At 41.0% G+C, this 65,191-nt stretch overlaps 1 long non-coding RNA gene across 2 annotated transcripts; it reads left to right on the forward strand.

Annotated features, from left to right (window-relative positions):
* The first annotated feature begins 35,268 nt into the window (after positions 1 to 35,268).
* Positions 35,269 to 60,436, forward strand: LOC146655207 (uncharacterized). 2 transcript variants are annotated; one of them, XR_014914343.1, is made up of 5 exons: positions 35,269 to 36,019; positions 36,235 to 36,405; positions 52,056 to 52,139; positions 56,769 to 56,855; positions 56,976 to 60,436. It is a non-coding gene; the product is annotated as an uncharacterized LOC146655207 (long non-coding RNA). The 2 variants fall into 2 exon arrangements; XR_014914344.1 differs by lacking the exons at positions 52,056 to 52,139; positions 56,769 to 56,855; positions 56,976 to 60,436 and adding an exon at positions 37,435 to 38,062 and having other exon boundaries at positions 35,283 to 36,019.
* The last annotated feature ends 4,755 nt before the right edge of the window (positions 60,437 to 65,191 follow it).

The raw sequence follows: 65,191 nt of genomic DNA on the forward strand, positions 1-65,191 counted from the left end.
TGTGTAATCCTTAGTTGCTGTCTCCCCTCTCGGCTATATCTCCGTGTCTGTGTCTGCCCTGGTCCCACGTCTCTGTTCCCTCTGTAGTGCCTGCCTGTGAGTCTGTGTCTGTAAATTCAATCTGTGTTATGTTTCCTGTTTTACTTTGAAAGTCCGTCTGTCATGTAAATGCGTCTGGTTGTGCTTCCTTTGTCTCGTCAGGCCTGATTTGCCCCAGCTGTGTTTCCCTCCTGTTACCCATTCCCTGATTGCTCCCTCTGTGTATTTAAGCCCTGTGTTTCAGTTTGTCGGTGTCATGATCTACCCTTATCTTGCTGTGTGGTCTCTTTGTGTAAGTTTTCCTTGGAGTCTTAGTTTTGTTACCCTTTTGAGTTCACGTTCCGCTTCCGAGTGTCTGCACATTGGGTCCTCCTACTACCACTCCTGCCTGCACACAGCCTGCACGTAACACTGCATAGTTTATTCAAAATATAAATAAATGAATGAGCAATGAAGAAACTAATTACAATCAATATCATTTTAAATGATAGTCAGAGGCTGTCTGACACTGCATTTACTAACTTCACAACATAATATTAGCAACAACACTGTGTGTGTGTGTGTGTGTGTGTGTGTGTGTGTGTGTGTGTGTGTGTGTGTGTGTGTGTGTGTAGAGCTATCATCCTTTACAAATATCAAATATAGTAACAACCCGTCAGTGAAGTGCTGTTAGCAAATACAACCCCAGCTCCAGAGCTGTTGGGATGCTCTGTGTAAATGTAAACAACAGCAGGATGATGTCATTTGTAAACCCCATAAACCCATATTTTATGTACAATATAAGCTAGAAAGCATTCCAAACATTCAGTGCTTAAACTGCAAAAGTGTAATTTTGAATCTGTTGATAACAACATGTCCCAACAGAGTTGGGTCAGGGGCGTGTTTCCCATCATGTAGCATCGCCTCTTCTTTTAGCAACAGTCTGGGAACTCCAGAGAGCAGCTGCTGGACTTTTAGCGGAGCAATGCTGTCCCGTTCCTGTGTGATGGAGGATCCTAGCTGCTCAGCAGTCCTGGGTCTTCCGTGTCCTGTTTTTGGTTTTGTGCCTAAAATCTTCTCAGTTGGGGAAAGGTCTGGACCTGAGGCGGAAAAAAATATTTCAGTTTCAACAAATATGGGTTTTTAAGAGCTCCACATTACTGTAGCCTGTTTTAATTTACATTTTGCAGTGCATAAGCTTCAAACACACACACACACACACACACACACACACACACACACACACACACACACAGCCCACTGCGGTTTTGCTAAATCACACATAAAGCAATAAAACAACATACTACAGCCAGTGTGTGTATGTGTGAGCCTGTATTCATATCTTTATGGGGACCAAAAATGGGAAGTTTACTATACTTGTGGGGACCAACAGCCCTTGTCCTGGTCCCCACAAGGTTTTGTGTGTGTGTGTGTGTGTGTGTGTGTGTGTGTGTGTGTGTGTGTGTGTGTGTGTGTGTTACAACAGTGGGCTGTCTGCTTTCTGTGTGGACTACCATAATCCCTTAGCAGGATCACAGCGATGCGACACTCATATTGCTGTAAGCCGAGAGGTCAAGCGCTTCCCAAGCACACACAAACATATTTTGCTGACCTCTTATTTATAGGCCACCCATAAATAAGAAGTCATTGTTTTTGACCTTTAAGTCACATTTACATTTTGAACATTAAACTTGATCCCAAATGTCGAAGATGTCATGTCACAGCGTCTTCAGGAGATGGATGCACATACCTGCATTTTTCTAGGTCTGGGCGAGAAAAAATATAAAGATTTTATATCTATACTCTTTGTATTTGTTAGGATTTTGACACAGCAATAGTCTTATACTACTTTATAGGTGTGTACATATTTACTACTGTTAAGGTTCAAAATATTGGGGATGGAGACAAGAGAAAAAACCACAATAACAACACTGGTCCGGCCGGGTTGAGTCAAACGATGATTTAATGATCACACACGTGGGAGATGGACACTGATGCAGACAGCCTCAAAATCTCAAAATGGTGGAGCATTGCTCAAACTTTTATAACCTCTGGTGCCTCCACCTTACCATAAAAAGCCTAAACATTCACATGCTCTCTCTCACACAGCGCCTAAGCTACGACCTTGGCTCCCTGTTCATCTGCTCCTGCTGAAATGGGGCAGAAAACTCCAGCACACTCTGTTCTCTTCTACTCAGACAAATTAGACAATAACCTTCTGCGAACAGTATTTCTTATAACTCAGCAATATAATGCATCATAAAACAATATCATTCATTCACAACAAGTCAGCAATTTAATGTAATGCAAATCAGTTTAACTAATGCAATAGTTATCAGCTTCTTCTAATTCAGGAGAATAATGCAAACTAAAACTACATAATAATTCACAATCTTTAATTAGGGGTATAACATGGCATAAAATAATATCATAATTTTACACTACCCAGCTTACCGACATGAAGTCCCTCGAGGGGCCATTTCAGACCGAGTCAAGCCAAAATGGCCAGATTTACACCAGGAATAACTAAGTTAACAGTCTGCTCCAAGATCAGTGTCTTCTGCGATGCCAGTTTCATGCCGTGTCTTCTGTCCTCACCATGTGTTCTACCAACCCAGTATCAAGGTAAAGCATGTAACACACATGCTGGTCCACCATGTCCACTTCATGTTTTGTCTCTCAAAAATGTGAAATGGACACGCATGCAGAAGGTGCAGTAAGCTGCAGCAAGCTGGTTGGTCAGTGTGTCTATTACATACTGTGCCGTGATATTAGATTGGATGACATGTGGTTTAGACAGCAGGCTGACCACTCACCAACTGATACAGGAGCCAAGGTTGAGATATTTCACTCGACCTTTTCATTAAAAATAAATGAGTGTTACAATGAAATTATGGAACAACATCATACACATGCAGAACTGCACACCTTAACTGAACACCAATCAGTTAATGGCCAGAGCCACCATTATATTCCCCGCTGGGGTTAGATATTTTAAAGCTTCACCATTTGAGCACATTGGCTGCTACCATGTTGGTTTTGTTGGAGCCAGAAGCGACCAAACAAACAGTGGAGTGTAACAAACTAATGAAATACTAGAACTTAATTTGTCACTGAGCAAAGTCCCCAACCTACCTCTCAACCTCTGAACTTGACTTCTCAAATATATTTGAAATAAATGAAGTTTACAATTATTTGACTTGTATGTTTTTACTATGTAAAAATCTTGAGCCACATGTCTTTTCAAGCAGTCAGTGTTTGATCATCTTGACATAAAAAAGAGCAAAAGATGGAAACAACCAACGATGTCTTGAAGGACACTGGCAGCTCAGTGACTTGGGTCAATGAGGCTCAATGAGTATTATATGAAGATGAGCATGGAAATATCCATTGGTAAGCTACATTCCTTCCATGCCACATCAGTAGGCACCACATAATACTTCTAATGGACACCATGGGCCTGGAGACCACATGTTGAGAACCCCAGGTCACCAGAAAAACCTACCAGCGCAGTTATTTGTGTCTGAGCATTTCATATACTTACTACACATCAGTGTAACCGTGACAACTGCTGCAGGCAAAGAGAAGCAAGGTTTTTAAGATACTCAGTTAATACAAAACAACAGGAGTTAAGAGATCCAATCTAATATGAAACTGCTGACAGTACGATCCCCACTTTCCTCCGAGACTGTTGTCTGTCTGCTGCTCCCCACTTCTTGATCCCTCCTGGGTTTGATCTCTGCCTCCCAACCTGCTGAGCACGTGCTGGATTTGCCAGACGGTCAGACCTCAGCGCTCGCCTGTTTGATTTTGACTGTAAGCTCATTAGTATTTCAAGCTAAAGCTGCTCTTATCTGTTCTGTCAGTCTGCAAGTCACGAGTTCAAATCCCGTTTATACACGTTACACTTACTTAACCTCGAAAAAGGTGCGAGAGAGTTTAAATCTCACCGAGACAAAACATCGTGTAATTACCAAGAACACCTCAGCTTTTTCCCTCTGGCTCATTTTGCATGAAATGATCACGTTATCTGTTTTGAACACTTCTGAGTATGACTATGATTATTCACCAAACTGAATTCGCTCTTCATTGGTCTTATTAATTGGAGTAAATAAAAACAATTGAGTTCCTCTAATGTGTTTGTCTAACAAATAGCTGGAAACTAAAATGATATTTTGTTGTCTTCAAATGTTTGCCATTGTTGCTTAATACTGAACAGAAAAGGCCATTTTCAGCTGTTTAGTGGGAACATGAGGGCCCACACAGAAGGAGGAAATACCATAATGAAAGAGCAGAAGGCTTTTTGTCTCCTCCCTTCCCTCCAGATGGAATTAACAACATTTCTCATCATTAGTTTAGATCACTGATCATCCTATTAGGCCCACTGCATCCTCTTCTCATAGCATCCATCTCATTATCCAGTCCATCCTCATGTCCTCCCTGTCCTCTGCCTCTTTTTCACTTTCTCGTTCTCAGCCGGACTCTGAGCCTAAACCCAGACGTCCCAGTGAGTCGCCCTGCCATCTCGAGATAATCCCAGTCACTGCAGTGAGACAGCTGGGAGGGTGGAGAGGACAGTGGAGAGGCTGTGATACAGCTCTGGCAGAATAATGAGGAAGGAAATGGATGAAAGAGTAAAGTGGCAGTGGGGACAGGAGTGTAGAACAATGGACGGGAGAAGAGAAAAGAAAGAGCAGGAGGATAATTAAGTCTCCTGTACGCCCAAGTCATTCGACTTCATTTATTTATTCATTTACATTTTTAGCACTTTGCCTGGCTGAGTTCATTTTCACAGAAGGTAGTTCATCAAATGTTTCTGTGACTCTGCCAGTTTCTCTTAGCTGGGTAGTTTTTAATGTTACAACCCCAAAGCGCTAATGTTGACGCTGCAGAAAACTGTATTAATCACAAAGTGCAGCTTCAGTGGAGAAGAAAACTGAGACACAAGATGCTGGACTCGTGGTCATTATTAAATTTTGGTGGTAATTTAATTTAGTCAGAAAATCACTGTCATGCATCGATACCAATGCTGTGTGTTAAAGGGGGCCAACCATCCTCTTCGTATTTCTGTAGCTAGGAAATGCACCCTCTTGAAATTCTAAGCTTTTTATCCATCAGGACAAAACATCTGGTTCTTCACACGTCTTAAAATTAGGCAACTAAAACCTCAACACATTTCAAAGACACCTTGACTGCTTCCATAGGAATTAAGAGGGAAGATGGAGCCAGTGCTGATAACCAAATGCACTTAATTACATCAGGAAATGTAAGCACCTCTATAAACGTTCTGGTAGTTTGCTGTGCCGGGCAATTTTATTTCTACATTTCATCTTGCATAAACTCAATATGTTTAACATATTGAACCTGAAAACACACACACACACACACACACACACACACACACACACACACACACACACACACACACACACACACACACACACAAATAACAGGACCACAGTTCCTGAAAGCATTCTCAGCATTTAAATTAAGGTAAAATAAATATGAACACATGCAGCAATTGATCACATTGAGATAAGAATTTTCTAATGTTAGATATATTTTAAAGTCACTGAAAGCAGTTCTGGTGACCTTATTGATGCGATTATTAAAACTAAGCTCACCATCCAAAACAATTCCAAGATTTCTGACTGCCTTGCTGTGTTTCAGAGCCGGCAATGATGAATATGAAACATTTCTATGTCTTGTTTCTGATCAGTTTGTTGAGACAATGCCAAGGAGGAAAGACATCAGGGATAATCTTGAAGAAGCAACTGTTGCTGTCCATCAATATGGGAAGAGTTTAAGTATAGTGCACTTTGAAACAGTACAAACCATCAGAACTGTAAGAAAAAAACATTCATTCTGACTCGTAAACACGAGCCTGATCATCACCACTGCACAGTTAGAAAACTTTGCACTGAATGGCTCAAGGACCTCACACCTGTTTTACTGCATGTTTATGCAACAGATTATGCATGTTATCCAATCTTCTTTAAATACAATCACATCCAGAAACTGGGAGAAGATCTGCATGTGTACATGAACTGAGGCAGGGAGGTCTCGCGGCAAAAGTGTTAAATCGTTGCACCTAAATGTTGTCTTTTATAAGCTTGAGACCAGGTTGACTGCAGTGAACAATTAGCCGAGAGGTGTATGAGCAGGAGAAAGTGGAATCCTTTCAAAATAAAACTGGATAGTTTAATCGATACATGTACTCTAAGGATGCTGACCAATTACTCTAAGATGAGCAGGACAAAGAGTGAACTGTTTAATTTCCTGTACTGTAACTGTAGCTCATCCAGAGCACCTTCAGATGTCACATGGTGATTGATTTAAATTGTCTTGACTAATTTTATCCTGGATGGAGTCACAACAGTCATTAGGCTGATGTCCATTTGAGTTAAAGATGCAGATACAGAGAAAGACAAGAAGAAGGTAAAAGAGAGAGAAACAGAGAAAGTGAGTTTGGTCAAAGCCACAGTTTGTCATATTACTTTTAAAAACTTTAATCATTTCATTTTAATGGGATCACAGTGGTGCATCACAGGCACAGATTTCCCCTGGCTCTTTGACCCAAATTATAACAGATAATGACCATCGGAGTACACCTGGACTTTTATACTTTCACTCTGTCATGAATCAGCTCAAAGATCAGACAAAATGGGAGAAAACACGGAGAATGTTTCTAAGATTGGGGAAACCTGCAGTCAGCTGAGACTGAAGAAGTGAAAACGTCCAGATGAACAGAATCAACCTTTGGACACGGAGAACGGAGTTTGTGCAGGGAGAGCTCAGTAGGTAGCGTGGTCGCCCCATGATCACAAGGTCGGGGGTTCGAATCCACTGAACGGCTATCATGAGGTACCCCTGAGCAAGGCACCGTCCCTACACACTGCTCCCTGGGCACCTGATTAGTGATTGCCCACTGCTTCACTGAGTGAATGGGTCAAATGCAGAGAGAATAATTCCCCCACGGGGATCAGTAGAGTATACATTAAATCCTTACATTAACAGAAGCAAAATTGATTAAATTAAATTGAAAAGAAGTAAATGGTGGTTAATTTTTTTTTTTTTTTTTAAAGAAGGAAAACTAAACCCAAAATCAAACAAACCACATCAGGAACGTGGGCTAACAAGGATATTTGACATGCAGGCTGGAGTAGCAAACAATCAACCAACCAACCATCCGATTAAGTAGTTGACCTGCTCCACCTCCTGAGCCACAGCCAAGCCAACGTCCTAAAGATTTTTAAAGGAAGTGGTCAAAGCTAAAGTAGAGACAGAGATTGCAACATCCCAAGTTTGCAAAAGAGCAATTAAAAGGGTATGTTGATTGGAGGAGCTGGGTTGTCTCTTCCTGGTTGTTAAACATGATGTTCACCAGCTATAGTGGCCACTAAATACACCGTCAATGTAAAAAGCTTCTGACATTTCCACTTTGTGCTGTGCTGCACTGGTTGAAATGATTTTGGTTTTGCTATAATGCAAATATACTTTTTCCATTTTTGTTACGGCTGCGATGGCTGGTGTGTTTGTGGAGCGGACAACACGAGAGGCAGAACTGAAGTTCAACAAAAAGCGAGCCTTTATTATGACTGTTAGAAAAGCGCAGGAAACAATGACGGAAACTAAACCATGACTTAAACTGGTGAAGCTAAAGCTCAACATGAAAAAATGTAAACATGGACCTGAATCTGGAAAACCTCAAACTTGAAAACATGAACTCCAGAAAACATGAAGCGAGGCAGAAAGACGACCTGACACCAAACAGAAGGAGATAGGACTTAAATACACACAAGGGTAATGACTGAAATGGAAACACCTGAGGAAACACAGCTGACACAAATGAACATGACACCACAGGGAACTAAACACACTGAACATGGAAACACAAGACTTTCAACATAAAACAGGAAACATGGAGAGATAAAAACTGGGACACACAAGCTTGGTACGAAAGAAAGAAAGAGGGAGTGAGGAGAACGAGACAGAGGAAGCATGAGAGAGAAAGGTAAAATAACACAAGGGACACAGGAAGAGGGAACAAGACATGATGGGCATACATGGACACCATTGACAGACAGGGAAGACGAGACACCGAGCTGAGACAACATGGAAGCAAATATGACTAAATAATAGAGATGGCACGATACCACTTTTTTATGTCCGATACCGATACCGATATCATAAATTTGGATATCTGCCGATACCGATATGAATCCGATATAGTGTTTTTTAATCAACAAAACTGTTTTTTAAATATCTTGCTGCATTTTGTATAAGTTCATACTCAAGTTTAAAACAACAACTACACTAAAGCTATTCTGTTATACCTGTATGCAAAAAAAAATATTTCATAGTTCAGCAATACTGATCAATCTAATAAACTTAAACCTACACCATCCTCCCTATTCTGGTATTTTAAAGAGTACTTAGCGTAAATATTAAGCAACCTAACTAATAGGGTTCCAACTCCCAGCAACAACAAAAATAAATAAATAAAAAATAGGGAACCACCCCTCACACTCCACCTCATGATGCTTAATCAACGTAATCAACCTTAATTTGATGCAGTGTGAAAAAAAATGCACAGAAATCAATTATTTTTCAAGAAATATTAAATAGATTCAACATCTTTCTTCAACAGAATTGCAGACTGCACAGATGGTACCTTCCCAAAGGAAAAAGTACTATAGCTTACTAGGGTGTATATATTAGACTTAATAGTTACTATATACAGTAATTGACTTCTATTCATTTTACATCAAATTAAAACTTTGGGTGTCAGATAATTATTTATTAAAAGCTCGACATTTTAAATGAGAATAAGAAAGAAAAGTATGTCTTTGTGCCCCCTTTTCCCTGTTCATGCCCTATCGGCCCCCCTGGCTAAACTTTGCTAGATGCGCCCCTGCACAGTTACCAGCGTCAGCTACGTAGAAAAAGATCCTCGAGTAGAAATTAATATTAAATAAATTCTAACAACAGCTTATCAAGCTTAAACGTGCTGCTGTTGTTCAGCCGCTGGTTTCCTCTTTCTGGTGCAAAGTGGGCCAAAAGCAAACTAGAGACACGGACTCGCGACAGAAAAGCCGATCAGCTGATCGTTAAGCAGTTTCATGATTGAAGTAGCAGCAGGAGAGGCAGTCGCTTGTTAAGCTTAACGCAGGAATGCTTTACAAACATTCAGAGATGGACTTACACACTTGCTTTACTTCTCTCGGGGATAACTTTGTTGGAGATGAAATGTCGGGTTGCTAGCGAAGCTCCAAATGCTATCCAGACCACCGACAGGTCCCGCATGCCACAGCCGCTCTATCACGTGATGCATACTGCTCCGACGTGCTAACGTTCTGAGGTGAGTTACGGCGTGTTCCAAGTTTTGTGAGGTGCTTTCGTGATATTTAATGGATCGGATCACATTTTTTATTTTTCTCCGATATCCGATCCAGTAATTTAGGTCAGTATCGGACCGATACTGATACGTAATATCGGATCGGTCCATCTCTACTAAATATACAATCAAAGCAACGAATAACTAACACGAACTAATAGAAAGTAAACACTCCAAACACAAAGAACTACAAAAAAAATCACAACCTCAAAAATGCCAGTTTTAAGCACTTCTATCCTGAGTCTATAACATCAAATGATGATGATGATGCAAAATCCCAATGATTCATCTGTGTCTGATTCTTAGTGCTCACCTTTGGCTGTGTAAAAGTAAGCTGGTGGTTTTGGAAACTATTTTTACACAAATATTATACAATCTTATAAGATTATACAAATATGCAATATATGCTTGAAAGTCCAGAAACCTTTGTCTAAATCAAACAAGGATCGGCTGTTGTGGCCTGTTTTTCACACATCGAGAGCTTCGGGCTTGTTTTCACTGTGTTTATTCCAGCACTGCTGTCCACACTCATTAAGAACTTTCACTCTTGTTAACATCAGCAGAAACCTCCCTGCAGCACAGTTCCCAGCCACCAAAACAAGAAGAACATTTCAGCTGGCCCTTCCCTGCTTCCTAAGAGGAAACATTTCATAAAACATCTCAAGAAAATAATCGTATAACCATCAAATCACATCATAGATCTGAAACAAAACGGGCGGTCTTTATCCTTCAAGCTCGGGTCCTCTACCAGAGCTCTGGGAGCTTGAGGGTCCTGTGAAGTGTCTTTGCTTTTCCGGGGACTGCGCTCTTCTCGGATGTTGTTTCTGGGATCTGCTGATGCCACTCTCCTAGCTTGGGGGTGACTGCACCAAGTGCTCTGATTACCACTAGGACCCTCCATGCATGGTCAGGAGCTTCCTTGTCCTGATGTCCTCCTTTGGCCAGCATATTATCCCAGCAGGGTATCTGAACACTGGCAGGGTGGCAGCTCGATGTCCTCCATAGAGGACGTAGCAGACGATTGCATCATTGCGTTATGAAGCCTGACAGGAGCTTCCATGTGGTACTAAGACAGGTTATTGGTAGTTGAATGGGTCCGGTTCCTTCTGGGGCAGGTTGGGGATCAGGACTGTCCGACCTTCAGTTAGCGATTTCAGGTGTCTCTCATCGATTAGCAGCTGGTTCATTTGTGCTGCCAGACGCTCGTGGAGTGCAGTCAGCTTCTTCAGCCAGTAGGTGTGAATCATGACGGGGCCTGGTGCTGTCCAACTCTTCATACTGATTAGACCTGTATTTTGAAGCCTCAGTATTTGCACTTTGGCTGTTGCCATAATGTTTTCTTTTGCTCTGTTCTGACCACTGGGCTCAGTGATAATTTATCAGGTACAGCTACATAAATAGGTACAACACTGATAAGAAATGAAATACAAACATCTGAAATGAACTAAATCTCTCAATAAATCATGTTATTTGACAAATGGTTTCATTAAAAAAAAACAACACCAAAAATTACAAAATTGTTGAGAGATCCAGTTCAGCCTGGCAAAGACATATCAGCTTCCTGTGTCACAACAGCTAACAGTCAGAGTGGCCACGTTCCTGTCTAACTACCCAAACGACTAATTTAAGCTGTAATTTCTGCTTGAAGGTCGAACATAGATGTAACATAGACATGGATGGGATTTGGCTAACTCTTGAAGACAGCCTCCAGTGGCCATTAGAGGAACAGCAGTTTTTTTTAACTTTGTTTTTCAAACCCAGGGGTCTGTTTCCATGACAGAAATACAGTACTGACTCATGAAACCTTAAGAAAATGGATCAGCTCTTAGAGGTTGTCTTAGAGGATTCATCCTCTAAGACAAAATGTGTGATTAAATCTATACAGTGTGTATCAACAGTTTTGTGTTATTTTCTCAGAGCCACTAAAACTTTGCCCACACAGTGAAGGTGACTTCAATCTTATTCAGACAGGGTCAAAGTCAATGGGTGCCTCAAGACATTTGTGACATTCCCAAAGCAGCAAATGAATTCACTGAGCAGGTGTTTCATTTTCTTTCGCTGGCAAGATGGGATTTACACCTGGAAGGAAGAGGAAATAATGACTGGTTTTAATCTCTGTGTGAAAGCCCTGGGTCGAAGTGGGCCTAAAGGAACTCCTAAAACACTAACGCATGGACTCACATACATTTTCTACGATCTGCAAAATATTGTAAATCACTGGCTAATTCTGTGCAAATAGTTCATTCAAGCTTTGTAATTTCCTCAAAGGCTAAATCACACTGTGATATGATTTGATAACAGCAAGCTACAAGTTTATACACTAATCACGCCTGGCAGCATTTAAATCACCCACTCATTGCATCAATCACTTCTCTTTATGTCCTTCACTCCACAGAAGGCGTTACCCTAATACTTTAGAAAATTCTAATATTCTTTGGGCTTCTATGTTTCTATTAAATTTTGTTAGAAATCTGTGCATGACCCTGAACTACAAAGCAAATAGTCAAAGATATACAAGACCAAAACTTTACGAGTAGCAGCACCTGTAATGGATCTGACAAACCTGGAAAACTTATTCATGGCAGCCCAAACATCTTTCTGGTTGTGTTAAACGCACAGCACATTTGTGATCATGCAGAGGAGTGGCTCAATCCTTCCTGGCCTATTTCCAATCCTTTTTAAATTGCCTGGAACATTCTCATTAGTTCTAACTTTCCCTGAGTATTTACAGTCTTGTCTCTCTCTCAGATTTGTTGCCATCTGTTTGTCCTGAATCGCTGCTGCTTTTTAAAAACACTTTAGATTGTGTGTTTTGTTTCACAGCTCACTTTTTCTGCAAAACCTTTGTTTGACACACACTGGATTACACTGACCTGAATGTTTGCAATTTTATCCTACCCAAAGCTTTGCGTGCTGTTATCTTGATTTTGCTTTATTTCATTTTTCATGCCAAAAACTCGAGGCATTTTTCATGCCTCGAGTTTTTGGCATTTTCAGATATGTCTGAACATATCTCAGCTCATTTATCGGCACTTTCATACTGTCCAAAGAATGACTGGTTTAAATCCAGCACTCTTGTGAAGTAAGCCAAATTTTCATCAGAAGACATGATTGGCTTCCAAGAGCCTCTTAAGCTCTTTTCCCCACCATGTTAGGACAAACTTCTCCTGACAAACGAGGGGCTGAGGGCTATCGACGTCCTCCATCCTTGAGTTTCCACTGATTGTTGTTTTTCCTCTCTTTTCTTCTGGTGTGGGTCATCAGCTGTGGTGGTTGTAGTTGTGTTTCGCTCCACACAAGAAAGCGATACACCTTCTCCCACAAATTCAGCTCTTGTTATCCTCTACGTCAGCAGCCAGGGCCTTTGACATTAGGTTTTTATATCATTACATTTGCATTTTTTGAGGGAATAGAATTTGCCCCCGTTTTAGGAAATCAGTGCCTACAAAGCATGAATATACTAAATGAAAGCTGAAATCATTACTTTTTTTGCAGATGCAATAATAATGCATGATTGACACAGACTCCCAAGGCACACAGGCAAGCCTCTGCAGAGCAATAGCGAGCTGCTGTTTTATGCAATATGTTTTAACCATTGTCAGTGCTGATGAGAGCTTTGAATGCTTTGAAAGACACTTTTATAAATTAAAACGACTTCTTTTCACTTTGTTTAATATATGGAGTACTTCTGGGCTTCTCTGTTCTCAGTTTGTTCATTTAAATCCTTCAGGGATCACAATAATATTCTGACTTTTAACCACTTTGAGAGTTTCTCTCTGCATCTCAGCTAGTCAGTGCAGCTGTTAACACCAGCATGAACAAGCATGTAAAACTTGCAAATGGAGCATTTTAATGTGCCTAATTTCAATTTGTTAAAGGTGTATTCTCCAGGAGGTGTTTCTTATGCTATAGATGTGATGTGCGATATTATGAGACAACCCCAGAGATTTTTTTTCAGCGTACTTTCCTGGAATTAAACATAAAGTTAGTAAAAGTACATATGACCTCCTTAAAGTAAAACAAATGTGGCTAACACGCACTTGGGGTTTAACGCTAAGAGCAGCAATGCCTCTCTGGAGACGTCCCTTGTCTTTGTGCTAATGAGTAACCAAAGTAGTTAGTGGTTAAAATCTCATTTCATGACCCAAAGCCGAGCTATAAAAGCAAAATCCTCCTCATTTTGGGAGGTTTAATGGAGAAAATTAAAGCAGACTAAATCAAATTTGACTCGGTGTTCCAAACATAATGACTGTTGTTTTATATTCTGTTCTGCAGACGAGTGCTGGTGTCTAAAGTGTGGGTCCTAATGGCTTGGCATGACAGTGGTAATTACCAATCTGTTCCCCCTTGTGGTGCTCTTGTTTTTCTCTTCCGGGGATATCACACTTTCAATTCTTTGAAAGCTCAATATGAAGAGGAATTTAATTTTCTATTATCATGTTTGTTCACTGCTGTTGGTCGTGGAGCTGCAGTCGCTGGGTGATCCACGAACACTTGCAGAGATTTGCAGGAGAGCAAAATGTCACAGCTTGGACCTTTTGTGCATTGTTTCTCAGAACTGCAGTTTAAATTTAGCTGCAGTGAATGAAGTGAGACCCTGTGGAATACCTCCAGAACTTTTACCAGCATCTCTTCATTCTCTCTGATCATTTTGTTCATGTGGAAAGAAATCATTTAGATCAACTCAAGCGCCCTTCTGCCACATACAAGATGTCTTTGATTAAAATGTTATCAATTGTTATCATGTGGGAATAAAGTAATGGTAAACAGCCTGATTCTTATGTAGCACTTTATACAAGATGCCACATTCACTTTCTTCTAACCTAACATTCACACTCTGATGGATGCATCAGAGAGCAAATTGTGGTCAGCATCTTACCCAAGGATAGTTGGCATGCAGACTGGGAGAGTCAGGGATCGAACCACTAGATGCCCTGTGCAGCCTCCTGACCTACAGCCACCCTAATAATGGCAGCGTTTGGAAACTGACAGTGCTTGACTGTGATGTCTATTTCCTTCCATTTTTTACCGCTTCATTAAAAAGGCCTAAATAGCTACGATTTCATATGTCACAACTACTTTATCATTCACCAACACAGTCTAATCTGGGCTGCTTATGGAAGTTAAAGCTCATTTACAATTCAAACCTTTAGACCTGACAACGTTGGAGAGAGAACTCAACAATAGGAAGCTCTTATTTTACAGGAAGAGACCTCAGGAAACACCTGATAATAGTAATAATGCTCGGCCGGGAGAGGAAAGAGAAGACACAAAAAGGAGCGTGACATTTTGCTTCTGTAACTAAGGAGAATTCTGGCGATCGGGGGCGGGAGCATAGACATTATTAGATGGATGTGGCCACCGTGATGTCACCCACTGGGTCTGAAGCTGTATTTTGAAGGCTTGAGTCGAACTTTGCACAAACTCAGTGTCGACACCAGTCAAGGTACAAAGCGGTTTTCTCAAAGACGTCTATGGGAACAGAAGTCTTTTTGTGACCACCGCTATCGCCACCTGGTGGCAGAGATGCTCAGAAAATGCAATCGCAAGGTTTGCTACGTTTTTATTCTGCTGGACACTAATTTGGACAAAAACTTTATTTAAAAGTGAATGTGCTTTTGTTTTCAGTGAAGCTTGAAACAAAAGAATCCATAAACTAATTGGGAAAGTGTTTACTGGGATCATGCAGCCAAGCAATGTCTTTTTCTTTTTTGCAACCACAGAATTACTTTCTTTTTTTTTTTGTTTTTTGTACTGCCCCTGCTGGCCATGAGAAAGACTGCAAGTTTAAAACCCTCCTTTTTCAGAAGTTTTCAGAACATCAGATTTTCAGTGGTTTGGGTGTGTGACTGGTCCATCTGCAAATAGTTATTAATGCAGTTTCGTTGTTTAATGGAAAAAATATGTTATTACACAGTTGCTATATATTTAAATATTTACATTCATTGTCTAATTCTAATGATTCTCATTGTATCATTTCTGTTTTTCAACAGAAACAGAAGCAACTTTATCAGCTTCTGTGGCAGCAGCAGTCCTCTGCTTATGGACCTTAACTGGGTCGCTCTTTAAAATCCATATTTATGAGGCTAAGACATTTTGCCCATGGGCAACCTAGTTTGTATGCACACAGAGGGCTGCGTGTACAGCTGAATTGATGAGCATCAGTTGCTCCTACACACACGAATGCATTAGCACCACTGCAACAAAAGTTTAGGATGTGATTAAAAATTTCATTGTGGGCCTGAGATGCAGTCAGAATTCACATGAGTCAATGCACAAACTCAAGACTTGACACAGTGTCACACTGAAGTAAGACAATAAAGATCTGACTTGAAGCAAAAGCCAGAATTATATGGCGTTATTTGTGCCACTATTCCGAGCGCACGTAAAAACAAATTGCAGGTGCATGTGTTGCATTTTGAGCGAGAGAATGGTGCTGTGTAAACTTCAAATATCTGCTCGATTCATCAAGACATCACATATTTGCAAAAGTGCTCTGACGTTTTCTTAGATGCCTGTAGTGGCACAAAAATAACGCCATAGATTTACTCCTTCAGTTCTTATCTTATAAGTTATGTGTGTAATATTTGGCAAAATTAGCCAGTAAGTTCTTATGTTATGTTATGGTCAAAATGTGTTCTTACAAAGCATATTTTGACCATTTAGTTTTAGAGAAATCCACTTGAAGCCTCAGTGGACACAAGAATACGAAATATGGATAAAGTGAGGTGAAGGCAGAAACAGGACATCCTTCCATTGTTGTTTCCATTGTTAACCCTCTTCAACTTGAAGAGGAGCTACCAGTAGTGCTGCAGCACCTTTCACTACAGAGATGTTCTCCTGTGACCTCTGCCGTCTATGCAGTAGGCACAAAGCCAAAGGACCACCAGCACATCAGAAACAAGAACAGCAGCAGCCCAATTTGCAGCCAGCTCCACATATTTTTGACGTCACTCTGAGGTGACAGCGACATGTCCAGCACTGGTCTGTAAAACTGTGTATATCACTAGAACCCTCTAATAGTAAGAGTCGTGTGATTCCTGTAGACGTCAGACCAGACATGCACAAAATCAGAATATAGAAGACATAGAAATGAAATCCATTCTTCTAACAGATATTCCTCATTTTGTTCTCGTGGTAGTAGAACTAAATTTCAAAAATAATCAGGTCTGTCTGGTGCTGTAGCCCTCAGTTTGCTTCCCGATCCTCCATGTTTTGTGTTCTACATTATTATTAGTTTTCCTGGGTTTAAATCAGCTAATGAAGCTTTCTTTTTGCAGAGACACATTGCCTCTCGCGTCCTATCATCCACTACTCTTGCCTGTAGATTCCACGGGCTTTTGGTTGATGTTGGTTTTTCAGTTTGGGTTTTGGTTGTGCTCCATGTGGCTGCCATGCGGGTCTCCAGAGACATTAAGTCTGCTGCCACAGTGCCTTTTGTTATCCCCATCTGCCACTGCAGGAATCTTGTAGTGGCAGATGGCAGACTGTAGGCCGTGCATTGGGAACTTTAAGGTCACCCACGAGCCCAGGCTAACCACCACTGCCTTTTAATTTGAATTTGAATTATATACAAAATGATACAAGGTAATGAATAATGTTAAATAATGAAGATTACAGTTGACGATATGCAATTTTTGCCTGAGCATATGATTCATATCCTTTTCTTGCTCATGAGCCCACATGCCCCCAAAGGATTGGCACTGTCCCCCTGAAAGAGACCACCGCCATCTGGTTAGAAATTTTACATAAAGGATCACAATGATAACTCTGAACAGTTCTGTACTGATTTGGGACAACTGGATCCAAGCCACGCCACGAGGATGTCAGAAACACCGCACCCCCTCATAGGGGTCAGTGACTTGGGTTTTTCCTTTAATTTGTCATCCATCTGCTCGTCGTGACTCGGAGTTCTCTGTGAGCAGCCCGGTGTGATTAAGTGAACAATGAGATGTGTGTGAGATTCACATTAACTGACGTCAAATGAGCCGCGGTGAGAAAAACAGCACAGCTATAAATAATGATTTTCTGGTGAACTTTTACCTGAATGGAGCTGGCAGTGAGCTGTCATTGCTGTTAATTAGCACCTGGATAATTGGATGCAAATTACATTGCATCTGTGAATTCGCAGCTTTAATCTGACCACAGGGAACTCCACACAATGTTGTATTAGTGTTTCTGTGAAAATTTATTACTGTGATTCAATATCCACCTGTTTGTTTTTGTCATCTTTTAGTAAGAAATTGTGGAGCTTCAATCGCTATTGATGAAAACTATCTTTTCATCATATACAGGAGTGTGAAAAAGAAAGTTTTCACAGGACATATGACACACACCCTCACTGCCTCCATAAAAAAGAAGCATAATAATCAGATGCTCTTAATTCACCGATTGTAAGCACAGCTTTATAAACAGACGAGTCGTGGCTAGTTGTTGGTCTGGAGCATTCAGGTGTGTGTTAACAAAATGCCAAGAAGGGAAGCAATGATCCCAGCGAAGCAGTTGTTGCTGTCCCTCACTCTGAACAGGGTTATAAGGCCATTTCAAAACATATTCAAGTCCATCATTCCACAGCAAGAAAGATTACTGACAAGTGGAAAACATTCGAGACAGCTGCCAATCTTCCCATCAGTGTATATGCCCCAAGGACAAACCACGCACTGCTCAAAGAAAGTTTAAAAACATCCCAGAGCTCAATCTCAGACTCCTCTGTCATGGTCCCAGACCTGTTATGTTGGTAGCAGCTGGACACTAAAGAGTCACAGCAACAACGTAACAGGAATCACCAAAGATTCATTTAACGTTGTAGATCGGTATCAGTGGTGTACAGGAGTGGATGGATGTGCAAAATGCAAATTAAGACAATCCTCCAAAAATGGACCAAAAGGGATGGTGAGACATGGAGACGACACAAACACCACCACAGGACCAGAGCAGAGCAGCAGAGGGGGCAGAGACCTATGAGGGCTAGAGTGGCGGCGTTTAAAGAGCTGCCGGCCAGGTGTTCTGCATTCCCAGCCATCTCCTCAAACTCCACCCAGGAAACTCCCGCCACACCACATGCACAAAGACCGAGCCCACACGAAGGACCACCTGGATATATATGTCTCTCTCTCTCTCTCTCTCTCTCTCTCTCTCTCTCTCTCTATATATATATATATATATATATATATATATATATATATATATATATATATATATATATATATATATATATATATATATATATATATATATAGAGAGAGAGAGAGAGAGAGAGAGGTCTATATATATAGAGAGATGTAAAGTTCTGTCACGAAGTGTAGATTATTCCCCTTCACATCAGCGTGCTCGGACACCTTCCGATCCTCTGGGCCTAACTCAAGTTGCCAGGCCTCAGTCCAAGGTTGGCCCATCATTATGCACGATCCCATCAACGGTCACCAAATTTAATCAAACTTAATTAAACATTTTGCTTTTGCTTTAATGCATCAGTGCAACGAAAGAAAGCGTTCATCCTCTATTCAAATGTCTCATTAAATCGCTCCATTTCAAAGAGTATGTTGGCTCTTTCCTGGAATGCTTTTAATGTGAAACATCAGCAGGACCTCGTTTATAGATAACAACTTAATATAGATAAAAATAACAATAAAGCAGAAGTAAGTCAAAGTCGTTATTCGTGTAAATCTGTTTAAAAAGTTTCACAGAAGCCAAATGCTAAAGGAAAAGTAGGGCTTTTCTTTTTCCACCCTCCTGCTATTGTCTTATGTAATAATTTAATATTGTTGCACATTTCTCTCCATTAGTGACCTTCTTGGTGCTGTCAGGCAAGTTAATAAATGTAAAGGTAATTCACTTCTAAGTATACATCCATCCATTTTCTCTACCAGTAAAATATTAAAAGGAGCTTTTCATAGTCATGTTTAAGTAGAACTTGAGTGTAAAATGAGGGAAAAAAGAGTAAAAGCACAAAGTTAATGAGGACACACTAATCACCAGAGGGGTCATGTGACCGTGACATCACCACAGGAACTTCAGCTGCAGACCGCTCTGGGCATTACCACTGCTGGAAGATGTTAAGGACCACATTACTGTGCAGTGATGTTTAGAGCTATTTTATATTTGCATAAGTCCTAAAATAGTAACAGACCGTGTAAATCTTACGTTTAGTACGTGCGCTTTATCATTTGAATGATGTTCTTATATTTGTTCTTTTGTTGCTCTTAAACCTTTTAAAAACATCATGGCTGTAGAGGGAAAAGGTGTATTTCATGCCTTAAGACTGCATCTAAGCAATAGATAAAATAATATATATATATGCAGAATATGCAGAAAGAAATGAGGAAGAGAACAGAGAGGATTCACAGATGTAGCGAAGGATGGTTGGTATGACAGAGGAGGGTGAGATGGAGGCAGATGATCTGTGGTGGCGACGCCTGAATGGAGCAGCTGAAAGAAGAAGACTGGATCAGATCTACCGGAGCCCTGATGATGGGACAGACGTTCAGATTTCCTTCCAGGCTTTAAATGGAATGCATTAATGCATGCTAATGAACCACTCAAAGCCTTTTCACATTTCAACAACATTCATTAGTTTAATATTAATATTAAACTAATTAATATTAAAATATTAAAACGTGTTTCTGTTTCTAACTGAGCTTTTGTTGGGCGAGGACGTGATTTATTTTTTTGTTTTCAACGTAAACTCATTTTATCATTCAGATCTTGTCTTTGTGACTCTTTAATTTGCCACTTCGAATGAGAAACGTATCAATCAAGCCTGACAAACTCTGTTTTCAATCTGTGCGCACGTTTATCGCATACATCATCCATCCCTCTTCATCAGGCTGTTGTGACTCCATCGTGCCGCAGACTAATCCTCTCTCTCCTCCAATCCGCTCTGGGTTAACTTTAAAACTTTTCTGTGCTGATTACGCTTTGACTTTGATTGTCTTTTGATTTGAGTGACACTGATAAATATGAAAAATGTGCCCCTGAAAATTAACATTCACCAAAATTATAGTGTCTTTAAAGGTAATTTTTGTGATTTTTGACTTTGCAGTTCAGGTGTTCTTTGTCTAGCTATAAAAGTTACTCTCATAATTACACAATTTGTCATTTTTCCTGCAAGTAAGTAGGGCTGTGCTTTAAATGTGAAAGCTGTGGGTGTCTGAGGTGCTGACAGAAGTACAGACGAAGAGATGTAAGAATAAATATCGGGACTGTAGCACCTCAAAAGGAAGAAGCAGCATAGAACGCTATTAAAGTCAGTTATTGTTTAGTAAAAATTCCATTTTCCTATCGTCATACATTACAGTGCATGATTTATGCACACCTGAACATTTTATTTATCGAAACTGGGCTTTAGTGTGCAGCTGTAACAGTTTGCACATTTCTAGTTTTGGGATTTTCCACCAGGTTGAAATCTAGCAGCAGAGATTTCACTCCCAGCAGCCCAAAGAGCATTAGTGAGGTGCACCACTGATGTTGTGTAATACGTCTGGCTCTCGGTCAGAATTTCATTCTGGATGAGTAAAGGTGTTGGATGAGGTGAGGTTCATATGGATCTGGCTTTGTGCGTGAGAGCACCGTCATATTAAAACGGGTTCAGGCGCAAAGTTGGAAGCACACGGTTGATGTAGCATTAAATTCTGTTGAACCCAGAGCAAGAAAATCCCACAAAAAAATAAAACTAAATGAAAGTGCAGTCCTTTCATTTCAGCTTCCTGCGGGGATCTGAAATCTTGGCACCAGAAGTAACAGACGCCTTTGTCTGATGTCTCCTAGTTTAGTTTATCTTCAACTGATTCTCAGTCCTTTTATGTGACGTTTTAAAGTAGCGAAATGTCGCGGCTTATATAAAGTGTCAAATGAATACAGATTTAGTGTCCAGCATCATGAACTGAGCTCAGCGTGGCTGACAGCTGTGTTTATCAGTGCCAAAAACTCTGTTTTCTGCACCGGCAGCTGACATTTCTGGCATTCAGCAGGCTGACAGAGGTCAGATTACATGATGCTCTTTTAATTCCAACGAGACACACGAGAGCCATAGATGCTGAGGAACTGAAAGCAGATCAACAGTTGCCGTTCCAAGAAATAATCAGTTATCGCTTTAAGTACCACCCACACGACAGCCGAGCCAAAGAGCGAAACACTAAACATCAGCTGAGTCCGTGCTCGTGTTTGTCTCGCCTGTTGCACTTCCTACTTTCTTTATAGGAGACCGTCCTGCCTACGTGCTATCAGGCTCAGCCAGAGAACGCTGTAATGTGTACTCAGTGGAAATATTCTGCCAATTTACAGCTCCATAGTTGTATTCTTGGACTCCGCTAGAGTAGCTTTGCATGATTCACTGTTCAAACTAATCCAAGGTTTTGTTACACTGGGCTTCTTACACTCGTTATAAAGTCACTCCTGCTTTTAAAGCCTTGTTGTTGTTGTTGTTGTTGTTGTTGTTTGAAAGGTCAAACTGTTGGGCAGAAGAAATGACCAACATCATTTCATCAGGTAAAGATGTTAATCACTTCCAGAATGAATTCAAATCCACAGAGATGAGAAGCTGAGCTATTCAAGAGCTCTATAGATAGAAATGTTTAATGTGACCTTTAATTAAGAAATAGTGAGAAATAATTTTGAGATAAGACCTTAGTTTTATATGACTGTGAACTGTGATTTGAAATAGATGTCTGTACCAAATACAGGAGGTTCTCAGTCTTTCCTGCACCCCCCTGCTTATCACAAATGGTTCAGTCCGCACAGGTGTAACCACCATTAAAGAAAACAGGTGCAAATATAAAATAAGGAGGAAACAAAGATCAAAGCTCATTGCTCTGGCAACCTTTCTGATGCTCCAGCCTGTCTCCTTTATCCCTGTGGCATGATCCCACTCAGGTTGCACCAGTCGTGGTATTTTACAGATTCCCCCAAACCTGTGCTGCCTTTTCAGAGGCCTGGGTGTGTCTGATGGAAGAGTGGTCATTTGGGATTAGCTGGATAATGGCATTGTGACTTCTTCCCCAGAATTGTGTTTCAAGACACAGGACCACACACAAAGTCTGTCTCGTTTGCTGTTTGCTGCCAAAAAGATTTCATTTATTTATGTATTGTCTTGTTGTATTTGAGGTACTAGAATTGGATTATGTGGCCAAAATGAGGGCTGCCACGATTAGTCGACTAGTCACGATTACGTCGACAATACATCGACGATTAATTTAATAGTGGATGCGTCGTTTGAAGCTTTGTAAGATCACAAAAGACGCAGGAATAAGCAGTTGGATTTAAGAGTGTAATAACGGACTGAAACAGAAGACGGCAGCACTGCATGTACAAGGATGCCAGCTGCCGTTAAACCCCGAAGAAGAAGTAGCTCTGTCCCAGAATTCATAGCGCGGCCCAGCACAGTTGTCAACAATGGCGGCAGCTAGTTAGTTTTAATATTACTCTTATTATTCTTTCTGGGTCACAAAATAAAGTTAAACATATTTTCAGGAGAGAATGTAGCTGTGTAAACCTCAAATATCTGCTCAGTTTATCAAGACATATTTTCAAAAGCGCTCCGACATTTTCGGAGGCGTCTGTTACCCACTAGCTCGATAGCTAGCCGGGGGCTAGGCTCATTAGAGCCTGTGAGAACACCGGACTCCCGGCAAATCGTTTTCAAACCCACCGCCGTCTTTTATGGGCTTAAATTGTGGTCATAAATATTTTGTACTTGTAAATCAGGATTTGTATGTGTAAAAAGAATTTGTGTGTGGATTTAGCCAAAAAAAAATATGTGTGAAACTCAGCTCAGTTACAGTTGCAGCCATGCCTTTAACTCTACAGCTTGAACTTGTAAACATTGGGTAACGTGACAAGATGACAGTTTTAATGAAAATAACATTTTTCTACTCAACGTTTTAACAAGATATGTTTCTCAGGGAAGTAGAGCAGAATCATGCATGCACTGGTAACAGCAAAGATGTGTCCTGCGTGCATCCTAAATGCCACACTAAATGTACTTAAAGAGAAAAATGTTGTAATATAAGTACATAATAGGATCATAGTGAGAACAGTGTGCTGACGATGATCCCACATGATTGAGTGAATATGAAATGCTCGAGCTGTGCGATACACTGTTGTTTCCCTCTTAGGTAAATATAAAGGCGTCTCTGAAATGCGACAGACGCAGTGCTGCGTGCCATTCTGAAGATGTTTGATGTTGAAGGCGATGCATTATGGAATATCACCATGTGTCTTAAATGCTGGATTTAGTGCAAATAATCATAATTAAGCTTACAGTTATTAGCTGTTGATTGACAGTCTTAGCGTGGGCACATTTGTCACATCCTTTGCACCTTCTGTTGCATTTTTGCTTCATCTGCCTGGATTCAGAGCGCTGAATTCCCTCTCCACGGCTTGGTTAAAGACTCGGGCATAGTTGTGTTTTTCTCTCTCTTTCTCTGAGAGAGACATTAACACTCAAACAGACCTTGATAAATTTTTTAAGCAGAGTTAAATTTTTGTGGATCAGAGAGAAATTGTCTCTGGGGTCTCAGACAAATTACTTGAGATCACAGGGCTGTGAAATAACGCAAGCTTTTTTTATATTGATATCACTCTCTGTTTTCACCCGAGTCCTATTTAGTTGAGTTTGCCTCCTGTGAGACTCTCCAAAAATATACTGAAAGATTTGGAAGTTTCATTCAGCTGAATATTTAGAAATGTGTTATTAATAAAGTTAACCTCGTAGGGAAGGACGGGACTTTTACCAGATCGATGTAGGATCATGTGGGCCAATCTCCAGTGATTATATATTTAATCACCTTTCTTACTCACAAGCATAGACTGGGTAGTGGCCAAAATGAGAAGATTGCAGATACAAGCAGCAGAAATAAGCTTTCCCCAAATGATGTCTGGGATCACATTAGAAATAGGGTGAGGAACTGAGTTTTTTGGGGTAGACTCGGGGTCGGGCTGCTATAGCCCCACACCGAAAGGAGCCAACAGAGGAGATTCAGAACAGGTTTGTCCTGGGCGCCTCTTAGGTGGTGTTTTTTAGGCATGTCTGAACAGTGTATTAAAGATAAGTTTAGATTGTTTTTATAATAATAGTCTATTTACTTTGATGACATTAATTCCATAACTATTAATGCCTTAGGAAGAAATGAGTTTTTCTATTATTATTTTGCTGTTGCGATTGTGTTTGAGAGCAGATCATTCTTCAGTCAGTCGTCCATGTAGATTAAATATGTGGGTAGGATTGGGGTCATTAAAGAGGCTTTGATTTCTCTGTTGCTTTTGGGCTGCATGCTGTTAATGTTTATTCTTAGAAGAGGATGTTTTTGTGTTTGAAGTGCATTTGTTCTGCTCTAGAAAAGGTATAAAGTTTTCTTTGTTTTAAAGATGTTAACAAGCATAACATTTGATTTGAAACATTGTGCAGATAACCCTGAGCAGGGCTTAACTTTAAAGCTGGGTGACTCTGATGAGTGGTCACAGAGGTCTGATGTGTGTCCTATCAAGAGTGCTGTCTTTGTCCCGGGATGCCTCTGAGTCTGAAAATATGCTTGAGGAAAAATCAAAAGGTGAAGAAAAGAAAAACAGGATATAAACCAAAAGTAACCCTGCATCTATCGTCTGGCAGTCTTCTTGCCTCATCTGCACTGACGGCACCGACTCCCTTTGAATCCCGTATAGTTTCAAGCTCCATGACAAACAAGGGGACAACCTTGCCTAGATAATTTCTTTCAGGACGCATTAGTGGGCTGATTTTAATATTTATGCTCCATGGAACCAAAAAGGAGATAGTCAGGGATTTAAGATCCGGAAATGAATAAATCCCTTTGGAAAACATCAGTAGGTGAACTGTGAGCCGAGGCTCCCTGCAACAAAAACACCCCGTCGTGGAGAAATATGTGCTCTGTTTATTTTTTGCTGTCACATTAATCTCACTGTCCTTAAGAGGTGATTTTTGAGTTCAAGTAGAAAAGGTGTTATTTTTTTTTCCTTCTCCTTTCTGGTATTTTTGCCAGATTTTGTTGCTGTTGATTAATCTATGATCCATAATGCTCATTCTCTGCTTACAAAACGAGCAAAGCAAACCAGCCATCAGAAAACGATGCGTTTGTGAGATCTCTATTTTCCTGGAGTGATAGAATGTCCCATCTGGCTTGTAAATACTCTGATTTAATAATTATAATAAAATAATACAACATATAATATATAGAAACACAAATGAGTGTTTTTCTAGTACCAGACCTGGATAACTGACGAGGGCTGTGTCAGGAAAGAATAGGACTGATCATCATTTAGGGATGTAAAGGGAGAGAGTTGGCTTCTCTGCACCGACTCGCTGCTGATCCTGAATTTAATTTCAAATCTTCCTGAATAATCAATTATCTTAAAGACCTCATAGTATCACCCAAACAGAGGACTTCACTCTCAGACTGCTGGTTTAGTCGTGGTTCCGACAGTATGTGAAATTAAAATGGGTCAAAATGGAGTTTTACTGGTTGGCGGGTCTCCTGATTGTTGGGATTTTCTCTGTAACTCTGTAACCCTGCAGTCTAAAGCACCTTGGGATCACTGTTGTCATTTTCACTATATTAAAAAAAAGTTAAATGCAATTTGATGAAGCGATATATTCTCCCTCTCTCTCTCGAACACACATTCACAGTGAATATACAATATTTGTACTTACAGGACTGTGCAAAAGTTTTAGGCAGGTGTGGAAAAAATGCTGTAAACAAAGAAAGCTTTCAGATATCTAAAGGATTGTTTATTAGCCCCAAATGTACAAGTACTGGAAGTGATGGTACGGCCCCCACAGAGGCCTGATCTCAACATCATGGAGTGTGTCTGGGACTACATGAAGAGACCGAAGGATGTGAGGAAGCCTACATCCACAGAAGATGCTTAGTTTTCTGGGATGTTTGGAACAACCTACCAGCCGAGTTCCTTCAAAAATGTGTGCAAGTGTACCTAAATGTACCTTCATATCAGCTGGATGGTGTCGTGACGACACACCTTTGGAGCAGGAGGTGCAAGTTTGATTCCCGCTAAAACTTTTGCACAGTTCTGTAGCTGTTAAATGTCTCAGTGCTCTGTGTGATAAACAGTGACTTTAAACTATTACCTGCTAAGGGGAGCTGTAATTCTTCTCTAAAGCTTTATTAGTACAGGCGACCCCTGTAACATGGGAACAATGTTTTCACATTTTTTGGGGTAAAAGGGTAAAAAATTCAACTATAGCTGCTGCCACTTTTTCTTATGAGTGGAGGAAAATTGTGCATGTATTTGCAGCTGTTACCACATAATTCATTTTAGAGCAGCGGTGTAATGTGCTTAACAGCTCGTCGTTTTATTTTTGTTCTCAGCTGCTCAAGTTTTGATAATCATAGTAAATTGTTAAAGTTTTGAAATTAAGTTTTAAAGTTGGTTGTGGGGGAAGCAAAGAAAATGATGGCAGATTTGCTGAAAAAGATGTATTTGCACTAATTACACTATTGAAGTTTCTCCAGTTTGACAATGGCGGAAAAAAAGATGGAGAGCTTTGCAGAAAGAGCTCTGAAGCAAAATACCGGCTAGGATGGAGACGGTAATCGCACCTATCATTGCTTCAGTGCCGGTGAATTGAAGATTGCATTACTCAAGCTGATAACAACTTGTTATGTTGCTGTTGATGGGGAAAAAGCCTGTCCCAGACAGAGCTCTGTGCTTATTGTGTACGACTCCAGTCAAACACAGAAAGTACGGAGGAACTGGCCTGACCTCGTACATCTTTTGGCTCTACAATTACGATGATGGTACGGCTTAGTGCACAAATGTTCCAGACATGAAACACTCGCAATTAAACTCAATTTTCATCTGAAGTCAACTTGAGGGAAATCTGGGAGCTGTTGGCCAGCTGCTTCCTGGTTAATTTTCTGGGTCTTCAGGTGTAGCCGGCGGATACCTGGGTCAATATTTCTTGACGCAGAAATAGATACGTTCACATGAAAAAGTGAACAAAAAGCTAAATCGTCCACAGGTAAACACCAGGGGCGACCGTGGCTCAAGAGTTAGGAGTTCGCCTTGTAATCGGAAGGTTGGCGGTTCGAGCCCCGGCTCCGACAGTCTCAGTCGTTGTGTCCTTGGGCAAGACACTTCACCCGTTGCCTACTGGTGGTGGTCAGAGGCCCCGGTGGCGCCAGTGTCCGGCAGCCTCGCCTCTGTCAGTGCGCCCCAGGGTGGCTGTGGCTACAATGTAGCTGCCATCACCAGTGTGTGGATGACTGAATGTAGTATGAAGCGCTTTGGGGTCCTTAGGGACTAGTAAAGTGCTATGCAAATACTAATGGTTTATAATTTAGACACATATTTATCAAATTTTCCTTCTTTTGCTCGGGACAGTTACTTTGTACCTGCAGCCAGTGGCAACCTGTCCCAGACAATTAGACGACTATTAGAAAATAAGCTTTATACATGTAATAGTACCTGATGCATCACGATGTCTGAGAGGCCTCCCAAATGCAGTTTTTGCATTTTTTGCAGTTTTCGATGTCCAGACAGAAAATCGTGCATGTTCCGGTTTCTTCATGAATCTTTCACTTCTGTGAGCTAGAGCTACCCACCAGCCAGTGAGGTTTCTCCTGCTTAGCTCCATACACCTGTGAAGATGACGAAGCAAAAATGGAACAATGTCCCAACTGTTAAATTAACTAGACAGCGAGCATCACACACGCTGCTTTGGTTGTCGGTTTACATGTTTGCCTCCTTTCCAGTGACATTAGGCTCATCCTGAAAGACAACAGGCGTGACTGGTGCTGGCTCCAAAAGGACGAGATTGTTTGTTTGTTTGTTTGTTTGTTTGTTTGTTTGTTTGTTTGTTTGTTTGTTTGTTTGTTTGTTTGTTTAGTCAAAGCTCAACGTAAATTAAACTTCAGATCAGGATGTGAGTTGTAGATTTGTCTTACTCAACGCTTTGGGTTTCTTTTTCATTCAGAAAGTTGCTGCCAGCTTGACATCTTTATCATGAATACCAACAAAAATATATTTTATATATCAATAAAGTATGAAAGCGTCCAGTACGACTTCTCCAACTCTTGGCATTATTCTTCTTCGCTGCTCATATGCCTGCTTTGTATGTCCTGAACACCCAAAATCTGGCTTTACCATATAAGTCTCCGGCTATGAGGAGGGTGACAGCACAAAATGGTGTTTTTGTCATATTGATTACATTTTTTTAAAAAGTACCATCTGTTTATTTAAAAAATCCATCTTATTTTATGGACATCTTCCAGGTTCAGTCAAACCGTGCATAATTTAGACCAGCATCTGAGAATTTAATGCATCTGTCTGTGTCTACAGTCATGACTATTTCCTGCCAGAGTTCATTTGCACCCTCTTTCCTAACGTAGTGTCCTCTAAAGGTGCAAGAGAGACTTGATTCAGGGTGACAAAGTTGTAAATAACTCGAGGCCTTCTTCATGCGTGCCCCAGTTTCCTGCCTTATTAAGAAAGCGGAACATCTCTGTAATGTTTGAGCATGCAGGGGACAGAGTATTTGTTACTTCCACTGAAGAAAACATGTACTGGTTACGTGTCTTATGGAAACCTCCCTGTTTCCTACACCGACAGCTTCCTCTAAACGCTGCCAAACTGCTGTGGAAAATGTCACAGGCGGGCAAATGTCGGTATATTCACTACAGCTCCAGGTGAGGTGGTAACAGCGTTCTGACGAGGGCAAGAAGAAAAATGTGTTATGTAGCACTAGCTGTAAATTTTCCTTAATTGCCCTCCTGAGACACGCAGCCGAGACTCCACAGGCTAAATGTGACGGTTAGTTACACAGATGTACCTGTCTCAACACTCTCTGTAGTATAGCACCCACTGTAGACGAGCTACAGTCTGCAAGAAAGATGAAGAGCTTGTGGTTTTGTAGTTAATATTCCTTAATTACGCCCTCGAGACATGCAGCCTGGATGCTGTAGGCCAATGGAGTGCTGGAACCTGCTTTCCAATGTGTTGTTGATGGTCAGTGGTGATTCTCAGCATCCTGGCTTAACCTCCTAGAATCCAGGAAATCCTCTCTATTCATGTACAGCCATAAATTACCCACTTGTGCAGCTCTTTTGAGGTCTTTGACAGCTTGTTAGTAGGCCATCACTCACAGACTAAGGATGCCTTTATTAATATACTTGCTGAAGAGTCTAAAAGCACTCAGAAAACACTAAATATTAAGCACGCTCTGAAGGCAGAAGTTAGACATTGTCTTTAGAAAGAGCGTGTGTGTTTATGAGCATTTGAAAACATCTGTTTCTTAAATAATCCCATAAATTTGTAAATGTGCTTGAGCTCGGTCACTTTGTGCTGTTTAACACACAGATGATGTCAGATCAGTTTGCCAAATGCTGATGATCTTAGCAGCGCTTGCACCTTGCAGGTTGACGTGCAGTGTGGCTACGTGCTGCAGCAGCAGTTCATTTTGACACAGCTTTTATACAGCTGCTCCAAATCTGCTGACATCTCTCCCAGAGCGAGTTCTGCTGTCTGTTGTCCAGTGACCGTGTAACACCTGACAGTTGATTGGTGTTGTACGTGAATTAATGAATATTTAGTTTAGTCTGTGCCAGCGGGTTAAACGACTCTAACAAACTCTCCGCTACCGACTTAAACCAGTCAGACGTTGGTTTTCCAGCCGTGCTGCATCACCTACAACTGCAGCGTAGCATCGTTTCTTGCACTCATCAGCCTCTACCGTGGTGTCTTCCTGGGGGTGTGCTTGGTGATTTAAATGAGACCGACTGAGGATGAGATCGTCCCTTTGCTGGCAGGATGAAAGGAAAGAAAGGACAATGGTGCCTCTTGGCTAACTCCCAAATGGTGTCTGGCGTATGTGTCTTCAGTGATGTTGGTTTTGCAGCCTACCAGGGTGTGTTTTTGTTGTTGTTTTTTATAGTGTTGCTGGACTCAGGCAGAGGAAGCTTCCTTTCATTAGGAGAAACAGCCTAATGGTAAATTTATGGTTCCTTTTGGAAACACATACAGCTCTCAGAGCTCTTAAATGAAGATTTAAATATGCAGCCTTCAGAATTTTATGATGAAAGAAATACCATCTATAGCTCAAATGTTATTTTTACACGTTGTCTTACACAGCACTCTTCTAAAACATAATAAAAAGAAAGGGAGAAAGTAGAACATGAGTAGTAATAAAGTCATGAATAATAATGAAGTGGTTAACTAAGTAATACAGGTGCAGTGAAGTGTTTTACTGCACCAACTGAACAGAAATCAAATAGAAATAAGACTGAAGGCAAAACATTTCCTTCATTTTAACTGTAAAATTGTTCATGTTGAAATTTATTGGAATTTTTAGCTCCATCTGTGACCGGAGCAGCATGAATTAACTAAATGTGTTTCTATAAGTGTATTTTGGCTGTACGCCGTGCGTGATTTGTGTTTTTCTGCCTGCTGTATACCCAAACGGGGAGCTGGTGTGAGACTTATAGATGAGGGGGCTCATCCAGCAGGCAGGGATGCATTGGACGGAATGAGGGAAGCTGTGTGGAAGTGCAAATAAGCTCGGCACAAACATATTGCTGTGACTGTAATTGTAAACCCACACTCTCTCCTGTGTGTATATAGATGCCAGAGTCAGTGTGAGCATCCGGCTGCCTGAAAACGACTTGTTCTAAAGAACAACCCAAACGGATTTGGCTGAAATATGGCAGCTGAATACCAACTGGCCCACAGGCCACTTCGTTTTTGGAGGCTGCTCCCGGACTGGGATTTCTGCCACTGGTGAAGATCAGTATTCATCCATGTCTGTTACAGGTTTACATGCCACACTGAAGGGCTGCTACACTGCATCGCATTCTTCGGTGCTTTAATCAAACCTAGAAGAAACATAACAGGCAGAGGCTATGATGAAGACTCTTTTTGCTGGTGAATGTTTGAAATCCGTTCTACGGTTTCTCATTATATCTACCTCCTGCACACTGTAGGTTTGACCTTTGTCTATTGTTTTTTAGTAACTTGCTCCAGTCTGCTGTAGCAGCACATCTCTCATTACACATCGCATTTTCCCGAGGTGGTCCCCCTGCAGAGGCTTACAGCTGATGTTATGATGTCACGCTGCGCCCGGTATTCCAATTAGAGGAGACTGTTCGTTTGCTTCAAGTCTGTTAAAGGAATGTTTTCAAATCCTTCTGACGGATCACTTGCAGAGTAAGTTTTTTGTCTTTAGCTGATTCTAACCTGGATGTGTTACCAATCAGTCTGGCTGCTTTTTAACTCGTTGACATTCTTCTAACCATCTCCTACCCTCTGACAACTTACAGGGAGACACTACTGGTGATTTTTACCATAAACACCATTAATGCTGCTAAAAAAAAAAAAAAAAGTGTTAATTAGGTTAATTAGAGCCAGCTTCATATTCTTGACTTTTTTCATAATGAGATCATCTAATATAATCAAGGACTTCCACTGTCTTTACTCTTGGTTTCATATGAATGAATGGAGGCCTTTTCTTTGCTATCATGTAGAAATGTAAATTTTATGGGGTGAACCTATTACTTTTAGCAGTTTTCATATATAATTCATCTTCTACAAATGTGTAAATTTCTGCGGGGGGCAGCCTGATCTGATGAAATAGTCTTTTTTTTCTGAAAAAACTATGAACTATGAAACTTGAAAAATGAAAATTTTAAGGTTAAATGTATAAATGAGGTGTAATTTCAGATAATATGCGCCAAGCTGCGTATATGTTCTATAGATGTCATGTATTAGCGATGCAACCTGACCTAAAATCTCAAACTTGACCGGTGTATTTGTTAGGTGAGGCTGTGTGCAAGCAGGAATAGGACCCAAGGTGCAGACTCCGGAGACAGACGTGAACTCAAAAAGGCTTTAATTTAAGACTCAAAATATAACATGACTGAAAAAACTCAAAACAAACTTAAACTAGAAAAATGACAAAACACACAGCAAAGTAAACGGTAGATCACGACACGGACACAGAGAAACACAGGGCTTAAATACACAGAGGGAGCAATCAGGGAATGAATAACAGGAGGGAAACACAGCTGGGGCAAATCAGGCCTAACGAGACAAGGGGAAGCAAAACCAGACACATTAACATCAGACATGGACTTTCAAAGTAAAACAGGAAACATAACACAGACTCACGGGCAGGCACTATAACAAAGGGAACAGAGACGTGGGACCAGGGCAGACACAGACACTGACTGGATGTGGGGATACAGCAGAAAGGGGAGACAGCAACATGGAACACAGACAGAAAACCAGAACACAAAAACTCTAACCAAACCCCACCCAGAGAACCTAAACTAAGAATAATCCTAAAACCCATACAGCAAAGCTAGAATATAATGAAATAACAAAATCAAAGAACCAAAAACACAAAACACTGGGTCAACGACCCAGGGACCCTAACAGTATTAATGAAAGGTTTTGCTCTAAGATGAGTTTAGCTCATGTTGACGTTTTAATTTGAAGTTTTCCAGGTAAAGAAAGTTTTAAACTGCTCACACTCGCACTGCAGCCATGAACTCTTTAGACGTCACTCAGACGATGTGTGTGTGTGTGAGAGCCCAACACAGTCTGATCAGACATTAAAAGGTGTGTAAGCAGCCGGCTCCTTGTTAAATGATGTCCCATTGTCCCATTGTCCCAGCTCACAAACCCAAACTTCATTCTCTGTAGAATGTTTAACAAACAAGGCTGGAGAAGTAAGTCTACTAAAAGGAAACATTGTGCAACTTTTAGATTCTGATTCTCAGCAAATAAATATTAAAATTGTGAATATGTCATCACCTACAATTCATAATGTCATCAAAAGACTCTGAGAATCTGTAGAAATGTCTGTGTGCATGGAACAAGGCTGAACGTCTGTGCTGGATGTCCTTGATGTTCAGGCCCTCCGGCAACTGTGCATTAAAACCCGACATGATTCTGTAATGGAAATCAGTGCACCCACTCTGTGTCTGTGAACACGGCTCACTGTGACATCCACAAATGCAGGTTAAAGGTCGTCATGCAGTGAAGGCAGCAACTGTGAACATGATCCAGAAACACTGCCGGCTTCTCTGGACCAAACTCATTTAAAACGGCCTGAGGCAAAGTGGGACACTGTTCTGTGAGCTGACAAACTGAAATTTGAAATTCTGTCTTGAGAGATGAGGGATCATCCAGCTCGTACTCAGCAGTCAGTTCAAAAGCCTGCACAGTGTTGGAGTGCTTTAGTGTCAGAGGACTTGCACATCTGGAAAGGCACCATCAATGCTGAAAGTTATATACAGGTTTTAGAGCAACGTAAGCATCCATCCAGAGGTCTCTTTTGGAGAAGGCCTTGAAAATTTCAGCAAGTTGATGCTAAACTGCATACTGCACCACCTGAAAAAGCGCCACAGTAGAAGAGCCCGGGTGCTGAACTGGCCCGCCTGACGTCCAGGCGTTTCAACAATTTAAAAAGAAATTTGACACGATGTAAAATGAAAAGTATAAAAATGGAGATTTGGGAACGTTGAGCCGCTAGGATACTCCTTCAGACAAGAACGCGACAGCATTTATATCCCAAGCAGCTCCCAGAGATTTGTCTTTAAAAGAAGATTGAAACTTGTTGCTGCCATCAATCTAAAACATGAGTTGTTACTTATGTTTTAGATTTCCAACTTTTAAGCTGTAGCCCTGGCTATATAAGTAGCTCATTATTTCAATTTGTTCATTAATATTGATAGTTAATTGCAAATGTTTAATGTGTTCAAGAATGTATACAAATGCCTGCAAAGTATGTGATGTGTGTCAGTTAAATGCACAACCTTTTTATTTGTATTTTGAGGTTTATGTCATTATTTTTGATATGGTATTGATATGTACTACAGCTCCAGTGAACCCTGAAGTAGTATCAGGTAGAGGGGTGGGAGTAAGTGGGGAGCCGTGTGCACTCTGCAGGAAGTAGTGATGTGCGATACCACTGATTTCCTTTCCGATCCGATACCAAGTAATATTCAGGGTGGTATCGACGATACTGATCCGATACCGATACTTTGTACAAAACGGATTTTATTTATTGTATCTCAAATTATAGCGTCATAATGATTACAGGACATCAGAATACCTTCTTCTTATCACTTAATAATGCAGAGTTCATCATATAGAAATAAAAAAACTAAAGTTGTGTGCTATTTGAACACCTTGCCTGCCTGGAGGACTAAAGGACTCCGTGAGAGACTCTCCCCCTAGCAGCACCTGTCCCTCTCCTCCTCTTCAGTTCGCCTCAACATACGCTCGTCATATTTTGTGATATGATTTACTCTGAGGTGTTTGACAAGGTTAGTGATGTTGCCACAACCATACATGCCAACCCTCCCGATTTTTCCGGGAGAATCCCACCTTTCTCCAGATTTTCCACCCGGACAACAAAGTTGAAAAACCATATCGCAGAATTCATAGCGCGGCCCAGCCAATTCCAGTTTCCAACAATGACGGCAGCGACTTAGTTTTAATATCACTCTTATTTCTCTTTCTGGGTCGCAAAAAAACTTTTAACATATTTTCAGGTGAGAATGTAGCTGTGTAAACTTCAAATATCTGAGCCGACCGACACATCGTCTTCAAACCCCCGCGGTCTTTCACCACTCGGGTTAAACATGATATATAAGTCACTTTGATAACTTAAAAATGTTCTTGTTTGGCTTTTTCAGTGTTTTATTTGTTCGTGAGTAAATCGGTTTGGCTGAGATTAAAGTTATTAGATTAGATTAAATTAAATTAAACTTTATTATTCCCTCGGGAGGGTTCCTCCGGGGGTTTTCACACAGCTGAATAAACGTCAAACAGAAAACTGATTAAACAGAAGAGTTTACGTCAGTGTCCGGTTATATTTTAGACAGCAAGAAGCAGACGGCAGAGTTTCACTCCACCGAGGGAGCTCGTGACGTACTACCCGGCTTTCTTTAGACCGCGAAGGCCGGTCCTCAGGTGGAAGCAGCCTCTGAATTTGGACACCCCCGCTGTTTCCGGGCCGGCCAATAATAACGGTGACATTTAACGTATTTTATCCGATAAATAAACCCTGTAAAATATATTTATCCGCCCAAACAGCCCTTTTGAATGTCTCCCTAATTCTGAGGTCTCAAGGTTGGCAAGTATGGCCACAACACCTCACTTTTTTTGCCACATTTATTGCAAACCACGGCTCAGCTGTTTGTGGAGGTAAAATACATCCGCACAATTACGCTCAGCCATTGTTGTGAGTGCGCACGCCAAGGGGCTGCGAGACATTTATACAGCCGTATTTCGCACATGACTATGAAAGGCGGAAGAGGAAGTAGTTCCTTTGAATGTAGGCAATCCGAATGTTATAGTTTCTTTCCACTGTGTTCCTGTTAATGATAAACTACAAATTTACTCTAAATTACTAAAATATCGATATTTTAATGTGAGAATCGATTCTAGAACATAAATGATTGGTATCGGAGGAATCGATATTTCAGGATCGATCCGCACATCACTAGCAGGAAGCGAGAGAGACGAGAGCTGAACAGTGTCGAGTGAACGCAGAGTTCATAGAAGGGCGACAGACGCATTTTCGGGTTAACGGATAGTTAACTGGAGTCGAGAACTGTTGTACCCTACTGTGAGGTAAAGGTGGATTTTGTCTGACACTTGTACCCAATGTTATTGTGTAAAACGGATTAGCGCTAACACAGCCGCTAGCACAACTGCTAACATAGCCGCTAGCGTAACCTAGCATATTCGCTAAGCTCTTGTTCTGCTCTGTTTTTATTTATTAAGCTAATGCTAAGATTGAATGTTATCGCATGTGAACTGGCATTTAGCGGAGTTGTGTGATTCAGTAGGAGGAGACGGACGTCTTGCTGGTGGTCAGAGAGGTCCCTTCTGCTGGTGTGCTGAAGTTATGTGTTCACGTGGGAGCACGTGGAAAGGACGACTGTGAGTGCTGCTGCCGCGGCCTGCTGGTAGCCGTGACCCAGTTTCCCCGCTATCCCCTTGAACTGCCTGGAGGTGTGAGTACTGTTGTTTGCACGTGCTTTTTATTTTTACTGCTTGGCAACAAGTGAAGCGACCATATTGTTTTAGGTCCCAACGCACCCTAGCCACGACTCAGGCCTGCAACGAGGGGTTTGCTAGCAGAAAGACTGTAGCACTTGAGGTGTGTGTTTGGTGAGAGTGCGTGTGGGCCCACAATATTATTTGATTATTTTGTTTCTGTTGAGGTAGATACCTTATCATTGTTTAACAAACTTTATTGATTTTACTTATTTTCTTTGTGTTGTTAATTCAGCATTCACTAAAGTGGAGTTAACTTTATAATTGACCTGCTTGTGTGTGATTTATTTCCATATAGTGTAGTTTTATTGCATATTTAATACCATAAGCATTAAAAAGGGAGTATCAATAGGAAAGTAACAACAGGAACCCAGGGCCCCTCTCAATAGAACGTGGGACGGGTGTTACAAAGCAAACACAGACAGAGTTCATCCCCATAATAGAGGGACCAGCCCTCCTTAAAGATCTTCCCTCATTGGTCTTTTCAGCAGAATATACCAACAGTGTCTCGTTAGGAGGAGCTCTGGGGAGAGTGGAGGCCACGCTGAAAGTGTCACTGTTTTTATTACTTCTGTGACCTTGCTCTTATCTTAAATTTTGACCAGACTCTGCCCTTTTTATTTATCTCACTTCTGCACACTCTATCAGAGTCACATCTTTTTCTTACTCACTGAACTATTCAGTGAGCCTCTCACCGAAATAAAACCAACATTTTTTCCTCTTGTGTGCTTTAGTATTTGTCTTTGTGTGATGCTGCTTTTAGTCTGACAAACTGTAACAACAAAACCGACTCAAAAATCAAGGTGAATTTTGTCTCTTATGTTTTTGAAAAAGTGTGAATTGAATAGATTTTCTTTATGGTTTTATTTTTGGAAATTCATTCTTTCTTTTATAACACGAGAGCCACTTGATAACACTGTTTGTTGGGTCTGGAAGAATTTCTTACTCATACTGAGAAAAACATTCACGTCCTTGTTCCTCTGCAGCATAAGGATGGGTGCACACGGCGCTGCTCCACAGCTGAGCTCCTGAGGAGAACAAAAACAAGACAGACTAAGCTGAAACTCTGACCAATCAATCTCAGGAGAGATAATGCAGTATCTGGGGCCGAGGTTTGGAGGGTCAGCCGGGATCAAAACGTGATGTCCAGGTTGATGCCCAGAATCCACAGCCTGAGGAGGGCGAGCCACAAATTTCAGAGAGGGGTCAGAGATGATACGTAGGCTAGCCGGACTGCTGACCCATGTCTTGTTGAGGTCTGAATCAGGTTAAACAGTTTGCATGAACCTCCAGATACCCTACCACCAAGGCCTCGTGTTGTCGCAAATAAAGCGGCTAACAGAATGCTCTCATTAGCAGATCAGACCAGTGTGAAGAGCGACAGCTGCTAGCTCTCTTCTGGGAGAGAGGATCACTTCCAATTCAAGTGCAAAAATAGTGCCCCAGAGTAACAGCAGCAGGAAGTGCTCAGTTAATATTTTGGCTCTTAATCTTCATTGTAGTCCTGACGACAGGTTCTGTCTAGTCTCTGATCTCTAATGGTTTATTAATAATTTAATTTACTGTGTTATCTATTTATTTATTTATTTAATTATTTATTAGTGTTGCACATGGGGGGGGGAGATTCAAAAATGGCAGCTCATATGATTGTTGGGCTGTATGTATTATTGTAGGGTCTACCTTACAGTATAAAGTGCCCTGAGACAACTGCGTTGTGTAAATAAAATTGAATTGAATTGACATTACCTCCTGATTCTGTAGCTCTAGCTAGCGCCTTAAGGACCAGCAACAACTTTACATCTGCACCATGAACAGTTTACAGAGATAAAGAGAAGAAAGGAGGTTTTGGGGGTGGAACAGGAAGTGGAATATTTTTATTTCTTTATTACTGAGCAAGTACAGTATCTCAAATTAATCACACAATATTAACTCATTCAACAGTAAAATGCATTAACCTGTCTGTCAGACTTAATTAAAGGTCCAAGATTAACATTTCGGATTGTTGCGGCCTATCTTAACACCTGCTTCATGGGTTGTCCCATCTGTCCCATTCATGTGAAGTCACTATCTCCAAAACACTGTCATGAAGTTTTTGAATACATTTGGCATCAGGGTTTATCTGACTGGTCTAAAGGAAGAACTGATTCGATTTTAGTGGTCAAAGGTCTCTGTGACTGCGTGTCCAGATGTTTCAGGATGCTGACATTTTTGGGGTTTTATACATCACAACCAGCCAAACACCCCCTCTTTGTACGGGTGCAGCGATCAAAGCTATAGTTAGTAGGTGATGATTTGATCAGCTGTGCTGATATAGAGTTTTATAAAAGCACACAGGCACATAAATCTCCATAGCTTACACTTACACATAATCATCACCCATATGGCATAAACATTAAACCAAGGGAGTCATAAATCCATCCTTCCACTCAGAGCACTGCAGGCACTTTCCTCACAGCTGACGCAGAAACACAGGCGTGTTCTCAGGTGTCTGTGCTTCCAGTGGAGACCATGTAAGTGTATTCTATGGAGATTTATGTGTCAGTGTGCTTTTATAACACTCTACATCAGTTTAAGCGTGCTATACTGAAAGGAAAGTGCTCAAAGGGGTGGAGGGTTTTTTTTCTTCATCATCAGGGACAATGTTACATCACTTTTAGAGTCGTTATGTCTTTGATTCTCCTTTTATACCTTGTACAGGGTCAGTGTGTGTTTCTATTTTAGATGGAGAAGGCAGAGAATGTCCTCTAAGCCAACTCCTGTTTTAATGGACACTGCAGGAGTGGGCAGACTGAACAGCTGCAAAGGCAAATGGATTACCAAAGTAATGCTAGTAGTACCATAAGTAAGGTTAAAAACATTTGTTTTAAACAGAATTTTAACAGCAGCACAATAAACAAGAGCAGAATCACAAAGCAAACAAACCCCTCCTCTGCAGTGAGATCGTACACCAACACAAAGCATTACATTTGCATAAAAATCTCTTTTTAGTTCAAAAGAAAAATACAACAAACGGTGTGTGGGTCACAGCAAACTATTGCTTGGAAAAAATGAATAAAATAAGCAGGAACACTCATTTTAAATACTTATATAATTAAACTTAAAAAAGACCTTAAAAGAGCTAAACATGCCACTACCTGGTGGGCAGTTTGGGCTCTAGGGAAGACTTCTTTCTGCTGCTCCCCTTCAGGGGTTGCCACCACGGATCATACGCCTCCATCTCATCCTATCCCAGCATCCTCCACTGTCTCACAACCATCTGCATGTCCTCCTTCATGACATCCATGAATATTCTATGTGGTTTTCCTCTCTTCCTTCTGCCTGGCAGTTCTATATTCAACACCCAGCATCCACTGTCCCTCCTGTGCACATATCCAAACCATTTTATCTTTGCCTCTCTAACTTGCCTGTCTCCAAACAGCCCGAGCTGACCTGTCCCTCTGATGTACCCATTTCTAATCCCGTACATCCTTGTCATTCTTGCTGAAACTTGTAACCTTTTTAGCTCTGCCACCACCAGTCTGGCCTCCCATCTTTTTGTCAGTGCCAAACCATACATCACATACATCACAGGATGTCTCGCTATCATCTGGTAAAGCTTACCGTTCTACTGCAGGGGTATGGCAACACGTCGGTTCTCGCTGTATAGTTTTGGTGTTTTTGTGTCAAAAATCTGACTTGACATTTGTCTCCACTTATCCAGTGCTGGCTGCACAGTGCTTCATCTCTCTTATGCATGGTCTGTTACATGTTTTCTACCTCACTTCTACATTCTTTTTTTCTCTAAAGCATACCTCCACCTCTCCAGGCTCTCATCCACCTGCTCTCTGTCACTACCGATCACGATGTCATATGTTAAGATCATAGGCACAAAGTCTCCTGCCTGACCTCATCTGTCATCCTTTCCTCAACCACTACAAACAAGAAGGGGCTCAGAGCAGATCCCTGACGTAATCCTACCTCCATTTTTAAACCCATCTATCACTCCCCCCACACACCTTACCTCATGCATGTCCTGTATATGGCTCTTCCATACACCTTTCTCCCACTCCTGACTTGTTCGTGCAGTATCACAGTGTTTCTCTCAGCATCCTATTATATATTTTCAACTCCTTCCGACCGCCGTACTTTTCCATCTTCTCCCTTTAATTTTTTTTTTCAGTAGTACTCTTCTTCAGCCAAACTGATGCTCAATGATCATCACCTTTCTTCCTAAACTAGCTTCAGCAGCTCGTTCTCACATCTTCATGGTGTGGCTGATCAGCTTTATTCCTCTGTAGTTACCACAGCTCAGCACATCACCTTGTTCTTGAAAACAGGTCAGTTCCTCAGACATCCTCTCACTCCAAACCTGTGTTAAAACAATCTGGTAAAAGTCCACTGCTCCATCAGATTCGGTCCATACCCTTACAACTCCATCAATACCTGGATTTTTCCACTCTTCGTATTCTTCGCAGCTACCCTCACTTCCTCCCTGCTAATCTTCCGCACCTCCTGATTCCCTAACTTTCCTACCATCCGTAGTCCCTTCTCTCTTTCTTGTTTTCTTCATTCAATTCCTCAAACTATACCTCTGTCTCATCAACACATACTCTTCACTTCATCAAAACATTTTCACAATAATCAGCCTAACCTGCTGCACATCCTTTCCAACTTGAACTCTCTATCTCTCTTAACGAAGTGATTTTCTTGTTCCTTATTGTCCACCCTCACATTCGATTCATTACAAGCATTTTCCTTTGCCTCCTCGCTCTTTGTGGTTTGCCTAGGCTTGTGCCTCCTCCTCATGGATGGGTTAACGACACAGATTAAAAATAAAATAAAGATGTGCATTGAATTTAAAAACAGCAGAACACACGGAGTATCTATGTGTGTGATATTAATTATTTGATTTAACTTTTGGAGCCTGAAACCATAATTAATGTAATAATATTAGATTATAATACTTCTTGCACACATTGTTTACCTGAGTGTACTACAATGATTTTGGTGACAGTTTGAATCTATTCAGTACATTGTTCAGAGTTCATGTACATTCATTGGAGGATGTTCATATTAGTTGTAATGAGCCCATAACATAGCTCCCATTAATTCTCGGTTCTTTGGAAGATTTATTTTATGACTTTGTGTCAAAAAAATAACTGGGGAGGACAACGAGCCTCCTCTCCAGTCAGTCTGTCGTCCTGTGGATGAATTCCAACTCCACTTAGACGACTGTTGGCTCCTGCTGCCCTGGTTCCTCTCTGTAACTTCAGGGAACTCTATGGAACCACCTGCTGCTGCTTCTGGTTAGAAAACTGTTTCAGAGCCAGCTGGAATTCAAGCTGGTGGAGTTGGAGTATGGCCGATTAGCTCTTCTCTTTAGGGATGTAGCTGGATAACAATATGGGAACGTGCTGATGGGGAAAACTCAGAATGGGAAGGGCTGGGACAAGGAGACTAGCTGCATCCAAAATGAATTAAAATGAAATTCAGTTCAGTTTTCACCAAATAAAAACTGTTGGCACTTTACATTGTAAGATACAGACCCTACAACAATACAGAGAACAACCCAACAGTCATATGACCCCCTAAGAACAAGCACTTTGGAGACAGTGGGAAGGAAAAACTCCCTTTTAAGAGGATGAAACCTCTGGCAGAACCAGTCTCAGGGAGGCGTGGCCATCTGCTACAACCAATGGGGGTGAGGGGAGTAAGACGGGGACAAAGACACGCTGTGGAAGAGAGCCAGTGCTTAATAATAACTCATGACTGAATGCAGAGTTGTGCATAAACACTGTATATATTTATCATATGTGCAGTATTTTTATGTTTAAATTAATTGTTAGTATTTTTTGAGTACCAATAATAGACCTGGGCAGCCTGCCCAAGAAAAATCTATGTGCGGTGAACCCTGAATGACTTTATTGTTGTAGAGCCTGTTTATTTATGTTACTGGTGTCGCGGCGGTGCTCAATGATAATACGCTGACTTTGTGTTTGCACTCATTTTAGGATAAATGTAACAGATTCAGGCAGCACGGTGGCACGGTGGTTAGCACCGTTGCCGCACAGCAAGAAGGTCCTGAGTTCAATTCCACCATCAGGCCGGGGTCTTTCTGTGTGGAGTTTGCATGTTCTCCCCGTGTTTGCGTGGGTTCCCTCCGGGTACTCCGGCTTCCTCCCACCGTCCAAAGACATGCAGCTTGTGGGGATAGGTTAATTGGATAATCCAAATTGCCACTAGGTGTGAATGAATGTGAGTGTGAATGGTTGTCTGTCCCTGTGTGTTGGCCCTGCGACAGACTGGCGACCTGTCCAGGGTGTACCCCGCCTTTCGCCCTATGACAGCTGGGATAGGCTCCTGCGACCCTGATAAGCGGAAGCGAATGGATGGATGGATGTAACAGATTCAAAGCATCTCTGACTGAGACTTACCCTTTGTTAGCCTTGTGTAATGACTTTACTTCATGACTTTCAGTGTCATAGCAGAATCTAATTTACAGGAAGGCTGGCTGTGTTATACTCTATATGATTTAGCAAATCTGGGGGTCAGGCCTTTGACCTGCATTTACAAAGATGCCCATAATGAATAACTATAGAAGCTGTAAAAAACTTCACTGCACAGTCAAAACACTGACCTCATGAAACATTCATGCCGCACAGATTCAGTTTCTCTCTTAGATTTATTTTTATTTCAGCGCTATCATCGTGCAGAAAATGAGAAAGTTTGTTTTCATGATTTATGATGATGAAAGCCATATAGGAAAGTGAAGTCAACTGAAATTTGAAGGTTAAAGGTTGGACTCCTTATATTGGCATTTGCTGGCTAAAAATGGCATCACTTATGTAATAGTTCTGGACTTGGGATAACATCATTTGTTCCTGCTTTTTGTGTGCTTCCGGCAAACATCTCCATAAACACATTTTGAGGATGGCTTTCAAAACACTTTTTTTCCAGGGGGTAAAAGGCATTAATTAAAAAGTTTCTCCTGGTTTTGGTCTATTGGAGGTGAAAACTGTACTGCTCATTATCTCAACTACTCTTGAACCCAGCTGGAACCTTGTAATTACAATACTATGCTCCCTCATCATTTCCTTTATTTGCTGCTGTCAGGGAGCCAGAACGGTATAAACACTAAGCAAGTAATTGAGACAAACATGAATGAGCGCACCAGCCCAGAAAAGGTTTGAACAAAAATCATATGCATGCATACATGTGATTCAGAGATAAGGCAAGACCCAGAAAGAGAATGAAACCTCCTTTCATCCCCACCAGACATGTTGTATCAGATACAGACTTATTATATGGCTCTCTTTCTGTTCCCCAGTGTACCGAGCACGGGGCCGGTGCTGCTCAGAGATGTGATGCTCCACCTCGGTGCCTCACAGATCCATAACAAAGCCTCGGTGAAATAAAAACCCAGCATTAGGATTTTTTTTTTTCTCTCCAGTTTTTGCTCAACAAATTACCAAAGATATTCAGAGCCTACCTGGACCACTAATGGCTGCAAATGAGTGTTTTTATTACAGACATTCAGAAATCATAAAAGGAAGATGGATTTGGCTCTCGAGTCACATCGCAGCCCCTCCAACATCATCATGTATCTGCCTGATGGGTCTCAGTCCTGAGGCTGAGAACCTGCTCAGGATCTTCCCTCTGTCTTTGACTCTTAGTAGCTCTCTAAGCAAAAGGCGTTTATCAAAGTGTCATGGCGGTCTCCAGAGGCACATTTCAAAAGCCTCCCCCTTTCTTATTCCTTTTTCTCTGTCTGCATTCAGAATTCATTTGTTAATGTAAATTTTAAGGTGGATTTGGACTGAATACATGCAGAACAAATGAGGTCCTGTCATCTGGCTAATATGAGTCAGGCTGTGTGGTGGTGCCGTATGTAAATGACAATGTCTCTACATCAATTTTATTAAGAATATTACCTCTTGTGTAATCTCACCGGGTGAATAATGATTCAATTCAGGCACAGTTCTGTTCTGTATTCAATATAAAAGAATAAGAACATATTTAAAACTTCTCCACAGCTTAAAACTGTGTGGAAGGTTTTACATGTCATCAATCAGAGCGACATGCCTTCACTGTGAGAAAAGTCTAAATAGGTTTAGTCTCAATTTAATGTTTTATCACATGACAGGTTTAACACAAAAGGATGTTTGGCATCTAAATAACCCCGCCTGTAACTGTCCCCGAAAGTTGGGTGATTGTACGATTGCATCGTTCTTGTTTGTTTTATTTATTTTGCTCATTTATGAGACTCTCATTAAGGAATCACTGTTGTATGTAATTAAGGTGGAGTTATCTTCATGTACGATGAATGAGTGCGATTCAGCTGAAACCTGGCATTGTGCTGTTCCCATATCTGAGTAATCTCAGAGTGATCCCAGATTTAAGGCTAGGTAAGTTAAGCATGTGTGGCTTGTTTAAAAAGGGTATGTTTTAGTTTCCGCTGTGCTTATGCAGAGATAACATGCTCGCTCTACTCTTTGTTCATCTTTCCGTGTGTTTATCCTGTTTTCAATCCGGATGCGCTGCTTTTTGTGCCATTCTGCACTTCTTTCACTCTTGGCTATATCCTGGGATGACATCTGTCTGTCACGCCTTCCTTCATTCTGTCAAGCCATCATCACTTGACCTCCCACTTTGTCATTTGCCTCGTGGACCGAGTCGTGAGGCTGCCTTGACCCCCATCGATTGTTCCGTCCTGTGAATCTGATGTTTTCCTGTGTTCAAGATGACCACATGACCACAGATGGCACACATGTGAGGCACGTGCCTAGGAAAATGATGACATTTAATGTTTCTAAGCTATGCTGGACTGGTGATGATGAAACCTAGCCACAGACTGCTGGTGGATCTATGTACTAACTACTCTTACTATTATAATAATACATTTAATGATCTTCCAGCTTTTGAAGTGGCGATGATTCTGATATTATACTTATAGTTGGTCAGACTCAAGTCTTTGTTGGAACAAAAGCCAAAGTTTCCCATTGTTACTTTAAAAGAACAAAAAACTTGGAGAAATTCTTTAGGACAGATTGTACCAGAAAGCTGTGATTTCTCCCCCCCATTTGATTTATGGCTGAGGCTCTTGCATGGAAGCTTGGTGAAACCTCTGCCTTGAGGACCCTTGAATTAACTATCCTCCTAACCCGTCCGTAACAATCTGTGCCCTAAAGCAGTTGTTCAAAGGAGATTGCTGGAGGGCAGACAGCCTTTGCACACAAGCTTTGAGGGGAGCAGCTAAGTCCCCCTCACTGCTTCTAGGCGTGAATAATATTGTGAGTAAAATTTGGTTTAATGTTCAATAAGGTGGACTCTTATTAATATTAGAGGAACAACAGAATTGCAACTGGGGCAGAAAATAATAAACATGTAAGCATAAAGTTTCATAGAGGGCGGATGACATATTTGATGACATTTGAAAGTTTTTTTTCTTTCAGACAGTCGTACGTTAATATAACCAGACTTGGCTAGACTTCTGACTGACTTTCTATAATAAACCCAAAACCACACAGAATTTGAAATCAACAACTTACTTATTTGAATTCCAGTCATTGTCCAATATTAAGGAATTGCATTCAAAATCATGTCCCTTATTCATGTAGGGCTATCCTGCACTTGAAACAAAACTTATAATGTCATTGGATCGCTTTAACCGATTAGAAAAGGGGGAGTTGTGTTGACCACAACTGCCACACGGATAATCTACCTAACAACATTCACCCCTAAGGGTCGTTGGAAACTCTGTGGGTTAAATCTGAGTGAAGGATGTTGGGCGCTGCCCCCGTGGAGTCGCATTCAGTAGTCTCTCACATTCAAAGTTGTGATTGATATTGCTGAAGCACAGTCTGACTTGTACTCACCGGAGGGGTTGAAAGGCTACAGTGCAAAAGGATGTAATTCAACTTGAGTTTCAGTCCCCACGGATGTTCCCGTCCTTTGTGCTTTCAGAGGGAGATAAGAGGAAGCAGGGCAAAGATGAGGGGCAAAATGAATGGACTGAAGGGATGTGACTTGACTCCAGTTTATTGAATTCACACTTAACGTTGTTCGGCGAGGAAGAGCAGAACTGACGTTTGACCGCTAGGCCTTGTATCACACACCAGACAGGAGAAGAAAGTTGTCGACCCAAGATGGGCTCGGTTATTGATTTTTCTGAGGAGGTTATTTCAGCACTGCAACCGAGATTTCCTGTCGACTGAGAGGCTGAGATATGAAGCCATTTTTTGGCGTGTTGGTCAAAATCTGGATGAAGTATACTGACCTTGTGGACATTAGCTTCCGTTTGCTTTCTGCTCTTACGAGAGGAGAACCTCTCTTTAGCTTACATGGTAGATTCAAGATTCAAAATCTTCTTTTTGTCACGTGCATAGTTATACAAGTCATGCAGTGAAATGTGTCCTGTTACGCTCCACGACTGGGCAAAAAGAGAGAGAAAACATTATATACAGTAAGTAAGTAAATATATACAAAGTGGACATTATGTGCAGTAAGTGAGTGAATTATATACATTAAGTAAATAAAATAAAACAATCTGGAAATTTACAGTTACAAAATTTGGTGATGTACATTGTGTGAGTGGGGAGTTAAAGTGACTTGAACTGCAGTGAAGCCAGAAGGATCAGGCATAATATGAGAATTTGATAACAATGAGTCCTATCTCAGTCACTCATGGTTGATGGGGGGGCGAGAGTGCACACCCCTGTGGCACTCCCGTGTCGATGATGATGCTGTCGGGAAATTCACCTACCCACCCTCACGCCTGAGTTCTGTCAGTGAGGAAGTCCAACACCCATGCACACAGACAGCTGTTGAGTCTCAGATCCCTCAGCTTCAGTCTGCCGGGCACTATTGTGTTAAACGCTGAACTGTAATCAACAAACAGCATTCTCACATAGTTACCCTGTTTCTTGTCCACGTGGTTGAGGGTGTTGTGCAGGACGTGGGCGATGGCATCCTCTGTGGATCTGTTGGGTTGGTAGGTGAACTGGAGCGGATCTGTGGTGTCTGGGATGGAAGAAGAGATGATGTTTTTCAGCAGCCTCTCGAACACCTTCATTACCACCGAAGTCAGTGCAACTGGCTGGTAGTCATTCAGGCATGACGGCTTGTTGTTCTTGGGCACAGGGATGATGGTGGATCTCTTGCATGATCTCTTAGCAAGGGACTCGTTGAAAATGGAAGTGAGCACACCTGCTAGCTGGTTAGCACAGCAACGCAGCAGATGGCTGGCGGTGCCGCCTGGTCCTGCCGCTTTCCTTGTGCTCAGTCTCCTCAGTGCCGCTTGGACGTCGTGCTCTGCGATGCTGTTCACCAGTACCTCTCTGATGATGTCACCGTCCTCAGTTGCCAGGCGGTTGTTAGCATTAACCGCCTGGCTAATCTTAAAGCGGGCGTAGTACATGTTCAACTCATTGGTGAAAGCAGATTCTGCGTTGATCGTTGCAGTGTCTCTGGCTTTATGATCCATGATTGTCCGTAGTCAGTGTCACATGCTCTGTGTGTCGCCCTGGCGGAAGCGAGACTCCACACGCTCCCGATGCTGGCGTTTGGCATGGTAGAAGATAATGATGGGGGCTCATGGTTGCGTTTTGAGTTGCCTTTCTAACTAACATTTTTTGTGCACATCTACTGAAGCCAAATCCATTAAGGCAAATTTAGATCTTATCTGTGAAAATCTAACTAGTGCTTCTGAGATACACCCAATATCACAAACATACAAAACTTCCATGGGTCATTGTTCCCCCCTTCTTTTTAAAAATACTTTAATATTTATTTCTTGACTCGGTCACAATTAACCGATTTTGCCATGTTACCATTTCTAAGTGGTTAGCCTTAACCGTTTCCATCTCGTGTTTCCTTACTGAGTCTGATGCATTGGCCCTCAACATCATTCAGGCTCTGTAGAAAAGTCTCTTCTCTCGCACTTAGGCATGCTCTATCTTCACTGTTGTAGTCTGCAGCTACCAGTGCTAGACCTTGTTTTATGAGCTAACAAGGGTTGCAAAGGATAACTAAGGACTATTAGTAGCAACTGCAGTCCACAACGGTGGAGCCTCCTTCTGAATGTTCTTATGGTGGTCATTGTGACATCACACATTCATTTGTAGAGTCAGAACTTTACTGTCACTGTTTTGTTTGTTTTGACCATACACTATCAGCTAAGTATAGCAAGGCTGCTTAGCAGAGTGTGGGAATGTAAAATGCTTTTTAGATGGTCTGTATGAATGGCAACGTCACAGCTACATGATGTGTACGTTATGTTGATGATGATGTTATTTGTAAACACATTTTGCTAAACAACGAGTGCAGTGACACTCTGGGGCCACTTTTGGTCCCATATCTGTAAAAGTGTTCATCAAACAGTGATGCTAATAGTGACCAGTACACTCACTGATTACCTTATCTTTTACAGTGATTACGTACAGTGAAACAGGAAAAGAACAATATGATAAATTAGCATGCCTGTGTTTTTGTGTTGGACAGGCATGGTAAATGAAAAATGGAATGTAGTTAATCTCATCTCATTAAACAACATTGTATTCACAACAGAACACGGAAAACATCTCAAGTTTTTAAACTGAGCAATTGTAACATTTTAAGAAAAATTCTGAATTAGTTGGCGGCAGCAAAGTTGGGAGGGGACCAACAAAAGGCTGGAAAAGTAACAGTACTAAAAAGAAACAGCTGGAGGAACATTTTTGCAGGTAATTACATGTAGGTTAATTAGCAATAGGTCAGCAACATTATTAGCTATAAAAAAAATTTAAAAAAACAATATTTTAATAGGCAGTTTCTCAGAAGTAAAACCATACCATGTGATGATGTTCCTCAACATAAAATTGCAAAGACTTTGAATATCTCATCATCTTTGGTACGTAATATCATCAAAAGAATCTGGGACAATTAAAAATATCAGTACTGAATGACCTTTGGGCACTCAAGCCCTGTCATGAAATCAATGCATGGCTTATAGCAGACTTCCAGAAATCCCTGCCTGCAAACACAGTTCTCTGTGCCGTCCACAAATACAGGATAAAGCTCTGTGACCTGTGTCTGCTTGACCCTCTGCCAACTTCTTTGAGATGTGTCGCTGTCGCCAAATTCCTGACGTAATTTTATTTTTCTTAAAATTGTACATTTTCTGTTGCAACACGTTCATATTTTTTATGTTACGTTGTGAATAAGATATGAGTTTACAGAATGACTGAGTCTCAGTTTACAGTTTCATTTCATATAATGTAATCTCAAAATCAAATCACTTTTATTGTCACATCACATGTGCAGGTACATTGGTACAGTACATGCGAGTGAAATTCTTGTGTGCGAGCTTCACAAGCAACAGAGGTGTGCAAAATTACAATAACATAAAACAAGCAAAATATAAGAAATCTGAGAGCAATGAATATATGTACAATATAAGAGTCATATTTTACAAATTAAAATAAAATATACAGAGGTTTGTAGTTGGATATTGTGCAAAGCAAGTGGCATTTATATACAGTATGTAGTGCATAATGTTGAAGTTCCAGTAGTGAAGCTGAGGTGTCTATGAAGTGTTCAGCAGTCTGATGGCCTGATGGAAGAAGCTGTCTCTCAGTCTCCTGGTTCGGGACCGGATGCTGCAGAACCTCCTTCCTGATGGAAGTAGTCTGAACAGTTTATGGCTGGGGTGACTGGAGTCCTTGATGATCGTGGCTCAAGAGTTGGGAGGTCGCCTTGTAATCAGAAGGTTGCCGGTTCGAGCCCCGGCTTGGACAGTCTCGGTCGTTGTGTCCTTGGGCAAGACACGTCACCCGTTGCCTACTGGTGGTGGTCAGAGGGCCCGGTGGCGCCAGTGTCCGGCAGCCTCGCCTCTGTCAGTGCACCCCAGGGTGGCTGTGGCTACAATGTAGCTGCCATCACCAGTGTGTGAATGTGTGTGTGGATGGGTGGATGACTGGATATGTAAAGCGCTTTGGGGTCCTTAGGGACTAGTAAAGTGCTATATAAATACAGGCCGTTTACCATCCTTCCTGCTTTCCTCAGGCAGCGCTTCCTGTAGATGTCTTGGAGGGAGGGAAGCTCACCTCCAATTATCCGTTCAGAGCACCGCACTACTCGCTGGAGAGCTTTGCGGTTGTAGGCGGTGCTGTTGCCGTACCAGGTGGTGATTCATCCAGTGAGGATGCTCTCAATGGCACAGCGATAGAAGGTCCTGAGGATGCGGGGGCTCATGCCGAATCTTTTCAGTCTCCTGAGAAAGAAGAACTGTTTTGTTCATGTGTACTGACCACGTAAGATCCTCAGCCAGATGTACACCAAGGAACCGGAAGCTGCTCACTCTCTCCACAGCAGCACCGTTGATGGTGATGGGGGTGTGTACTTCTCTGCACCTCCGGAAGTCCACTATCAGCTCCTTTGTCTTTGCGACGTTGAGGGTGAGATGGTTGTCTGGACACCAGTGGGTCAGGGCGCTGACGCCATCTAATCTCTGTACTATTTTTAGGCCTCCCTTGTTAAAGCACATTCTGTGCTCCTACTTGGGTTGATAATTACAACATAGCCCTGAAATAACTTCATTCTCGAGAAAGAAAATGGTCTGTATCTCACAGCAGTAGTTTTCCTTGCAGTGCACAACAAAGCCAAATGATTAATTAGTGGTAAGGTGATTAATTAGACGTTAGATCAAGTAAACAGCAGGGAATGCAGTGTGAGTGCTTACCCACAGCTCCTTTAAATGTAGGACATTCTTCTTTCCATTATGTACAATGTATGTAAGCACACCAGTCTTGTTCTTATCCACTGATGTCATGATGCATAATTCATGCTTTATGCTCTTGCGACTGTGCATGTAGCTGCGTGTACACATATTTGGTTCGTATGAAGACATCTAACTGACTGTGAGTGAGTGACATATATCTGTGCACTACTGATGAGCACTACTTAAGAGACTCTGTAGATACTAATTCAGCCGTTCCTTTTATATGTGTAGATTAATAAGTTGCTGGGTTAGTTAAGATAGCTGAGGTTTACATACAGTATGATTGACTTATCACAGAGCACAAAAAAAACCCACCTCTTCTGGGCCACAAAGCAACAAATTACACCCACTGACTCAGAGGCAGGACTACAAAGAGGTGGGGAAAAAGCAGTAATTACTCAGAGGGGTAAAATAGTGCTGATTTTTTGCCTTTAAGCCTCGTCAAATTACTCATAAGGAAGTCTCTGTTCTTATATGACATTAACCCATTCTGTTTCCAAATACATAATGTTGGTGTTAGCACCAATTTGAATGTAGCGTGCTTCATACTTAATTCAATACTTTATTTGTTGCAGGAAGCACTGTGGGCATAGACTGTGGTCCAGTACAATAAACTGTTGGTGAAGTAAAACTTCCTCAACAAAAATGACAAAGTTAGAGACGGCTGCTCATCCTGACAGGAGGAACACAGGAAAAATTTAGACACTCAAAAAGTGTCTTGGGGGTTTGGGGGATTACACAATGGAAAAAGCAACATTATTTAATTCTTTTTTTAAAGAACGTCATAATCCAACATGGCATTTACACAATCCTCTTTCCAAGACTTTTAAACAGTTTTGAGTTGTTTAAAGTCACTTGTATTCTTTTCTGCAGTAAGCGGTGACAATCTGCAGCGAAGTTGTTGAAGAGAGAGCAGAAACGCAGACACGTGAAGATGGAGCTTGATCTTAATAAAAGGTGAGCCGTTTATTAAAGGCTGAATGAAAACCAGCCAAGAATACTGTGATGGACCGAGCAGTAAAGGAAAGTCCAACACAGGTTAAACTCCAATTTTACATTTTTTAATTCAACCCAAAAAGCAAATTTGGTTAAATTATACAGAAAATCAAAATCTTGGGCTCATAAAAGGGGTCAAAGTAAAGGAACTCAAAAGCTGGCAACAAACAAACTGACCTAAATGAGACACAGGGGAAACTTAAATAGTGGCCGATCCACCCACAAAAGCACAAAAAGGGATAAAACACACACAAACTTAACTGAAAGTAACATAATAAAATTTCACTCCGTGATCCAGAGCTGTGGTATGACCCAATTTGAAGGTCCAAATAGGCTTGCTCCGCCCCTTTTCCACCTCCAGTGTAAACTAAAATGTGCGCACTTATTTTATTATGTGATTGTATAAGTCAATAAGTTCTAAACCAAAACCAATTCTGTATTACTCTGTAAATTAAATTCCGTATTTAAAGAAAGAAAAGTGTAGTGTTATGTGTAAGTCTATTGTAGCTCTGTGATGTTTGGTAGATATTACCCAATATGTGTGCCTGTAATTGCAGCCATCACGCATACAAAACAAGAGGCAAAAGGTGATGAAGGCGTATGCTAACCAAACCTAACAACCTGGAACATGGAGGGAGATGAGCTGACGTTCCAGCAAGGGACAACGGGGAACTGACATAACACATATACACATGAGGTGATTAGGAAATGTGGAGATGCATGGGAACACAGGAGGGACAAATCAAGACAAGACAGGGGAAGCAAAACTGAACAGAATGCACATGAGACGAGAGACTGACAAAATAAAACAGGAAGTACACGACGAGACATGATTGGGGAAACGGGCAAATAAGCATGGAGACGAGACTTCACAGGGAGACCGAAATTACTAACACAGGAAATTAGACACAAGAGAACGGGCAACACAGGGAGGACTGATGAGAGAAACTTAAAGGCTACATAACAAATTTAGGCTACGTTCACACTGCAGGCGAAAGCGCATCAAATCTGACTTTTTTGACCCTATGCAACCATCTATACAATCATGGTGTGACAGTGTGAACGGCACAAATCCGATATTTTCAAATACGATCTGGGTCACTTTTGTATGTGGTACTGAATCCGATACATATCCGATGTTTTAGAAAGCGACTGCTGTTTGAACGGTCATGTTGCATTAAATCCGTCTTTTACGTCACTGACACAAGACGGACGCCAATTATCAGCGCCGGAGAAGACATCGTGAACGCTTCCTGGCTATCCAGTGTAGATGTCAGTGAAACTCTTGGGAAGACAACGTTGGAGAAACGTGAACATTTTATCTGCAACTATCCTTTGAAGCAGCGCTCCTCTAAAACAGCAATAAGGATCATTATTAGGCCAAATGTAAATAACAAAATAACTTTATAACTTAAAGCAAAATTGGGAAACAAGTCTTTATATTAAGGCCATCAGTCAAACAATACTGTTTGTTCTGGGTCTAAACAGAGCGCGTTGTGTGTGACGTCCTCTTTTGCGCATGCGGCCGCTTTGAGCGTTCACACTAGAGCACGTTTGCTGTCGCATTTTATTTGTAGTGTGAACAAGCAGACAAAACAATCGGATTTGATCAAAAAATCTGAATTTATCATTAAGACCTGCAGTGTGAACGTAGCCTAGGACCTGAGGATGCAAACACCAGAGTGAGTACAAAGGATGAAACAATGAATAACTGGAACCTAACTAACTTCATGGCCCCTACTCAAAACTCGAAACACCGGGTCAAAACCCAGAACCATGACATAAACAGCCGGTAGAGGTTCAAAATCAGCCGTTATTTCCTTTCTCGATTCAGGACACCACATCAAATAAAAAACGTTGTAGTCTGGCCTGCTCTAAAGCTCACTATGTGTTCTGGCAAGAATTGAGGATGAATGAAAAAGGAGCTCGAGCTAAGACTTGGTGGGGGAAACAAACAAACAAAGCCTGGGAGTAAATTCAAATTAAATGATATTAAGTATAAAATATTTGATATTAAACAGCCAAACCTACTATTTTCCCCAAAGAGAAGATGATGATGTTCCCTTTTTCTCATCCTGTTGTTGTCACAAGGGCCAATTCTATGAATAATATTTACTTTAAAAGAATTCCTTCTGCACTGATGGATGTAATCCATCACTTTAAGGGAGGAGACTGAGGAGACGGGCAATTCTTCCTTGTGTATGGTTAAATTTATAATCCCTGCGGCTGCAGTAAAGTTGAAGCACTCTGTGTCAAGAAAGGTTCTTCATAGCAGAAAAACAGCGCAGAGTAGTGGACTGATAATAAACAGTAAATATAAAACTATAAATATATAAAAGTTTTAAGCAATCAAGTTTGAAATCACAGCTGAGTGAAAATACACACCTTTCACTGTGTTAGACACACAGGTTAATGTTGCTAAGCTTCATTTTATTAAAGCTATTCAATAAACTGTAAAAATCCAAAAAAGTTACAAAGTACCCACGTACACATTTTGAACAAAATTGTGATTTCCTGCTAAAAGCACAAATGTAATTAGTAAATCAGTAAAAGTAACTGTACCCTTTCCCACTCATCGGTACCCAATCGAGAAAATGGTTTTAAGCTAGCCAAAAAAACTTTCACCAGACTGGCACCATCAAACTCCTGGGCCAAAGCTGCAAAGGCTGATGCCAGCGGCTGCAGTAGAGGTGAGAGCAAGACATGCACCAGTAAATTTTGTCTGCGACATTTTAAAACGAATCGGTTCTCAAACCTGTCAAAATCTGGGCGTGTGATCGAAAGGCGCACGCAGCAGCTCCGCTGAAGTTTAACGTTTGGCCTCTTTGATATGAGAAACACGACTAGTCAAGATTACCTTTATTTTTTGATCACATGAAGTTACTGTACATGAAAGATTGCTGACAAAGCTGCACTTAAAGGAAATGCTTATATTGAACAAAAACAAACTTTGTGGCTTTTATTGGATAAATGCTGAGATTTTTTTTAATATAATGAAAAAAATCAATGTAATTGTAATATTTGCATCAATACGTTTAGTTTCACTCCTTGTTTCCTTTATGATTATAAAATTATTTACATCATTTATTTTCTGTTATTATGTTGTAGGTGTTTCATTCTAAGTGCACCCGAGCCGTTAAACACACCCGCCTTTGCCACCCTGCACATTTGTATTGAGGACGTTGTGCTCGTTCCTTGAACTCTGGGGCGAGAGGCCTAATTTCCAGTGATTTTAACCTTTAGGCCTCCCTGCTTCCTTACAACTCGCACCAATCAGTGGATGTAACCTAATTTTCTCTCCTTTGATATATTATAACAGTACACCAATTAAGTCAAAGTTGTTTATTAGAGGCCACTGAACTTACTCTTTGATGAAAAATGTACTCGGCATAAATAATTTCAGCTCTTGCTGAGTAGTCACAATGGTTTCATTGACTTTGTACTTCCCTCGAAGCCTCATCCTCGTCCTGCTTCTGTTGGATCTTTTACAAACCCAGTTTTATTCTTACAAGGTGTCAGAGAGAGTGGGGAAAGCAATTTCTTAACTTTTTTTTCTAAGGTGCCCTTTTGCTAAGTGTTTTTTAACTGTGATTTAGCTGAAGGGGTTCATAGGTTTGAAAAGTCATCTCAACATTAACAGCCATTTTTATGGCGGCAACGGCCTGAATTTACAGTCCAAAGTGGAATACAGCGAACATTAAGCTGGATATATGAGAAAGCTTTACACCTTTTCATTAGATTCAGTGTTCTGGCCAAAATAGACTTTATATATATATTTAATCCAGGCAGTTTTAGAATTTATATACAAACACAGGCAAAGCAGCAGGAAGATGGCACACTTTTTAAGATGTCGAGAACATGACTGTTTGTTTTGACTCATTGCTTTAAACCCCCATTTTTTTAAAACAGTGAAGCAGCAGTGGTATTTGTCGCTTTGAGAAAAGGAGTCTGCAGGCAAGCAACGCAGCTACGAAGCATTCAGAGTATTTGCGATCTGACTTCTCTGATTCAGTGATGTGTGGCAGCGCCTGTAAACCTCTAACGAATGTCTCTGTTTCATTAAGCTACACTAGTAAATGCTACTGTTTCCATGTTAACACCCTTTAGTGCAACACACAGTTGCTTTGCAGTAGTGATTAACTGAATAAGCAGCTACAGCTGAGAGGCTGCACGTGCTCCACGTGCTGCATTTCTTTAGTGCTGCTGACGGTCAAAGCCAGAGACAGGGCAGTGGTCTGACGCAGGATATTTACTGTCTGTGTTTGTGTGTTGCACTTAAAAGACATAAATCTTACTTTGATTTTCCACATATGTCCCGTGCTTTAGCGTCTCGGTTCCTTTAGTAATGGTGGTCATTTGTGGTAATTGTCAGTTGACTGATCTTCCAGAGATAAAAGTTCCAGTTCAAGATCATTATTTTAAATAGCCAGAGCTAGTTGATAAAAAAAAGTTTTGTAAATGGGTCAGAAGTCATTCATTTCACTCATTTCATGCATTTATTTCATGTATCCATTTCCTCCTGAGCTACGTAGTTACAAGTATGAGGAAGATTTCAAGAGAGAGACACCAGTTATTTTTTCCCTCTTTCAGAGCACTGACTCACAGCTGACCTCGCTTGCATTACGTACGGTAATGACTCATTTAGTCCACCTTAGCGGACTGATATTAGATGAACAGGTACAGTAAAATATGAAATCATAGAACTTTCCTCTATATTTACACCTTTGTAGCTTTAAGCTGTCTTTGTAATCATGCATTAATAAAACATCTGTTTCTTTTCTTCCACCTTTCCATTAGTATTAGCCTCCTTTGGATTGACTAAGAAAGTGAGTATTTACTGGGACAAATCTGGGAAAAGTGAGTGAACCTCTGTGCTTGTCTGACTTCTTGTCTTGTGTTCCAGTTAAGATGAGATTGGAGACTGGGTCATAAAGAGACTTAACCCTACAGTCTTTACTGGGAAAGTCAAGAGAAGGAAAGCTTAATGGGAACCATGCCTCAATCACAACGACATTTGAAACAAATATTTCTAATGTCCTGGATTTTTATGAAGCCACAAAAACCTTTCTAGGAAGTTCAGCACTGTTGCTACTTTAAAATGGAGATCAAACCAAACACTTAAAAAGCTCAGCAGAAGCTAGCTCACACAATACTATAAAATGTATGCGTCTCGATGGCCCTGACCCAACCGCGATGCTGTGGCGTGATCTGAAGAGAGCGGTTGCCCTAGTTTTCTTTTGTCTGTTTTCTTGCAGTCAGTTGTCTGTCATGGTGCCAAATATGCTTAGAGCAGGAGACCAGAGCTCAGGCTTACAGAGCGATTATTTATCTGCAGTAAAACAGTGCGTTTAAGGTGGAAATGCTTTATTTCTGTCTCCTAACCAGAAGTGAAGTTACAAACCATATTTGTTCATAAAATGAAAGCAGGTCTTAGAACTTCTCCACCATGAAGGCACAAAAATTAGTCCTTTTTTTGGGCCATAGTTGGTCTTTATTCAGCAACACCTCCTGCAGCCTCCTGTGCAGCAGTGACAAATACATGGTGGGCTGACATTTGGGAATTTTATTTGTTCAGCATTTATTTACACTTACACAGATGACTTTAAGGAGTCTTCATATGTCTGTGGATTTAATAAAGTGCTAAAATAACTGCCATGAAATTTTTTTAAGTGCAGTGGAGGAGAAGAATGTGCAGGACTGGATGCCATCGTGCAGCATGTGGTGATCGGGTGGGTTGTCCCTGCTGCTTTAGTAGGCATCGGTATGAGAGTGACTGTGACATCCCTGCTGCAGAGGCCACCTGCCCCACGAAAACACCCCGAGGCCCAGAGAGGACACGTTGTCACAAGTCTGGATGATGTGAGGGATGGCACGAGTCCTGCAGCTCTGCGATTCCCAGTGTTTCCCCCCCAACGAACAGTCTCATACTCTGAAACCCTGAAGAGTAATGGATGAGACATTCGGTGTCATTATGTTCCACTTTTCAAGCAGATGAACAAAGAAGCAGCAGCAGCTGCCAACAGGAAAGCACTAAAAATAATTAGCTTTCACATTCTGTGCAATTCAGGATGAAATAAGCAGTTTCTTCCTCAGTAAATAAGATGGAAGGGGTGTAGCACTGCCTTCCTCTAATGAGTTTGCTGACTAATCAGATCATAGTTGTTTTGTTTTGTTTCAATCACGGCCTGAAACTGACAGTTGCACCACAATAACCTTCATTAAATATGTAACTTTTTATGGTTTTTAAAAACGAAATCCTCTGTCATGATAGCATTCATCTGAAGAGGAAGGTAAAAAACTCCAGTGAATTATCACTGAGAAAAATCCTGCCCTACAAGTACTTTAGTGAAAGAGTTGCTATGGTGACAGGAATACTTTCTCCTTCAGTTTGGCTTCTGAGCTGATAAACTTCACAAGGACACTCAATGACATGGTGTCATTGACGTGAAGCAGCGCTTACACTGAACATGATGAAGGTTTGGAGAACTGCTTCGTTTTTTTGGATCGATAAACACTTTTTAATGAGGTCAAAGTTTTAACAGTTCATAGAAATTACCTACATTTGAGTTTCATTTAAACGTCCTAAAAGAAAGGAACACTTTGCATGGCTCTGCCTTCAGTCTCGGTCCTGTCTAACTCATTATTCCAGCCCAAATTACAATTATTATTGAGATTATACACAATGGTTCAAATAATTATACAACATTATAAATCCACAATGAAACATAGAAACTCTTCTACTGAGAATAGAACCTTATGCAACTCACTGACTCACTGTGAGTCACCAGCCAAACTTATTTTACCAGAGCAGAACTTCTCGTTAGGATTTAACTAAAGTTTGTTGGTGTAATACGTTGGTCTGTGATTAACGGTGGGCGAAACAACGTCACGGATTGTGCATTGTGGGTGCAACTGATAATCGACAACTAAGCACATATATTATACTTATCGAAGGCCTAATTTATGGTAGGGATGATGGGAATACATCATTGCCTCTACTCTGAATACCTAAGACTCTTTCATTCTTTCTACCATCTCTCCTCCAGTGTCCAGTCTTATAAAGAAGCTTTAGTTTTTTTCTAGCTTTGGACATTTATGAATCATTATTGTTAGAAATGAATAATACCCATAGGTTCTTGTACACATATCATAAGTGGAACCAATCTGCAGTTCAGCCTTCTCTCCTTATGCACCTCTGAACCCCTGCAGCTGTTTAATATTGCTTCGTTAGTGTCTCATCTTAAAGTCCACTTGCACCTCTGCGATGAACCAAAAGCACGTCTAAATAGCAAATGTCAGCTTCTATATCCAACTGACCTGATTTTCACTCCAAAGGTGATCACTGGGACTATAAGCAGGAAACCAAATAGCAGATTTCAGTAGAAAAGTCAAAAGTGTTGAAGCCAGTGGTGCATTGGGAGCGTGCAACGCTGGCAGACAGTGCAGGGGTTATAAGGCAATCTTTGTCTCTCTAATCCAGACTAAGGCTTAACCCCAACACACTCTTTTTAAATGGCAGCTAAAACTAAACATTAAGCTAAAGGCACCAAATTTGGCCTAGATGTGCCCACGCTCATTTTGGTGACTCGATGGGTTAGGGTCTTGGTGTTTCGTGTGATTACTTTGTGGTTATCGTGGTTAAGACTATACTGTCCTGCATGTATCGTGCACAGGGATACAGCACAATCACCAAAATACACTTTGCTTATTATCTGTCGTACTCACCAGCTTCTTACAGCCTTGTCCTCTCTCCTCAAATGAAAATGAAGTTTTTTTTGGAGACAGGGGGCTCACGTCACAGATTCAGGAGTCATTGTGCTCACAACTAAAACTTCATCCAAAACTAAAAATGGTACAAACAACCAGAAGAGGACAAGGTTGCATAGTTTAAGGTATAAAGGGGTATAAATGTTTGGTTTTTGGTGTTGGACAGAGTACAAGCAGCCCAGACAAAGGTCAGTGCCCACAGGTGAATGTGAGGATTTGAACCATCTGAGTGAAAAGTCAAAGCTAAGAAAATTAATTTACATAATGTACAGGAAGTAGAATTACAGGAGATGAATAGTTGTGGGTGACAATGATCCCTGTGCCGCCTGCCAAAGCTGTGTGCATACCACTGCAAATCAAATTTCGTCTCTTTTAGTTTATCTTATTATATTTGGACACCTTTTAAAAGGATCAGCATATTCTCTGCCTCACGAATAGTTCACTAATTGCCCCCGGGAAAAGTTCTGTACCACTCACCTTCTTCCTCTAACAATTTTTTTTTTAACTCTTTATTTTGTACTTTTTCCTTTGTATTACATACGGACAAGACAATAATAATAATAACACAACAACAAATACACAAAAAAAAAAAAAAAAAAAAAAAAAAAAAACCACGAGAGGTCCCGCCCTATAAGGCTGACTGAGACTTATAAATTATCCATTTTGTCCACTGTTTTCGGTGTTTGTCAGATTTCAGTCTCAGAGTGTAAGTCATTTTTTCCATTGTATATATGTCCTCGATTACGTCCATCCAGTCTTCCAGTTTTAAAGGATCGCTTTTCAGCCAATTTTTTGTTATCACCTTTTTGCTTGACAACAACATAATCTTAAACAAATACCAGTCCTCCTTTTTTACATTTTCCCATATTCCAAAATACATTACTCGTGCCTCACACAGTACTTCATACCCCAGCACCTTCGTCATTGTTGCCGCGATTCTTTCCCAATATGATTTAATATATTTACACTTCCAAAACACATGTGAGTGATTGGCGTTCCAGTCTCCACATAATCTCCAGCATTGTTGGGGTGTTTTCAACTGCTTGCTTTTGATATACGGAGTAATAAAAAACCTAATCACATTTTTCCAGCCATATTCTCTCCATCGTCTAGAGCTCGTGGAGTTATGCTGTGTGAGACATAAGGATCGCCAATCATCCTCTGACAACTCAATTTGTAGTTCCGATTCCCACTTTTGTTTAATATATAATGTTTCATTCCTATTCGAATTTTGTAGGCCATCATATAATTTCGACAGAATTCCTGATGGAAGATTTTTATATGCACCTGTTATTGTTCCTATTATACGATTTCTTTCTCTCGAGAGCTTCTTTCTAATTTCTGTATTGTAAAAGTGTCTTAATTGAAAGTACCTAAATAAATCTGATTTATCCAATCCGAATTGTTTCTGTAGATTCTCAAAAGATTTAAATGTTGTCCCATCTATTAATGTACACATTGCTGTAATTCCTTTATTGACCCATCTTAAAAATGTGCTATCCCATTGTCCACTTTGGAATTTTCGAGAGTATGCAGGCCAAATCAGCAATTTACAATCTTCTGTAATTCTATATTTCTTCATTATTGTCCACCAGAGTTTAATAGTAAATTCAGTGATGAGATTTTTGTTCGTGGGCTGGGTAGTTTCTTCTCCCAATCTTGCTAGTGGATGACATGATAGGCAATAATTTAACTCTATATGCTTCCATTTTGAAGTATATTCTGATGAACACCAGTAAACAGTATATCTCAGCTGGGCTGCATAGAAATATTCCTTGAGATTCGGGAGGGCAAGTCCTCCTTTTTCTTTTCCTGATTGAAGTATTTTAAATCTTATTCTTGGCTTTGTCCCTTTCCAAATAAATCTACTAACTAATTTATCCCATTTACCAAACTGTGCATCTGTTATTTGGACTGGTAATGAGGTGAATAGGTACAATAACCGGGGAAGCACATTCATTTTTATTACCTCTATTCTTGAGCTAAGGTCCTTGACAAGCGGAGCCCATTTAATCAGATCTTTTTGGATTGTGTTACTAAACTTCACATAGTTTGCCTCGTATAAAGTACTTGTATCACTAGTTAAATAGACACCTAAGTCTCTTTTAGTTTATCTTATTATATTTGGACACCTTTTAAAAGGATCAGCATATTCTCTGCCTCACGAATAGTTCACTAATTGCCCCCGGGAAAAGTTCTGTACCACTCACCTTCTTCCTCTAACAATTTTAACCTTTTCCAAGACTACCAATGTTGTACTGTGGCTATAAATTTACGTGAAATCTGCCATTTGGTGGCAGCTTTGATCCTAAGTGTCTCCATCAAGTAGCATGAATGCAGTTTTAATATTCGTGCCACTGTTTAAGTGGAACTTAGTAACCGCGAAAGTGTGCAAAACTCTGAATATGATCCTGCACTTTTCAATCATGTCAGATGAAATGAATTCTGTTGGATCAGGTATGAAAAATCGAAAGAAAGTTGAAATTGGAAGCCTTAAATTACTTCCTCACTTCACATTCCATCCATTATTTGCAACTGACCTTAAAAGGGGGACACTTTGTAGAAAAGTAGCAGAAAAGTGGGTTTTAACTCAAAATCTGAAGGTCTATCGTCAGCTGTACGACACGGTGCCGCTGTGCCCCTCCTGCGTTATGTTTCCCTTGAGTTTCGAGCTGTAAATCTTGCAGCCTGAGCAGACAGAACCTGACCTGAGATGTACTGTATTCTTTTTCTCAAGAACACTGTCGCTGCTTCATTTCATGCTGGATGATATCTTGCTCAAGGACACTCTGGCAATTACACAATCTGTCTGCGTTTAAGTCTGCGAAGGTCTTTCTAACCAACTAATCATTTTTAATCCACGTTTCCCTGAAATTAACTCACTGGGGACACAATAAAAACACCTTATAGATCATAAAAGTCTCCACGGTATTGGCCTTTTTAGAAATCATCTTGATAATGGATCTCGAGCACAGCCTTTTCAGATTAGGATGTGCACACAAACGCACACACTCCATCTGTAAACGGTTACCTCGGGGACTGACAAAGTGAAAACTGCACAAGAAGCTGGAGTGAGCTCAGAGCAGTTTGTTAGGATTATGTAAGATAAAGCTACTGGAAAATATCAATAGACCAGATTAGTTGATTAGTTGTCATCCCTGAGGGGAAAGTGGGCTGCAGCAGCATCTGTAGGTGGTAAAAGGATAAATCGGAGGCACGGGAATAGGTGAAGGGCAAATGAGGTTTTTGTAACATCAAAAGAAATTTTGCACTGAAAAGTAGATGTATGTAAATAAGCACGCGTGGTCAAACAGTCATATCAATCAAATCAAATCAGCAGAGCAGAACACAGAGGAAATGAGAGGTATCAGCATTATGAAACGAGGCTCTACGGGGGAGGAAGCTCGGGCACTAAAGAGGTTTCGAGCTTGGCAGATTGAGTTAGAAAACTGTAGCACTGATCTTTTCATAGCACGCAGCTGATTCATCCCACAAAGCAACAGGATGCAAACTTTTAATTTATTAAAACAACTCTTAAATGAATCTGTGCTTTCTGACAGCTCCCATTTTCAAGATTTCAATCTTTCAAGTAGGCAATGCTACATTCAGATTATTCAGATTATGCTCTTTTATACAACTCATTAATCGCTCTGCCCAAGTCTGATTGTTTCCAAGTAAAACCTAACAAGCTACAGAAGAGCGCTGGAGTTGCACACATGTTAAAGATGCAGCACCACAAACTTCTAATTTTCATTTTTTCTATGATGACGCAGCTTTTCATGCGCATTATGAAAGATGGAGGTGATGTGATTGTTTTGGTTCGTTTGTTTGTTTGTTAGCAGAATTACTCATAAAGTCATGGGCAGATTTGCATGAACAGTCAGAGTTCATGCTCAGCCCAGCTCAGAGTGGTTGGCTTTTCGAGTCAGCTGTGGTCTGCATGCACAAGTGTTTGAAACTATTCTTTATGATTATGAGTTTTAAACATAAATTTGCAAACATTGTGACTAATTCCGATACCCTGTGCACACAGGGATGCACTTCATGAATGGTGAGGTCTCAGATGCTTTTGTTCTAATATTTAACACACATTTTTTATTAACTGCAGATGTTTATTGGTTCTAAATATAAACTAAAGGTTTACTTGCTTTCCCCTGTTCTCAAACTCCAAGGCACCAGGAGATTTAAATAACATATACTGGCTGTTAAATCCAATCACAGTGACAAATATTCTGCATTTAACTCCGTTTCTCACGTCAGCCATGGTGAACGTCAGGTGGATGAGGTCAGACATCATTCTCGTGAAGCACACAGCAGGAGGACGTTTGTCTCAGCTCTGTTCTCTCTGGCGTCACGACACCTCTGCACTGGCAATAACCGTGATACTAAACAAAATGAAAGATGATGACTTCCGGTTGTAGTTACAGACTGTCTTTGCAGTTTATTGTGGCTTTCTTTTGTCTCAGTTACAGCTTCACTGCAGCCACAGCTTATCTGCACATTTTATGGATCACTAAAGCAAGATGTCAGCCGCTAACAGCGTTCGTTGTTCTGTCCCCGCACCAACTGGGTCCAGAGTCACCATGGGCCTCTTGGCTGCATTTCTGATCAGCGCTCTCCTTGTTCGGCCTGTGAGTTTAGGTGGACGGCCTTGTCTTGGTAGGTTTACAGTTGTGCCATACTCCTTCCATTTCTGAATGATCGCTTGAACAGTGCTCCGTGGGATGTTCAAGGCTTGGGAAATCTTTGTGTAGCCTAAGCCTGCTTTAAATGTCTCAATAACTTTATCCCTGACCTGTCTGGTGTGTTCTTTGGACTTCATGGTGTTGTTGCTCCCAATGTTCTCGTAGACAACCTCTGAGGCCGTCACAGAGCAGCTGTATTTGTACTGACATTAGATCACACACAAGGGGGCCGAATACTTTTGCAAGCCACTGTAGTTAGGGCTGGATCAGGTGGATCAGTTATGCTGCAATAGACGTAGGCTGCCGGGGATTCCCATGATGCATTGAGTTTTTCCTTTTCAATCACCTTTCTCACTCAACATGTGTTAACAGACCTCTCTGCATTGAATCATATCTGTTATTAATCTCTGTCTCTCTTCCACAGCATGTCTTTATCCTGTTTTTCATCTCTTTTTTCTCTCTCTTTCCTTCCCACTGTAGCCAAAGTACTTGCTCATAGGGGGTCATATGATTGTTGGGTTTTTTATCTGTTGTATTGAGGAGACAGTATTTGTGATTTGG

The sequence above is a fragment of the Rhamphochromis longiceps genome, linkage group LG13 (assembly GCF_057381845.1).
Source record: "Rhamphochromis longiceps isolate RC_006_pf linkage group LG13, R_longiceps_female_GT1.1, whole genome shotgun sequence".
Classification (NCBI taxonomy): domain Eukaryota; kingdom Metazoa; phylum Chordata; class Actinopteri; order Cichliformes; family Cichlidae; genus Rhamphochromis; species Rhamphochromis longiceps.